Consider the following 72,089-nt stretch of genomic DNA (forward strand, 5'->3'; position numbering starts at 1 on the left):
CTTGTTTTTCCTTAACAGTAAATGTAAACTACTCATATTTTGAAAAATTGAGTTTTTTTTTTTAATGTTTCCAATGTCTTTCGTTACGAATCGCATCTATTGATACACGGATTCAAAACGTCTCATCCTACAATTGCATAGATAATGTACTCGGAAGTAGCTAATAGAATGAGCCATCTACTCCTCTTCTTGAGCCGTCCCAATAGCTTACAACTTCCATCTCTCTTCAACCCATAGGATGCAATATCTTTCTAATTCGGGAAAAATTACCAAAAAAATCATAAATTATTCCAATTGTTCCAATTCAATCCTAATTTTTTTTTTTTGCAAATTCAATCTTAAACCTTTTGTATTTGTTTTAATTCGAATTCGGCTTTTCTAGAATTATTAAATAGATATGATCCATAATTATGTGATATGATATGACATGTTTGTTTATAGGGTAAGTCTAACATAGTAACTTGGAATGATAAAAGGCTTTTGGGCATTATGGATTGACCTTTACTTTTGACTTTTTAAACTATTGCAATTATGCCAATTCAGTGCTATTTTTTTTTTTTTTGTTGTCAATTCATTCTTAAACTTTTTGCATTTATTCCAATTCAACAGAAACGAGGCACAAGTTATGTGATATGATATAGCATGTTTGTTTAGGGTAAGTTTGACAGAGTAACTCCCAATGATAAAAGGTTTTTGGGTGTTATGAGTTGACCTTTACTTCTGACTTTTTAATACATTTAAATCTTGTGCCGCCCCCACTTTAACTTTTGTCAATTCAAAACATTTAAAATTGCGATGACAGATAAATGGTGACACATAAAGTGGAACATGATATTTTCATAATCTATTCAAACTTTGGGTGATGTTTTAAATTTTTAGGGAACACAAAAAATGCATTTTGTGCTTATGTTTAATGCAAAAACAAACAAGCTCTTTGCAATTCTAATCAAGTAAAAACTCTAACATTGCCCTAGGCTTAGTCAATACGCACGTTTATGTATTTTGACCCCCAGGATCTATTAGCAGGTTAACTAGTAAGGGGGAAAAGAGACTCTAGCTCAAAAACAGCCATTTAGAACTGTGGGTATCATAAAATTCATTCATAAACTTTCCAAATTATGTCAATTTAGTTGTAAAATTTTACCTGAAATTCCAATATAGTCCGTCTAATCAAATTTTGCTGAAAATGCTGATGTGGTGCCACATAGGACTGCCATCACTAGATTGCCATGTGAACTATTTCCGGCAAAAATTGACTGGAAGGACTACATAAGGATTTCGTGCATAGGTTTAGTAATAAATTGGAAAAATTGAAAAGTTTCGAACTAAATAGGCGTTCATATAATAGCTTTAGGACTGATTGTCTAATTTTTCCAGTTCACATTATGAAATATGTTGTGACATGCAATTTGTATATAAATTCAAGTAAATCTCTGCGTACTCTTGCCGCTCGGTAATGTAGACGTTGATACAAAGTATCATTTGCTGTCATCTAATTGGTTCGATTAAAGGCAGATCGTCCAAGCCGAGAGGGGAGATTCACAAAGGATTACTTCCTTATTGCGGATACCGAACGTAAGGTCTCACACTTTTTGAGAAGCAAGATCCGATGGTTGAATTACTCACCCAATCCCTTGTGGTCATAGGGGATCATTTCTATTCATAAGGAGTTGGACCAGTAAGTGCAATTCCACTTTCATGCACATGAAGAATGATTTAGTATAGAACAAATATTTTCAAGTAATTTCGGTTTGGGTCGGAACATGATGACTTTTTTTTTATAACGAATATTTATTTTGTTTTGCTTTGATGATATTATCATATTGGATCGAACAAAACTCCGTTGTTGTAAAAGAAGATTGAGCATACTTTGAATAGGAACCGTAGGTAGTACTGCTTGATCATTTCTACTAACTAATATGTTCGGCTATACGGCTATAAAAAAAAAGGGTTTTGTGACATGTTTGGGTTCGGTTCTAGTTATGCCTCAAACTGAACCGAAACATGTTACTTTACCAAAACTCACCTGAAACAACTCGGCGTTGCACCAGGGGCAAAGCCTAAAATAACAATAGCAGAATTCTGGACCATCCAAAGCCGGACAGGCCCGAAACCTCTAAGCTCACCTGACCAAGGTCAGCAATCTCAAGTCCCCATCCAAGGCCTGAACCCCTAATCCCTTGCGATGGAACGATCATCAGTAGTTTGCTTTTTCCATTACAAATGGCGATTTAAATCAACAAAAACGCCAAGTTAGATGTCCAACGTTTCTCACTATCGTCCAAATATATCGTTCCATTTTCAGGAGGCTGCTAAGTTCTCTTAATCTTACTATTGGCATATGTTAAAGCAAATAAAGGAATAAATTTTACAAACAAAAGTGGCGTGCGTGCGTGCGACCTGGGTTTGACATCGAAATCTTCTTGTTGAGAAATTGGACAGAAAAAAAAAAATCAACTTTAAGGAAGTTAAAAAATCAGGTTGGAGCCATTCGACTGTATAATAGTCACAGCCAATTGCATAGTTGAATGTCTCGACCTTTCCATCGTCCATGTTGTAACTCTTCTTCTCGTCGTCCAAATCCATGAAGTAGATTTGGTTTGGCTTGATTCCAGGAAGGCAAAATTCAGCGTCGAATTCCACCGAGAAGGAAGAGGAAGAGTGAGCGTTTAAGAAGAGACGCGTTCCCTAAGCTCTTTACCTCTTGGTGAGTTCTGTTCTCCAAATCCACTTTGGAAACTCGGATGTTCGTAATGGATTCACCATTCCATGTCGTCCAAGCCACCAGCAATGAGCTCGAACATTCCACAAGCTACGGACAATCGCAAAGATCCTTCCCCAGAACTAATCGCAATTGCATGCGACACTTTCTCTCGTTGAGTCATTATTCGGTTACACGCATCTAAGGCCACAAATAGCCCGTTTGATGGACGCGGAACCGAGGCAGATGCTTCGGTCGACTCACTACCGTCCACGCATCTTCTCCAGATTTGTGAAATGCAAACCCTGATGAAAAGCTATGAGACATGACGGTATAGCTCCTGGACAAAGAAGGGCTTGAGGACAACGCGATCTTGTCGATCTTGATTCCAGGGGAGTCCCACTGGAGGCTCTCCAGCCGAGTTCCACACTGAGACCCGACTTGTGGCAACGTTTCTCCAAGGGGGGGAATTTGATGCTGACGCCGGAAAGCGGATTGAAGATACAGTCACGGTCCCCCTTTGACACGAGTTGCCATCTTGACGGAGACATGGTCGCAACTCGAGATGCTAGCAACTGAAAAATTCTTCCACCAGAGGGGCTGAAGAACCCAGCTTTTCGCTCGCGCACGAGTCATGAGCCATGGGGCGTTCAACTTTGCCTTGTACGCCTCTTTGGCGGCGGCAGCGGACCGCCATGAGGTGCACACGCCTCCAAAAACTAAATAGTCTTCTATGGCTAGTCGACGAGTGATGAGCTCCAATTTTCGTAGCTGGCAAGATACAATTTTCTCTTGGTTTGATATTTTAAGATTTTAAATCTTTCTACAGCATACAACAAATCTAAATGAGAATTTCTTTTTTAAGCTTTAACAAATAAAATCCACAAAAACAAATCCATACATAATATGTAATTGAGTGATAACCATACCATAAGAACAATGCTCGAAACTGTAATTTGAAGTTAAATTGACTTTTAACACTCGAATCATAACTTCTTTAGTATTTAACACTTTTTACATTTAAATCTTCATCATGTGTATGATGAGTTTAATCCTTCTGAACTTACAAAAAAGTTCGGGTTTACTTTGTTAAATGGACAAATATTCTAATTTATTTCTTTCCTAACATATTTGTTTTTCCTTTTTTTTTTTCTTACCATGGGCAAAGCGTCTATTTTTCCCCTAGGCAATATTTCAGGACACAAAAGCGACATTTCAAATTAAGTAGATCTTTATCAAAACAAGACGAAAGGTGGAAAAAAAGTTGTGGTGACGAGGAAGTAGTGACAAGCCGTTATTTGACCATAACAATTGTTGCGGTGGGGTGATAAACGTAATCCATTGGTGACATGATCTTTCAAGGGGAAACTTATAGTAAAAGTGCATAACTTTTGTCCCATGTACAATATCATCCTTGAATTTTATGTTGTTGTAAGTAGGTCTCCCGATTTATGTTCCATGTACAATGCAGTCCTAGATTTTTCAACCAATTTGATTAAGATTGCTCAATTACCTCATGAATGGCAGTATAATGTCTGATATTAATTGGAAAAACTTGACAATCTGTCGAATTTCCTAGGAAAGTGCAGTGCATAATGAGGGCTTGTGATATTGATTCACGGAAACAGGAGAAATTATATAGTGTATCTCATGCAACAGACTAAATCGAATCTTGATGATCATTTTAAGCTCAATGAGTGGCCCATAGGGATCTATAATTTTCATTGGTCCAAATTCGACTTCCAAAATTATTGGATAGAAACGACCCAAAAATTATGTGATACGGTAGATCATAAGTGTTGATACCGTAACCGTAACTCTGACATAAGTACATAGATCGACTATTACTTTTGACTTTTAATTCATTTAAATCTTATAGCATCCACACTTTAACTTTGTCAACTCGAAATATTTGAAATTTTGATGACAGATAAATGTTGACACATAAAGTTGCCTATATTTTCAAATTTTACATGATATTTTAAACTTTTCAGGGAACAAAAAAAAATATTTTGTACTTATGTTTAATGCAAAAATAAACGAGCTCTTTGGAATGGTAATTAACTAAAAATTCTAGCCCCTAGTTTACTTGGTAAGGGGGGAAAGAAACTCTAGCTCAAAGACAGCCATTTAAAGACTCCTTAGGAATTTGCACAATGCTTGACGGATGCAATTTATGCTGACGTTGAATCGAGTGAGGAAGGCTCTCTCTCTCTCTCTCTCTCTCTCTCTCTCTCTCTGGGTGCACAATCTGTGTAACTCTTTGTTTACACAAGCCATCTCCATGATTAACTGAGTCACACCTTATTTCGTCGCACATAAGTAGAATGTCAGGAATCAGATTGTTGCTTTATTTGCTTGATAGAGAGGTTAAGTTATCGTATGTGATTGTAAAAGGAGTGGAGGTTTCATGTTTACTTTTGCGATGCTAATCTTCATCTTACTTGGTTCTGTTGAGAGATTCAGCACCCAAAGCCGGCCTCGCGACTTTTATCCTTCAAACATGTGCAAGCCTGCACTTGCCATTGCCGTTTCATTCCTACTCGATGCTTTAACATCAGCCTTCTCTGGTTTCCTGGGCATGAAAATTGCTCTCTATGCCAGTGCATGGACTGGCTTAAAGAATCGAAATGGCTTTTTGCATGCTGCTTTCAGGACTGGTGCAGCAATGGGATTTCTTGTTGCTGCTATCAGTCTTCTCGGGCTCTATATTGCTATCATAGTGTTCAAGTGCTATTATGGCAATGATTGGGAAGGTAAAGATTAATTTGAATTACAACGTAAAGATTAATAAGTTGTAGCTATTTAAAATACAGCTTATCATATTTCTTAACCTTGATATCAAATACAATTAAATCTTTTTCTTGAAACAAGTTATCTATTCATTATAAATTTTCGATTCATCTCAAACTATGGATAAAAAAAGATACTCTTAAGCGTTAAGCCAAGGACAACGTGTGACTTTCTTTATTTTCTTATTTATTTATTTATTTATTGCGACATCATTTGAAATCATGCTCGGGTTTTCACTTGGGCTACATATAAAGGAACAGAGAGAGAAATTCACTCTCTCTCTCTCTCTCTCTCTCTCGACTTCCAACTTTTATTGCTGAAACTTGTTTGACCGATGATTAAGGAATCATTTTTATGGAGAAGGATAGGCCAAATTATTTTGACAACCACGGCTGGCTAACGAGAGAATAAAGAAGTGAAAATTATAGTCAACATGCAACTTTTGATAGTGTCAATGCGCAATTTTTTCCTTTTATTCTATTTATTTACAGTATATTGTTATGATATCCTGGGTTCACTAATAAATGCCCTTGTTAGGGATTTGTGGAGCTTTATTCTGCAAGAGAGTTGTTTTTATGCAGGAATGACTTAGGATGAGTGACTGAACCGGCATGATTAGGATGTCTAAGAAAGTTTTGATTTGGTGATGCTGAAGCATGGCTAGTTAGGAATGGTCCGGCTTATCCTCTAACCCTTTCTAGGAGCTTGGGGTTAAATTGAAAAATATTACTGAAGTTTTAGAAGATCATGAAAAGTTAGCATGTGAATCCACTTTTGTCAACAATTCCATATTCTAAATTTTTCAAGTTAGAAAAAAGTCAGATGCACGTAACGGAAGATTTAGATCGAATTCAAACTAAAAATAAAAATTAATTTAGATGGATTTATGCACTTATGCAATTTTTATCATATCATAGTAGGTTAATAGAATACTTAATTAATCTATTCTTAATTATTGTGACATGGGTGTAATTACCATGCAAGGCAAAGTTTTTTTTTTTTCCCTCAATACCAGGCCAAAGTAAAGAAAAGCTAAAAACAAATGTGGAAAAATGATGACTACATGCAGCATGCACGTGTCTATACCACTAGCGTCTTGGCACAACAGGAGCATAATAAGGGTATCAAATTTCCATTTCTAGGTCGTGTTTAGCAACTTCCAACAATATTAGGGATAACACTCCCTAATTTTGATTGGATTGTTGCGATCCAGATGCAAATTAGACTTGAACCTGTTAATCTATTAGTAGTATCTATTTGACTATCAAGCGAATAAAATCTGTATTTATGATAGTAATTTAATTAAGATCGTAGCATGCCATGAATTACAGTGCAAGATGAGAACACAACCTTTCTTTTAACTGCGACTTGAAAAGTTAAGTAGGTTCTTTTGCTATCAGAGCAGGCAAAAAAAATACCAAATCGATCCATTCTGAATCATTGCGACACTAGTGTAAGTTCCACATGAAGTGAAGTTTTTTTTTTTTTTTTCCCAATGCCTGGTGAAAGTAAAGGAAAAGCTAAGGAAAAGAAACTTTAGTATAATGATGACTGCATGCACGTATCTATTCCACTGGCCACCCTTGTCTTGGCTCAGTAAGTGGCACAAGCTTGATTTAATTTATGCCAACCCAATTGATTCAATTGTTTGGTCTAAATACTCGGAGGATGTTATCAATTTCCAATTCCACATTAGATTTAAACCTTGTAATTTATTCGTGGTTTCAATATATGATGTTAGGTCTTGAACTCCAAGATTAAACAAAGCAAGACTCCAGCTAATTGTGTGCGATATTACTTGGTGAATATCGGGCTCTTAAACAAATAATATTTGCGTTAATGATAAGTCATTTTATTACAATCGTAATGCGTCATGGATAACGGTATGAAACAAGAATGCTTAACAAAAATTGATTCGGTGTTTTCATCACTGTCATTTTGAAACGCGACTAGGTCATTTGGGTAGTTTTCCCTCTGAGTTACAAATGGTGATTTAATTCAACTAGACATCGAGATGGATATCCAAGGTTTCTCACTATCGTTCCATGTAGCCCAATTATCTATGTTCAAAGAATATTTGACATGTTCTTATATTATTGATTATAAAAATTAGATAAAGTTGCTAAGTTATCTTAATCTATGGTCATCTTCACCCATCTTTAGTAAATAATTCTCAGATGATCAAAACATCATTATCTCATCTCGTTATAAATAGGGTACAAAGGATATCAGATATTATGGATAATTTAATTTTAACATCCATTGGCGATTACCCAACAAATGTCTTATTTTAATTTTGATGGGAACATATCCTTTAATTTAAATTCACGTTCAATTCTCCTGCTTAAAATATCAAAATTAAAATCTAAACCGGTAGTTACCAATAAACACGTGTAAACCGATGATGCACATCTTTCCGTATGATTCTTCCTTTAGAAATTCCAAGTCGTTAGAATAATTGCAAGTACAAATTGGCCGCTAAAGACACTTTCTTACTATTGGCATATGCTAAAGCAATTAAAGCAAAGTTTGCCATGAATATATTTCATAGCAACTTTCTATGCCAACCATCTCGAAAATATACATACAATCTATTGAGAAAAATTCATGAGTGATTTTGAAGTTGACAAAACAATCCATGCACTATTGATATGGGGTAATGCGATGAAATACTTGTTTTGCAAATTGTCCAAAGGTGTGGGATGCATGTCGCGACCTAAAAAATAAATTTTAGGCTAAGGGATTATCAGGTTAATTTTAATGACTAGCCTAATACGGACTCTCCCAAGCCCTACCAAATCGCAACTTAGAATGATTTAAAATTTGAAGTCGCCACTAACCATTTCTTGTAGGTTGATTAGAAACTTAAATAAAATAGCGGAAGAACTATTTTATTCCTACGAACTAGAGATTAAGGATACGTATTTCCATCGGATAGCCCCCGAATCACCGTGATGTCGACCCAAGCCCCGACCGTTTGATCAAAAGTAGTCGACTCGGCCTGAGGTGAAATCGAATTTAAACCCCGACCCATAACGCCGCGGACTCGAACTCATGGACCGTAATCGCAAACCTCGATCATCGCCGCCATCGTGCCCGACCCGACATCGAACGCAGGAGTCGTGAGTTAACCCCTAAACTCCGAATAAGGCGTTAACTGCGTTTAAGGATTAGTTTTATTATTATTATTTGTTAATTTTAATATTTAGCTGGGCCGGATAATTTAATTATCTACGATCGAATTATTTATCCGAAATTGAGCTCGTTAAATATTTTGGTAATATTGACTAGAATCTGGATTAATTAATCGAGTCGGATTAATTAAGTATGGCCTGGGTAAATAATTAATTGTTAATTGTTTATTAGATGATTATTATTGTGTAATTACTGCATTATTATTGGATGATTACTTGATGATTGTGGAATGTCATGATTGATGTACATTTGATGATTGATTACCATGTATATAGATGCAAAGTTTGGTGGATAAATTATAACTGTGTGACCATGTGTGGACCAAATTTTAAACATTAAAATGGCATTGAGCCAAGTTGTGAGTACGACTATTTGTGTATGTGCAATGGGTTAAATGCAAAGATATAAATTGGCTATTTGCATGTCGTGCTTGTGTGGTCACATGATGGATACCGTCCTCTCGGGTACGAGGGTTCGAGCCTAGTAAGTTCGTACCGAGAGAACTTAGAACCACACGATTTATCAAATGCCGATCGTAGCTTATGACGGACCGACACCCCTTACAAGAATGCCGGACTATTAATCCATACCGAGAGTACTTGGAACCACATGGCTTGTCGGTCGCCGACGCCAAAGGAATGGGACGAAGCCCGGTTCCGCCGGAAGAGCATAGTTTTGCTAGACCGGGAATGGTCATTAATAACTGGAACACGTGTGGTGCATTGCGTATACGAATTGTGATGAGTGTTCTAGTTATTTGCCTTAGTTGTATGCAATTGATTGCATGTATATATAAATTGTTTATGTATGGGTCAAGGTGGGGGTAAGATTGCATGTGATTGATGGTTCGATGTGATATTATGCTTGATCGTGTGGTAATTATAATGTAATGCAAGTTGCACGCTATTGATCTTCCATCGATGTTGCCTTGCATACATAGGATGCCTTGAGCAAGTCGATGCCATATCCGGACTTAGGCGTTGACTCACGGAGATTTTATATCTCACCCGTTATTGTTAAATATTTTTAGGTCCGTGATGCCTATAGTACATCCGGTGAGGTTCGGAGTCCCCGTAGACCAGTCCTATGATGTTACTCATCTCCCTATTCCCGAATCCGACCATATATGGGAGCACCATACTACGACCATCCGGGTCGAGGAAGGGCTGGGCTTTTTGATACCTCATATTTTCAAAGTCTGGTTCGTCCGAGATGGTGATATCTTATATGGGCCGATATGAGGATTTGATGGACCTCCTTCTGTGGCCTCGAGTCGGACGTGGGACCCCATGGATTTAGACACTCCGGATGGGGAGGTTGAGGATCCGGATAGCAATATGGATTTCGAGGACTCTGGCCCTGGACCCCCGCCCGATTTTCACCCTTGAGATGTGATTTTAGAGACTTTTGGTTGTGACCTTTTTGTTATAACCGGAGAGGGTGAGGATGGCCTCTCTAGTTGACGTAGAAACGAGTTAACCCCGACAACCCCTGTATTTTTTTTTTTTTATGGTCATGTGGAGCAGCCTTAGAGAACGGGGCCCGTAGTTACCTATGTCTCCCGAGGGTTAAGAAGTATCTATAAAATAAACAAAAAGTTAGTTACTAAGTTGTTTGATGTTATTGATATCCTACTTTTCTATTCCTGTTATTTTTATAATTGTTTGGGAGTCGCACGTTCCGCTTGCGTTAATTAAACAAATAATAATAATAAAGAATAATGGGTCAATGACGTGCTTGAGACGTCGTCCTTTTATGACCTGAGGCGATTTGATAGGATTGTTGCGGGCCCGGGGATCGGGGTGTGACAGTATCTACTAGCGGGTTACTTAGTAAGAAGGAAAAGAAACTCTAGCTCAAAAACAGCCATTAAATGTTCTGGGTATCCTTTATAAGCAAAGCAAAGATGAGCTTATTACTTATGAAGGATCATCAGCAGGTATTAGAATTTGATTTGATTCAAAAAAACTAGCCGTACGTATCTATTAGGCGAATCGTTCATTACCTATCATCACAAGCGAATCTATCAATATACTAACCAATCCACAATGCGATGTGTATTTATTGATTGAAGCCAGTTATTTATGTTTACATATCAAAACGGTAATTTTGTCATATTTATGGATATATGTTGTGTAAAAAACATAATAAAATGACATATGTATATATTGGGACTTATTTGAATGTAATCCTCCCCTCAATAAAACAATGTGAAATCATATCTTTTTATACATAAGGTTCATTACATGTGCTTGAAATTACGATTTCTTTTTCCAACATTATAATTCTCAATAAAAATTTTATTTTCTCATGATATTATTGATAAAATTTGCAAGTGTCTATGACACAAAATACTAATTTTATGTAGCTTACCAAATCTATATATCCGATTCAATTCTTGATTCATAAACTCGAGATTTTGACGTATCTAAGTCTAACAACATACGGGAATAATCTAAAACATATTTATGGATATTTTAACCACCTTAGAAAAGTTTTCGTTTCCTTCTTTATTTTGAATTTCAACTTTTATTTAAACCATACATGCTTGGTCAATGCCTTAAGGAAGCATCCTTTTAGACAAGACTAAAAGCCTAACAGGAAAAAATTCCAAATAATGGCCCGACGTATCTTGATTTTCTCAAATAAGGGTTTAAAGTGAACCTTGTTTTAAATAAGAGCCTGAAATGCCCACATTTTCTCAAAAAATAGTTTGAAGTGAACCTTATTTCAAATAAAGGCCTAAAGTGATATTCAAAAAAATGCCTAGTCTAAAGAACATTTTCATCATTTCTCTTTATTTAATTTCTTTCTTTTTTATTTGTCTTCCTTTTTCTATTTTTTCAAAAAAAAAAAAAAACCAGGCAGGCCCTCTCTAGGATCTGGGCGGGGGCCTCGGCTTCTCCTTATCACTGGCTTCATCACCATCGTTAGCCTCATCAACCTTCACAACCTCGACTCCACTGTCATCCGACAAGCCCGGCTCCTCCTTGCCGCTGGACACGTCAGCCATCTCACCGCATCCATCTCCAGGAGAGTCAACGAGCATGTCGGCAAGGAATCCATCACAGAACTCCTGGCTCGATTCGGCCCTAATACCGCCGCCAACTCTGTCCACCTCGTCATCCTTCATTAGAATGTTCTCGATCTTGTCGATCCACGAGAGCCCCGAGTCTGGAGACGATGTATGCGGTTAACAAGCAAGCGCCGAGCACATCGTCGGCCTCCAGGAGGTCGTCGAACAAACAATAAAGATCAATGTGAGACACCACGTGGGAGTCCATATGCACCTCCAGATTCTTCATAAGAAACTTAAAAAAAATTCATCAATGGAACAAAAAATCGGGAAAAAAAGGAAACAGAAGAAGAAAGGGAAAACAAAACAGAAGATGAAGTTGACGATGGAGGTCCACTGGTGCATCTGATTCACATTAGATTTGGGGAATTTAGGGTTTTGGGGAGGGTTGTTTCAGCGACTTTGATTGATCATCGTCGAAGACGATGGAATACTAGAGCAACGATAATGTTACTTTCACCTTGTGCCTGCATTTGAGTTTCCCACCCCAGGTCACATGTGAATGTTGCCATGACATGTTATCTCTGATTCAACTTTGCATGTCGCATCTAAATCGACATTCTTGCATATGCACTTTGCACCCGTGAATCGAGTCGTGTCACTGTGCTTGAAGAACAATTTGGTTGATCAATAACGAAATTGGCTAAGTGTTTTGGCAACATATTTTACAACCAAATATCAAGCATACTTGATGTTTGGATAATTTGGCCTTACCATTGATTTAATGGTCACTTAGCAAACAAATTGGTTCATCATACCACCTGAATACTCCATTTTGAAGAAAATGACACAAAATGGTCTTTGAATTTTTGCTCAATATGTAATGTGGTCCTCTAAATTTAGCTCAATGTAGTCGTTGAATTTTTAATTTATTCAATATAGTCCACGAACTTTTGGTATATATTTAATTTTGTCCTTGATCTATATCAAAAAGTTCAATGTTGTCCCTGATTTTAAATTAATGGAATGACTACATTGAACATTTTCATATTATTTAAGGACCCTATTGATCATGTACGAAAAGTCTAGCGATCAATTTGAAGATTAGGCTAAAGTTTATGGAGCACATTGAATAATTTAAAAGTTCATGAATTACATTGCATATTTGATCAAAGTTTAGGGACATTGATGAACCATTGCCAACCAGTCATTGTTTGGTCTAAGTGCTTGGAGAGTTTATCAATTTTGCTAAAACTTTGACATTTTTTAAAAATGTTTTTCAATATTTCATTTTCAAGGTGGGGCTTGTCCATAGGTGTAAATTCACTTGTAAGGTCACCCACTTGATGCTTTGAACTCCAGCACGTGAGGTTGTCTTCCTCCCGTTTCCTGCACTATCTAGGGTTTGTACAGTTGCTCTTTCTCAAGACAGAACAAAATATGTCATCTCTCCCCCCCGATACGAGCTACTACCGACTTCTACTTTTTTAAATTTGGATTTTTCTGGTCAACCAAATTCATTTTCCTTTAATCAATTTATTTTCTCGCACGATAATGAAGACAATGCTTTCCGACAAATTACTTCTCGCCAATCATATAAAGTCTAACCAAAACCTTAGTACGACTTTTGGTAAATGCGCGCGGAGATCTTCTTATTGAAGTTAGATCTTTTTCTATGTCGTTTTTAGCAACTTCCAACGACATCAGAGATAACACTGTCAAATCCGAATTGTATTTATTGTGATCTAGATGCTAATTAGATTAGTACCCGGTAATCTCCTTGCGGTTTCCACATATGGTGCTCAATTAATGCGTGTGCTTGACACGAGTATCCATCCTGGTGGAGACAAGGTTTGCGCTAGAGATCCTGGCAACTGTACTTGATAAATTCTTCCTCTAGATGGGCTGAAGAACTCAGCTACTGGCTTGTACTTAGAGTTCATGAGCCAAGGGGCTTTTGATTCCATGTTGTACGTCTCTTTGCGAGCAGCGGACCGCCATGAGGTGCACACACCTCTGCAAGATAGAAAGTCTTCTATGGCTAGTCGTCCAGCGACGAGTTCCAAGATCTCTTGTGGGAGTTCTTCACAATACGCCATCGGAGATAATCCAATCGATTTGCCTGGCGTGCAATTTCTTGATGAATTTATTCCTCAAAACATGAGGCCGGTCCTTTCTTACGTGAAAGAGGAAAGAGAATCTTTGCGGATTCAGTTTCCTTCTTCGGTGAGGGATTACCCTAATCTAACTTCCTCTTTCAACAAGTTGTTTCACAAATCTTATCGCTTCTTTTTCTTTGTTTTACTTGAATGAATATTTCTTCATGGTGGCTGGCAAGATATAGTTCCCTCTTGGTTTGACGTTTTAAGATTCTAATCTTTATACAGGATACGGTAAATCAAGAAAAATATTGGTCATAAAAATCTATAAATATGCTCTTTGTTAAAAAGAAATATTCTCTTCAGCAAATTTAAAGATATTGTACAATTGTCTTTTCTGCTCTTTCACTTTCTCTTCGTCAACGATATCTCATATAACTTGGTAAGTTTCTAGTCAATTTGTATGTGCACTCCAGGTCCTATACGTTTTCTTTTCTTTTTCTTTGTTTTTTTCACTCAGCGACATTATGAAACAAAAAAAATTGATGGTTTAGATAGGGAGACAGTGGACAAAGTAGGGGAGTAGTCAAGATAAAGGAGAACGGAGAAAGTGTGAAAATAGAAAGATGACCACCATATCCTTCAACTAAGTCGACTCATTAATAAAGTGAATATTTTAACAAAGGGTGTAGCACGAATTTCATGACCAATATTATAGATAATTGTAAAGATGATTTAATTGATTCACACCCTTCAAATTCTATCTGAAATAAGATAACACTGCGATTTATTCATTCTTATTGACATGATGTTAAACTAAACATTTTAAGTTTTTTTTTTTCAAATCAATGCCATTTTGTTATCATTCTTATCGTCTTTATTCACTGGAAAAATTAAAAAATAATAAAATAAAAATAAAAGAAAGAATCGATAGCTGAAGTTCTACGTTGCATCCCAATGGATGGAACACATCTATTATTTATGAAGGATCATTCCACGGTATTAGAATCGTACTATTTGACTCGATTCAAAAAGCTAGCAGTATGTGTCCATTAAGCGAGTTGCTTTATTACCTATCACAAGCGAATTTATCGATATACTAACCAATATCCTATGTCATATGTCTCTATGGATTGAACCAACTCGGTTTCTTTTATGTTACCTATAAAGAGAAGGTAATTTTCTCATATTTCATGATATATGTTGTGTTTTGATTGTTACATAAATTTAAAAATAGGGCGCTTTATAACGCAATCATAATATAATACAGATTTTGTGATTTACAATTGAACATAATCTTTCTTTCCATACAACATTTTGATATCATATCTTCTTATACATAAGGATCATCACATGCACCTTGCAATTGGGATTTCTCTTTCCAAAATTGTAATTCTCACTTTTTGAAGTTTGATATCTTATAATATTATTGATAGAATTTTTAAGTGTTAATGTCACAACATTCTAATTGTAGGTAGCTTACCAAATCTTATTAGTCGGTTCAATTATCGATTCATAAATCTGAGGTTTTGATGTATCTCCATTTAACAACTTACAGGTTCATATAAAACACATTCAATTCTTGATTCATAAGTCTGAAGCAGAAGCACCGCTGCAAAAAATATACTGGCTTTGCTCACTGTCCTACCTACTTGCTTATTAATACTTCATCAAAGAAAATCTCCTTCACTTACGCGAAAGAAACATCGCTTATGTATGCAGAAGGGCCAATTCGACACCTCAATCTTGCTGTTGGCATAAAGACTCCAATAGCACCATCACAAAATGCTGTGTACACGAGCAGTTTATAGTGTGTATGGATAGCTTGGTGCCGACCATAACGTTAAATCATACAACAATAAGTCTATACAAGTATCTTTGACTGGATTTTTGGGATTTTTGATGGTTTGATGAATTTGAATGGTTACGATTGGTTTGATATTTATAGATTGTTAACGACTGGTAAAAAAGAACTAAGTAATGCTCCTTATCTCGGGGCAGTTATTAGGGACACATACGGAATTCCAACTCAAGAGTTGAGGATCACCTGTTCAAATCTTATCACCCTCATTGTAAGCTGCCCATGGCGAGAGTTGCCTACACAAGTGAAAGGTATAAATTTGATTGGTTCTTTGAGTTTTAGGCTGTTTCATGATATTTCAAATACTTGCGTCGGCATCTTTGAGGGGAAGGCTACACCAAATTATGCTGACGACCACAGCGATAGACAACTAAGAAAAAGTGTAAATTATAGTAGCGTGCAACTTTTAGTACTTTTGTTCGATAATTGGTGTCCCTTTATATAATATTTATTCAAAATGAAAATATCGCATAGTTTATTGAATGTACTAACAACTGCCTTTATCATATATTTACTCAGGTTCATCCTGCACAAAGGTTGATCTATACAGAGCAAAATTGCATAGGATATATATATACAATTTAAATTGAATCAACAGTAAAAAATGAAAAATTACAGGGCAAAATTTCAAAAACCTGGTTGGAACCACACCGCTCTATTAAATTGAATCAACAGTAAAAAATGAAAAATTACAGGGCAAAATTTCAAAAACCTGGTTGGAACCATACGGCTCTATGAAAATAAACGATAGATGCATCGGAGTATGTCTCCACTTTTCCATCTTCCATGCTATAACAGCAGATCTTCTTAACAAAGTAGTCAGGAAAATAGATGCAGTTTGGCTTAATCCCGGGAAGACAAATCTCGGCATTGAACTCCACCGAGAATGAAAAGTTGGTATTCAAGAAGAGAGACGCGTTCCCTAAGCTCTTGACCTCTTTTTGGGTTCCCTCCTCCAAATCCATTTCAAAAACTGTGAATCGGAAATCATTTAGGGTCCTATAGCCTTTCTTGGAAGCCACCCACAATGAGCCGCAACATTCCACGAAATACGGCCAACCTAGAAATATCTGCCCTAGCAAAAGTCGCAATTGCATACGACGCTCTCTTTCGTCGAGAGTCATGATTTGGTTATGCAAATCCAAGGCCACAAATAGGCCATCATAATAAACCAGTTGAAGGACAGTGGAACAAGGCAGATGCTCTGCTTGACTCACTACCGTCCACGCATCCTCTCCTGATCTGTGGAAAGCAAGCCCTGGTGCTCCGTCATAAGAGATCATGACCGTGTAGCTCCTGGACAAAGAAGGGCTCGACGACAAGGCGATCATGCCGATTCCATGGTACGCCCACCGGTACCTCTCTAGCCCGACGAGCTCATCCCCAAGACGTGACTTGTGGCAAAGCTTTTCCAAAACGGGAAGTTCGATGCTGACGCTCGAAAGAGGATTGAAGATACGGTACCTGTGGTCCCGCGTTGACATGTTTATCCATCCTAGTGGAGACAAGGTTTTTGCTACACACGAATCTAGCACCGGCACTCTGTAAGTTCTTCCTCTAGATGGGCTGAAGAACTCAGCTACTTGATCGAGGATAGAAATCAGGAGCCAAGGGGCTTTTGATTTCGTCCTGTATGTCTCTTTGGGAGCAGCGGACCGCCATGAGGTGCACACCCCTCTGAAAGCTACAAAGTCTTCTATTGCTAGTCGTCCAGCGATGAGTTCCAGGATCTCTTGTGGGAGTTCTTCCCAACTCACCATCGGAGATAATAATACAATCAATTTGCCTGTTGTCCAACTTCTTGATGAATTTATATTCCCCAAAACATGAGGCGCGTCCTTTCTTATGTGAAAGAGGAAATACAATCTTTGCAGATTCCAGTAGGATTACTCCCTCTTGGTTTGATGTTTAAAGATCCAAATCTTTCAATAGAATATAGCAAATCTAAAAGATAGCTTCGTTTTCAAGCTTTTTTTTTTAACCAAATAAAATCCTTAAAAGACCATGCGAATTATCTAAGTAATTGATAACTCGGGAGCATGGCCATAAAAAAAAGTCCCGTGTTATGCTCTTTGTTAAAAAATAATATTTACATCAACGAATTGAAAGATGTTGGCCATACAAAGTTCCTTGTTATACTCTTCTTATACTCTTCTTTGTGTATAAATATGTAAATATCATATTTATGTCCAAAAAAAAAAAAAAAGAAATAGGGAGTCAATTTGGAAGAAATTGTAAAAAAATAAATTTACGAGTTATGCTCTTTGTTAAAAAGAAATAGTCACTTTAACGAATTGAAAGATATTGTGCAGCCTCTTTTCTGTTCTTTCACTTTCACTTCATAAAAAATGTCTCACATAATTTGGTAAGCGTGTAATCAATTTGTATGTGCACTCCGACACCTCCCTCTCTCTTTTTTCTCGAGAAAAAGTTTCTACTCTTTTTCATGGCCATATCCTTGTTTCACACGCAAACATCTATCAATTACTGAATCCAAACTCCATTACGAAACAAGAAAATACTTTAATTCAATCATTCTTAAATGTTATATACATTTGATTGTATTTAAGCGATAGAAAAGTAAAAACTTAACCAAGTATGTTTAACCACAATAGCACGAAATTATATGGCCAGAATTATGGATAACTGTAAAGATGGTTTAATTTATTTACTCCATTCAAACTCCAATGCAAAATAAGATAACATTTTATTTTTATCATGATTATCTAAAAGTTGTATATGTTGTTTCATTTGCATTTACCTAATATTAAACTAGAAAATTTAGAGATATTATGCTTTTTTGTCAAAACAACATTTTATTTACTTCTTCAATGAAATACAAAAGAAAAACATCTCAGTTCAAATAGCATAACTTCAAATTAAGACAAATTCTAAACAACTTCAAAACAAAACAAACTCCGAATAAAAAAGAAATCACTAGAATATAGGTCTCACTCTCAAAGAGCATATTTATGACTTCTTCCCACCAAAATCGATAGCTGATCACCGAATCCATCTTTAGTAAAAAGCACACATCGAAAACTCCATCTAATGCTATGGCTTTGTCATTTGGCGGTACGTGCCTATGTTTATCATCTCCAATACCATCACCAAGCAAATTAAAAAAGTTAAAGGAGCATAGATCTAATACCTGTTAGAGTGAAACATTCACCAAGCTCCTTTGATCTCCTTCAAAATTGAATTTGTTCACTAACGCAATCCGATTAAAGCGAAACTCCAAAAACATATACCCAAAAACCCCAAATCTTAGACTAGGTCAGGATAGAAATCTCTCAAAATGGGATAGAAGTTTTCAAATCCATATTAAATTGGAAGATTAAAGCTCCCAAATGGGAGGAAAATAAGAAAAGGAAATAGAGAACCAAACAACCTAAGAAGATTGTGAGGGAATCAAGTAGAGGGTGCGTCGATAGCTGATTAGATAAAGGGAAATTGGAGAAAGTGAAAAAACAGAAACCACAATATCCTTCAATTTAATCAATTATGGAATATGCGGAACTTCATAGCCAAATTTACAAAGTAGAGTAAAGATATTAATTGATTAATTAAAGAAGAGATTAAATTTTATAAAACCTATTGTGTTTTCTAGTACCCTCTCTTTAGTCTGATTATTATATGGATTACAGTTGAGTGAGTTCAATAACTTGATTGAAGTTGCAACAGAATAATCACGCAAGGATTCTATAAGGGAAATGAACTCGTATAAAGTACTTTAATTCTTTCAATATTTGATCAATGCTGACTCCGGAAAGTCTAATGAAACTAAAATTCAATTCTTCTTGACCTTTTGTATTGACTGACATTGTGTTATACATGCTTGCATTTTGTGTTCTGTAGAAGCAACTTTTGTATGTCTGGATTACTTTTTTCTTTCACATAGGAGTTAAAATTTCTGCTTATTGTTACAGGAAAATGCCATTAAAAAATCCCAAATCATGTCTACTATGACATTAATACGCTAAACTTTTTCTTATGGCACAAAAATCCCGGACCTATGCCCATTTTTGCCCATTTCCTCTATACTTTTTCTTGTGACATAAAAGAAACCCAAATTTGTACTATGTGCCAAGGTTCTATCATATTATTTTTTAGCCAAAAATCGTTATGGTTATCTCGCTTAAGCCATTTGGGCACCATGTCAATACTATTTATTTTTTGGCATCTATATAGGTAAATTTTTAATGGTAATCATTGGTGAAACCTTAAAGGAGGGTATATGGGTCATATAGGTAACAATTTGCGATTTTTAGTGTAAAAAAAAATTAGGATATGTATGTCATATGGACATAGTTGGATTTTTAGGTGGCTTTTGCCCTACCGTTAATGCTTTACTTTCTGGTCTCTATAAGCATTGTTTGTTAAAAAGGAATAATAGAAACAGAATGATTGTTGAGGAAATAATGCAGAAACACTAGCGAATCTTGCAAATAAGTAAATACGAAATCACTAGAGGATAAACAAGAAACGATAAGGACACTAGCGATTACGTGATTTAATCCGAATATCGGTACCTACGTTCACGGGAGAGCCAGCAATATAATTTACTATAATCGAAGAATCAATATTACAATTGCTCATACACTCGAGTGTTTCCCACACCTAAATTAAGCCCAAAACAAATCCACAAATATTATCTCGCAATCTCTCAGAAAGAGCACTCTCACTTAGAAAAACTCACATAGAAAATCCAATAATTATCTTATTTGCTCTACGTATGGCTAAATCAAGAACACCACCTTTGTCCTAGAGAGAACTTCATAGTGCACCCTTCAAGTCGCAACTAGAAGATCTCAACAATAAACCATGAAGTCCTTGTTCTTCTTTGTGCGGTTCAAGAACACAGAGAACTCTCTCTTAGAAAAACTCATAGAGAAAATCAGATAATTATCTTATTTGCTTTGCGTACGGCTAAATCAAGAATGTCACCTTTGTCCTAGAGAGAGCTTCCCTGTGCACTCTTCATGTCACGACTAGAAGATCTCAACAATAAACCACGAAGTCACCATTCTTCTTTGTGCGGTTCAAGAACACACGGTCTCCGGCGTCTATTGTTCGTGCGGCGTTCTCCAGAGAGTAACCCAAAGCCTTTCGTATGTGGTGTGCCCTTATAACGGAGTCAACGGAACTATGTTGACCGGGACCCACACAATATTCTTTCTTGCTTTTGGAATTAGATGTCCCCCGTACGTCATTGAAGAAACCACATCTTGATCAACCTTTATTTTTCTTTTTCTCACACAAAACAAAATCCCACATGTGTATATGACTTCGAAAAGAAATTCTAAGTGGGTCCAACTGAATATGTTAGCGGGTTCGGATTTGGGCTCTCTCTTGACGATCTCCCCGAATGAAAGTATTGAACTTCTGCTGTACACTCTCAATAAATGATATCAGAGCCGATGATTAATTTGTGGCCTATTCCTAGTATGTATCGGTGTTTGATGAACATCTCAAGGAAAGAATCTAGTGGCCAACGTGATTTTCGAGCTGGTAAGCATTGTAGTGTAGCAGCGTAGGCCCCATGGAGGTTGATGGAGATCAAGTTGAAATGGATCTCAAGAAAAGAATTTGGTGGCCAATGCGATTTCAAGACTGGTAGGTGTTGTGGTATACCAACGCAAGCCCAATGGGCATTAATGGAGATTCAAATTGAGATAAATTGATGAGAAAGGATATTTAGATTAAGGGAGAGCAAACCAAACACTGAAACTCACACTTGAGAGGGTGATTGTTAGGATACATGTGTGAATTGTGTTAGAGAAGTCCCACATTGGAGAATTAATGTGGTATGGAGCAATTAATATATTCAAGTTGGCCCATAACTCATTAACTTAAGCTTTTGAGTGAAGATGAGTCTAACTAGATATGTTAATGAGCTCAGACTTGGGCTCTCTTTTGGCGATCTCTCCAAAGAAGTATTGGACTTCTGCTGCGTGCTCTCAACAATGATGATCCACAAAGTGAATAACTTAAACTTACATGTAATGATTGTTGAAATACCATGAAAAGCATTAGATTAGCCTCAGTTCATCGTTCAAGTTGATTTCTTTATATATCAATTATAAAATTAACCAAATAAAAAATATTCATACCAATCAATAAGAAGCCTTTTTTTTCCCTTAAGACCATGTATATTACACATCGTCTTTTCAATATATTGCACATCGTATTTTCCCTTAAGAAAATTCGAGTGAGGCCTAGGGTTGTTGTTGCCGAATTCTATGATGGGTCTAGATTTAATTCAAGCTCAATTTAGCCCATTTAAGCACTTATAATTGTAAAAGGCCCTTAGTTAATTACCCATTTTGTTAGCTAAGATCTAAAAAGGTCCGAAATCCCAAAACGAGCTCACGAGACATGAAAAATTCAGCCATTTGTTCCTCCTCATTCATTTGGCTGAAAATTGATAGAGTTCTTGCGATATTGGACTCTTTCGGGATAAGATTTGGTCAAGAGTTTCATTAGTTTAGGGCTCTCATCTTAATGGGCGTCTTAGAAAAGTAAAACTCTAATAATCAGATTTTTTGATAGGACTCAAAGTTTTTTGGCTAAAAATTGTAGAGTTTTAGTAGACTCTTTAGATGACTTTTATTAGTTTAGGGATCCAATGGCTCACATTTTTAGGATCCGTGTAATTAGATAGGACTCTCGATCCGACGATCCTAAACGGGTCCTATTCCTACTAGAACTCTGAGCTCGAGCTCTTTGTGAGCTTTGTTTAAAAAAAAATCAGAGAATTTTCGTGAGATAGAGAGGTGATCATTTGAAGTTCTAATCCCATAGGCAGCTTAGAGTAGTTTCACGCCAATAGACCGTGCGTCGCTGTCCGTGCTCTAATCGACTCATTCCAGATACCACAACATTCATCATTCGACAATCTATCACTAGCCACTAATGGTACATCGCTCCGATATCTAGAGCTTCCCATCTAAGCCTCCGAGGTTGCCCTTTCTGCTGCCCGATTCCAGCCTGCTGCTCCGCCAAATAGAGCTGTTGTTCGGCCACTATTCAGCCCCGATCCAAGGTGCATTAGCCCCTATTTTCTCAATATTTAAAGGTCTAATATTGTAGTTATTTGTGCTAGATCATTCGGGATTGGTTTCGTGCAAATTGGACTTGAAAAGTTCGATTTTGAGCGCAATAACATCAAGTACACACTTGCTGGAAATTCGCTGAAAAAAGGTTTTTTTTTTTTTTTTACTTTTAGTTGCTGAATTGCACTTGTTTGATTGGTAACTCGTGTTGTTCTTAGATCTCGTTGAACAAATTGATTTTTGCAACAAAAGTTGAGAAATTCAGGCTTTTCTCGCTTAATTCATTCTAGAACCAGAAAAAATTGATACTCTTGGCATAAAATTCTGATTATTCACGCATTATTTGGGTTCTATTGTTTGCTCTCGAGAATTAGTGAAATTTAATTGGAACCACACTTTTCTCAAAGTAACCAAGTTGTTCAAGCAATTGCAAAGCCAAATTGAATTAAATCAGAATTTTTATGAGTCGAATTATGAGTTTGGAACACAACTTCATGTTGGCCAAATTTGACCGTATGAATGGATGGCTATCGCTTTAAATCTTATCCATAGTTGGTTTGAATTGCTCTATCTTGTGATTTCTTGATGCTATCTCTAGGTTGGGGAAAAAGTTTAATCAATTGAGCCTTATCTAATTTTTGGAAACACTTGAGTTGGATAACATTGGACCTACTATGGATAATTTTTGCATTGGATGTTTATCTTTAACACGTGTTAGTCGGATTGAAATCCTTATCTCTTATGATTTTATTGAATATGTTTGATTTGAGATAGGATTTGATTTGTGATTGATGCTTATCTAATTTTTTGAGAAATTATCTGAAAATAAAATTCCCCAATCTTAAAGATAATTTTCTCAAATTAAATTAGATAAAATTTTGGACGAGTAAAGGTGAACCCCACTAAGACATTTTTGGCCACCCTCTTGAATTTTCGAATTTCAAATCTCAATTGACTCATTTTTTATTTTTGTCATACTTGCTTGTTTTGATTTTATTATAAAATTTACACAATTTTAAACAAACATGCTCATAATATATGCTCCCTAGTTTGCCTTGTCCGATCGGAAAATTAAATTTCACACTTTAGCCAAGATATCATGGAATGAGATGGCAATTTAGTACAAAACTTCATGTTTTATCCCTTTGGCAAAAGGGATGTTGTTGTTCTATACCTCTATCCATCTTCCGGCTTGAATCTTCGAGAATATAGAGGATAAATATTCTTCTCTAACCCAAATCTTTGGAGATGAGTGAATTTATCAGAAAATTCGGAATATTAAGGTATATTATGGGCATTTTTATTTTTATTTTTGCTCAAATTTTGTATCGCTTTTGCATGTTTTTATTTTTTCCGAAAATACCAAAAAAATCAAATCATCTCCGCATAATATACGGTCTCATGTCACATTTTTCTTAAATCAATCAATTCATGACAAGCAATCGAAAGGGATTTTTCATGAAATTGGTACTAAAAGGGTATTATTTTTTTCAATTAATGTAACCAAGTCTTCGAACTCATTTTTTATGGTTCGTAGAAATAAAATAGTTATCCCGCTATTCTATTTAGGTTTCTAATCAACCTACCAAGAAACGATTAGTGGCGGCTCCAATTAGACAATTTTTCGTAAATTGAATCTAAGTTGCGATTCGGTAGAACTTGAGAGAGTCCGGATTAGGTTAACTCTAAATATGATGTATAGCCATTAATTCAATCTTAAATTTTTTATGAACCAATGTAGTCCAAAAACTTTTTGACGATTTTCCAATATCGTACCTTTGAACACTTTAGTCAAAAATCGATGACTTGACGGTTAGTTAGGATTGACCACGTCTACGTAGGATAGTTGACGACTGACGTGGTCAAAATAATGTCGTTTTGCAATTTTTTTAAAGAATAGTTTTTTAAATTTTTTTCTTTTTGCTTTATTTTCCTATTCTTTCTTTCCATTGTTCATTATTTTCCCTCTCGTCGGTTGTCGGCCATAGCAAGGCCCTGCAAGCCCTCACCCAACATCCTTGAAGTGACAGCCGTCGTCCTTGGAGATGCTCGTGCACGTGCCTCCGACAGCAAGGGTCATGACACCCCACCTCAACGTTGCTGATGTTTAAGTTAATGGTTGAGATGGTAATTGAGCTTTAGTGGTTGTAATTTTTGGGCCCCAACATTTGCTACCTTAATCTTTTGCATTCTTTTGACCCAATCTTTAAACAATTACCCGGCCTCAAATAATTGGTGATGTTGGTGCTCTTTTACAACATCTACGTGTGTCAATCGTGCCAACGTCTTCTGATTCTTGAGGCTTTGAAATTCGACAATCCAATAACTAACGTTAAAACTTTACCAACTTCCTTTCGACCGTGAGGGGGATGCTCATGTCCCCTTTATTTCGCGGGTTCCTTGACCTACTCTTAAGGATTCATTTTGCCTCGGTAATTGTTCTCCCACCATGGAATTCAAGGAGACTGTTTTCGTATCTCTTGTCACTGTTAAAACACCCTAAATTTGGCGGGGTGGCTTGCTAGAGCTCAAATTTGATGATTTCACCAATTGATGCATATCGACACTATCACGTGCTTTGCATGTGTGTTGACCTCTCACGTCTTCCGCACTTATATCGATCTCTCACTCATGCAGCATGTGCCTTGATGGGCGAGTTATTTTGATTGTTAATAGTTATATTGGATTTATCTATTCATTCAGTATGATTTTTGAGTCAAAGTTGCCATCAGTTGTGATTTGATACCACTGTTCCTTTTGGTGGATTAGCTGAACTTATAAACAAGACATGGTCATGGGCCATGAATTGCTTGTCCCGGTTCATGAATTGGCGGTTCCGCTTCATGGCCATGTTTGAACCCGAACCGGCCCTTGAAGGGGAGGTCCCGGTTCCGGGCCAGTTCAAGGGCCGGTGTCGATTTGCCCTATTTTTGGGCCGTTTGGGGGGGGGGGGGGGGGAAAGGAAAGTTTGCGGGGGGGGAAAGTTTTTTTTTTGGTGGTTTGGAATTGCCGGTACTGGCCCGGTTTCGAAATTTTTTCAAACCGTAACCAGCTCGTGAGGGGCCGAGCCGGTTCGGGGCCCAAAGCGGCTCATGGCCATATCTAATATAGACCATGTCCGGTGTGTAACTATGTTATGCTTGAATCTGAAAAAGCCATGTTATATTTGAAGTCATTATCATCATGTTAGATCATTTTTTTGGTCATGCTTTGAATCTGAATCTTTTGTGCCGTGCCACATAGAAGTGATCGATTTTAGCATTAGCCAGTTTCCACCCTAGAACTTAGAATTGGATTGGATAGGGTCAGTTCCAATTTTGTGGAACCGGGAATCGGCACGCTTGATTTTGAAACCGAACCGAACCAGTCAGGACTTGTTCCTAGATGGGTCAAGGGACGGGCTGTGATTTCTTTTTTTCTTCTTTTTCTATTCCCTATAAGTGTATCTCTCTACAAATAAGAATGTTGCTTTTGTTGGTGAACAACATACGTGCCTGTGTGTTCTATTCGTGCTGAACGTGTCATGTATTTGTCTTCTTGTCCCAGGAGTTGCTTCAATGGCGGAGGAGTTTATTGCTTTGGTTTAGCTTGAGAGGCTATCAGGTTAGGTTCTTGTTTTTGCTTGTCAACTTTACTCTTTATTATTTAAGAGAAAAAGGATTATGTAAAAAAAAAACAAAACCATATCGGTCCGGTTTGAATGGTCCGATTGGTTCGGTTCCACACCAAGAATTAGGAACCAAACCGATTATTGCCAATTCCAAATTTGGGAACTGGAGACTGGACTATTGCTCGCCTCTAACGCTGGATGTAATTATTGGCATGCCATGTAATTTTCTTGTCATGTTTTGCATATGAAATTGCTAATTCATATTTCATGTGATTATTATCATGTCATGTCACTTTTACATCGCATTTTACAAACGAATTTGCATTGTCATGTTACATGATATATTGTCATGTTATGTCATTTTCTCGATATGTTTGAAGTCCGTTATCATGTCATTTTCGCATTATGTTTAAGATTTAATATTGTCATGTCAGGTTACGTGTGATTCCTGTCATGTTTGAATCTCGAATTTCAGGCCATGTTGGATGTCAATATTGCCATGCCGTATGTCATTCAAAATTGTCATGTTGTGTTGTATGTGAGCATTGTCAAGCCATTTCATTTTCTCTCTTGTTTTCAATTCGACGCCACCATGCCTGCATCTGTGTTTGCCACGTCATATGGCATGTGAATATTACGTGTCATATTCAATTCAACTTTGCACGTCAGGAATTAACCAAGATAGGGTAGCACTACAGAAAGGGCATCGTGGAATGCTAATCCATTACATGCGTAATAACACCCCCATTCCTTTGCCCATGCACTTGGGTAGTTTCCCTTCCCCTACACTTTTGCAATTTTCGTATATCGTAGTAGGTGAATAAAACGTCGAACAACATTTGTATTTTATTGATGCCAATCCAGTCGGGTCATTGTTCGGTCATTATCCTTGAAGAGTGTATCCAACAATCCAAACCCATATCTAGGTCGTGTTTACCAACTTCCAACAATACTAGGGATAACACTCCCTAATCTAAATTGGTTTGTTGTGATCCAGATGCAAATTAGATTTGAACCGGATAGTCTATCTATGATATTCCTCTAACTATCAAACGCATAATATCTGTATTTTCAATCGTAATTTAATTAAGATCGTAGCGCACCATGAATTACCGTGCTGGACGAGAACGTGGGCGAAAATTAACATGGCCTTATTTTTACTGTGACTAGAAAAGATAATCATATCCTTTTTGTAGTTTTGAAATGATAATCCAAGTCAACCAAGCACCTAATTAGATATCCAAGGTTTTTACCTATCTTTCCATGTAGTCCAATTACCTATGTTCATGGAATATTTTATTTTTTTCTTCTAGAGTTTATTGAAAAAATTAGATAAGCATTGGAATTCATTTGGCGGGTTGTTAAGTTCTCTCAACTTTCAGTTACCAAAGTACCCTTCTATTATCAAACTCTATAAGAGTAAAGAGAATCTTAGATATCAATCAACATTTAAAATTTGATATCTCTAGACAATTACCCAAGTAATTTCTCATTTTAATTTTGTGCATGTATCCTTAACTTTGAGATTTAATCCATAATTTCCCGCTAAAAGCCATCCAAACCAATGTCGGACATGAAATCAGTCAATCAAAACTTAAAATCTAAACTGACACCCATAACTAACATATGACAAGGGTGGAGATGGGCCATACCAGCGGATGGGTTTGACGTCAAAATCTTCACACTGTGGAAGAGGGGAATAACAAAATTCAAACATTAAAAGTCAGGTTGGAACCATCCGGCTGCAGTTACGTCGGCGCGGCTTCCAGCTGCATCAAAGTATGTCTCGATTTTTCCGTCCTTCATGCTGTAAGTCTTCATTATCCTATCTCCGTAATCTGGGAAATAGACATGGTTTGGCTTGACCGCCGGAAGGCAAGACTCCGCATTGAACTCCACTGAGAACGAAGACTTGCCACTCAAGAAGAGAGATGCGTTGCCCTAGCTCTTGACCTCTTCCTTAGTTCCCTTCTCCAAATCAACTTTGAAAACTAGGATCTTTTTCACGGGTCCATAATACCCTTCGTCTATCGTCAGAACCACCAGCAATGAGCCCAAACATTCGACGAGGTACGCATAACCTTCAACATTATCCAACCCCAGAACTAGTCGTGATTCCATGCGACACTTTCTCTCATCAAGAGTCATTATTTGATCCTGCGCATCCAAAGCCACAAATAGTCCGTTGTAATAAATCAGTCCATAGAGCACGCACCTAGGCAGATGCTCCACGGGACTCACTACCATCCACGCATCTTCTCCAGATCTGAGAAAGGCAAAACCTGGTGTTCCATAATGAGAGATCATGACTGTGTAGCTCTTGGACAAAGAAGGACTTGAGGACAACGCCATCATGTCAATCCCACCGAGGCTCTCCAAGGAAGGTAGTTTGATGCTGACGCGCGAGGGCGGATTGAAGATACAATACTCATCACCGCGCCCGTCTGACAAGAGTATCCATCCTAGTGCAGACAAGGTCTGGTCAATAGATGCTGGCACACGTGCCGGGTAAATTCTCCCCGTAGATAGGCTAGAGAACTTAGCTGTATGCTTGTATCAACAAGTCATGAGCCACACGGCTTTTGACTTTGCCTTGTAGCTCTCTTTGGAGACAGCGGACTGCCATGAGGTGCACACCATTCCAAAAGCTAAAAAGTCTTCTATAGCCAGTCGAACTGCGATGAGTTCCAGGATCCCTTGTGGGAGTTCTTTCCAGTTTGCCATTTCTGCTCCGCAAACTGAATGATCAATTTGCCTGGTGTTCAACTTCTTTGATGAATTTTCTGCTTAAAAAAAAATCTCTGATGAATTTATTTCTCAAAATTTTATTCCTCGAATGAATGTTCGTGACTCACAAGATATAGTTCCCTCTTGGCTTGATCTTCTAAGATTTAAATCTTTCTATAGTATACATCAAATCTAAAAGATAGTTCTTTTCAAGCTTTTACAAATAATAACCATAAAAAGAAAACATTATTTAATTGAGTGATAAGCGCATCATAATTCTACTGCAAATAATGCTTTTTAAATTTAAAGTCAGATTCGACCAAAAAAACAAATTAAAGTCAGACCTTCCTCATGTGTTTGATGAGTTAAATCCTTCTATTTTCCTGAATAGACAAAACTTCAAATATGTTTCTTTTCTTACATATCTCTTTTTCTCATTTTTCTTCTCATGTGCAAAACGTCTGTTCTTTTCCTCCCCAGTACAATTTGGTGACATGTGCAAATGTGTACATGTGACTAGAGTCACCAACGGTTTTTCTAGAAAGGTAAACCAGATACTTTTACAAAGCGGTTGGGAGAATCCGTTTGGCTCTACGGCACCAGAAATTTTAGGTTTGGAGACTTGATTATGCCGGTATTTTTACTAACTTCCTTTTGGTATCTAATATCGAATGATTTCCTAACTATGATTTCATGCATGCTCAATTTTCAGGTGGGGTAAGATTGAATTTAGGTTTTCATGCAAGTTGTGGAAAAGACTAGTCCTACCAATCGCAATCAAATAATGAAATGCGCAACCAAGGATCCCAGTACGTAGGGATAAAATGCATCAAATCAAGTCATGACATTCCTAGTATAGCCCTAAGGGCTCTGATAAAGTTTGATTAGATTTTGAAAAAGAGTTTGGAATGATTAGAGACAATTTGCCCAAAAGGGGCAAAATCCTCATTTTTGGAAAAATCTGGGGCCAAAGTCATCAAAAATAGGTTGGGCTAGTTGAATGTGTTCCTTTTTTGTGATAATTTTTTATGATTTCAATTTTATTATTTTATTTTTAATTTAAACCTTTATTCTGAAAAAAAATTGGATTGGGCACGTGAGGCTTGTAGGCATCCAACTGGGCTCTGAAATAAAGGATAATATTTTTTAATGGCATTCCTAGTATAGCCTAAGGGCCCAAATAAAGTTTGATTAGATTTTGAAAAAGAGTTTGGAATGATTAGAGACAATTTGCCCAAAAGGGGCAAAATCCTCATTTTGGAAGAATTTGGCCAAAGATTTAGGTTGGGCCATTGAATTGGTTATTTCCTCTTTTTTTTATTTGTTTATTTTTTTTTTTTTAATTTGGAACTCTTTTCTTTGAAAAAAGAACAAGCCCACCGACCACCTGTATTTTCTTATTATTAAGAAAAGGGGTTTTTTTATCCAATTTCTTATTGTTTTAAAATAAACCTAATTTGAATTTTATTTTTTTTTTCCACTTTGAAGACATTTTTCTATTTTATTTTCATTTTTGTTATTTTTTTGTTAATTTTTTTTTTCATCTTTTTATTTATCCAAGTGGACGACAAGCATTGCCAATTTCCGGCCAAATCGCCGGAATGACCAAAACGTGACTAAACCTTACCATTTCTTCCATCTAACTCAACTTGAACTAAAATCTAACCAAAACAAAACTTTCCGGTGTCCTAAACACCCAGTAACAGTCCAGCCAGATAATCCAGAGTCCGGCGACCGTTTGGCTTACGATTTAAACACGACAGGCATCCAAGAAAGTTCGGGAAACTAACCTGAGTGGTTTCGACCGTGAAACACCGTTCGTCGAAGGCCACCGATTCACAGTTTCTGCGAGATCCAATCAAGCTCAGTCAAGGTTCGACTCAATATGCAAAAAAGAGTACGTTCTAGGTCAATAGATATCCTAGATGCAATCCACAACCAAAGGATGAAGAATCGAAGCAAGTACAGCCGTTCGGTTAAAGTTCGGACTCGGCGCTCACTCGAGAATTTTATCAAGCAGTTGACGCGCAGGATTTAAACGTCAAATTATTGTTCAATACGAGATCGAATCAATCAAAGCGGACGATGTGCTCTAGCCCTACGACCTCAAATCTGTACCATCTATCCTTTAGATTCGATCATTTTGATAGAAATCAAACCGATCCCCAAGTCGACCATGAAACAAAGAATAAAACCAGGCCGGGACTGACCTTTTTCACGGGCGACGGTGGTGACACGTCAGTGGCGCGGTGGTTCGCGATCTCTCGTTATCTCTCTCCCTCTCTAACTCTCTAACACCGGCTGGTGTTGGTGTCTGTGAGAGAGAAACTGTGAAGAAGAAGAAGAAGAACGTGGGAGGTTGTTAGAAAGAGAGAGAGAGAGAGAGAGGAGGAGAAAGCCGTTCCCTTTTCTCTCTTTTTTTTTTTTTCCCGCGCTCGTCCCGTTAGAGAAGGGCAGCATCGTGCTTCCGTAAATTTAGCAAACGTGAGGGGCTTCGTGGGAAAATTCGACGCCTGTGTCCGTAACCGTTTTCTTTGGCCATTTTCATCTTTTGAATTTGACATTAGCAACTATTCATTGTTTTGGAACGTGTTCCTTTTATTTAATGAAATAAATGTACCTCTTCTCTCTGGAATTTCACTTTTTGTTCACAGCAAGAATTTTGTTTTCCTTTTTTGGTTCTGCCAAAGAATTTCATTTGAGTTAAAAGTGAGCTTTTTTTTCTGATTTTTTCAGGGGCTATTTTAATTCGACTCTATAATAGAGAAATAAGAAAGATACGATCGGCAAATCCAATAAAAGTTTGAATTTTTTCGTTCATAATGAAAACCTCCATTTTGACTTTGAAAGATGAAATTTTTTCCTCGTTTTTAGTGCCCTGCTCAATTAATTCTTACTCGATGCCATGATAAAGTGCTACAAAAGAATTTAAACAAGTTCTTATTTTTGGCTACTCTCTTGTGTAATCACTGATTTTTTTCGATCGAGACTACCAAGCTCCAAGTACGGAGAAAAACCCACATTAAAGCTATCGCGCCGTCCTCTTTCACTTTCGTCCCTCAAATTCTGGAAATTTTTTCGTCAAATTGAATGAACTCTCCTCCTCTTGCTCCCGTCAACTTATTTGAGTTTTAAGGTTTTTAGTAACAACCTTTTGGCGCTCTCAGCTTGTTACGCAATCTGGACATGCTAACTGGCTAGTCGGAAGTTGCTTGGAAGTCGCCCTTTAGTGACTAGTTTTGTTGGAGATGGCTCGGGTTCAAGCATCGCAGGTTCTGGAGGTCCTTCCTTGCATGCAAGAACGACTGGGAATGGCTATTGAAGCTTGCTTGGCTCCCTGGTTCGGGTTAGCCCGACCCAGCTGACCCGATTTCATGATTTTAGCCCAATTTAGTATCGGTTTGACAAATTTTCACAGATTAAAACTCATAATTAGACTCTAGAACACGTCTAAAACCTAGGAATGATAGCATTTTGTTCAATCGGTCTAATTACCCACGAAAAATTCCAAGTTTAATATAAAAAAAATGGGTGACAATTGACAATTGAAGCTCTCAATGGCCAAATTGTGCTAATTCAACCTTTCCAATGTGTTTAAAATGGTTGATTACTCTTGGTAAGGGTTCAATTTCAAATGATAATGGCCAATTGACCACAAGTTCAAAATGGGGACTAAATTACAATTTCAAATAGGTTCAATTTTTCGACAAAACAAGGTCCAATTTTCAAATGTGTTCAATTTATGAAGTTGATTCGATTAGAATGCAATTAAAGATATTTGAATCAAATGTCACAACTGAATCGAAGTGAAAAGTAGATTAGAACATACTTATTTTGGAATTATGGTTTGACTAGGGACTAAAATGTAAGAAATTTGAAATCAACGACCCAAATGGAATTTTTAGGATTTAAGGTGACTAAAATACAAGTGGACTAAAATAAGACTAATGGTTATTTTTCCATATTTTTCTGCCCACAAATGCTATTTTTCTCATTTTTAGGGTGTTTTCTTATATAAAGAAATACCAAAAATTCCAAAACGTTCAAAAAAAATATTTTATATTCAAAATTAGTTCCTATGGCTTGGCCTTGATTTTTCAATTTTGTGAACTTTTATTGTATTTTTAGTTATTTTTTCTAAATATAAAGGGGATTGAAAATCATATATCAACACCAAGTCAGAGTAAAAAAAAAAAAGGCTAAAAAAAGGAGATTCAGAAAAATGATGACTACATGCATAAATCTATCCCATCATTATAATTTTATTAAGGCCAAACTAGTCGATTCAATTATATGGTCTACATACTCAAAGAGCGAATCTATTTTCCATTTCTATGTTATTTTTAGCTACTACAAACAATATTAGGGATAAGGCTAGCAAATCTCTATTCGTTTGTCGGGATTCGGATGCAAATTAGATTTGTACCTAACAATCTATTAATGGTATATACTTGACAATTATGCGAATAATATTTGCATTATCGATAGTAATTTCTTTGGATTGCTATGGACTATGTGAGACAAGAATACGAGTAGTGAAAATTAATTCTACCTTTTTGATATCAAACATGAAAAGGTAATTAGGTGCTTTTAGTAGTAATCTTTTTATTACAAATGGTGATCTAAATCAACCAAACACTTAGTTTGCTTTCTTTGTTTTTTTTTTTTTTTTTTGGTCAGACACGAAACACCTAGTTAGATATTCAAGGACTCTAACTATCTTTCCATGTTTCATTACTCGTGCCTATGAATTATATTTTGTATATTTCACTTCAGAGCATTTTCGGTGTCCCCTTGCTTAAGGCCAACCTATGAATCTGTTGATTTGTTACCTCTCAAACCACTGGGGGTAGGTTGGGGTGAGCCGGTCGTTCACTGGCCTCTCGACGACTGGCGGTCGCCTTGCCTCGGAGATGATCACTCAGCCTAGGGAGGTCTTTGGCTTCCCTGTCCACTCCCTCCGACATTCACCGGAAAAAGCTTCTCAACGGCCGGGAGGTGACACTTGTCTGTAGGACGCCCCTGTTAAGAAGCTTTTGCCGGCGAACTCTTTGTGGAACTTAGAAAAACTGTGCGCCGAAAGTTGTCTGGCCAATGACTCAAAGCAAGCATTTTCTTTGGAGAATCCTAGGCCAAATTATTTTGACAAACCACAACAAACAAACGTGACAATAAACCAAAAAGAAAAAAGAAAAGAAAAAGTATAGTCAAAATGCAACTTTTTCAACGTACTAATGTGTAATTTTGTCCTTTAATGATATTTACACAAAATATATCAGATCTCATTATAAAGAAAAATTACAAAAGAAATTGGACATGAGTGTACTTATGTTCACTTGCATGATTTTCGAGTGTTTCAATCGTTTGATGATATATATATCTTCCTATTAAGCGAATAGTAGTACAGATATTGACAATAGCAACTCTGTTAGAGATATTGATAGGATCATAATCTTATTTGATTCATTCAAGAGAACTTAGCTATATGGTTGTACCGACAAGTCATGAGCCAGAAGGCTTTTTGACTTTGCCTTGTATGTGTCTTTGGTGGCAGCGGACTGCCATGAGGTGCCCACCCTTCCAGCTATTGGTTTTTGGTTGTAGCTGCTGTTCTGGATCTCTGGTCCATGTGTTGATGATTTGGTTTGCTGGTCTACTGATGATGTTTTCTGAATATCTCTTCTGAAGTCGTTCCCCCTTCTAAGATTTAAATCTTTCTATAGCATTCGTTCAATCTAAAAGATAGTTTCTTTCTAAAGGATTTTACGAATAAAATCCATGAAAGGACTCAAACATTAATTAATTGAGTGATAACCGCACCATAATTCTAATGTAAGCAATGCTTTTTAAATTTAAATTCAAACCTTCGTCCTGCGTTTGATGATTTAAATCCTTCTAACCTTTTTAAATACTTCAGGTTTATTTTTCTGAATAGACAAAACTTCAAATATATTTCTTTCTTCACATATCGATTTTCTTCTATTTCTTCCCATGTGCAAAGCGTCTGTTCTTTTCTTCCCATGGTCATCTAAACGGAAAGAAAATTTGAAATCCTTTAAAAATTCCTGAATTGGAAAAACTATCCCATTAGGATTTAAAAAAAAAAACCCAAATTGTAAAAATATATCCCATCTTTAAAAGAATCTCTAAAAATTCCATCTCCAGCTAACTGGCTCCGCCATGACCCTCAAACCAGCTCTCCGGGAAGACCACTTCGGGAGCATGGCGACTTTCAACCGACACCAATTGATGACTCTCCACCGAAATGAGTTCACGGAATTCTGGTATGGCCTCATGAACAGCGTAATAGTGCAATTCCTATCAATTATTTAGTAAAAGAAACATTTAGTAGGGAAAATCTTGTGCACGTTTTCTAATTAATATGAAGCATGTGTCACAAGATTTGAAATAAATAAAATGTGAAAAATGATGACTAATTCGTTTGGACTCTAGTCTTATGAACATATCACATTTTTATTGTATCAGCGTAGGCGAACAAAATACCAAATTGACCCATTCTGAATCATTGCGACACTAGTGTAAATTCCACATGAAGTGAAGTGTTTTTTTTTTTTCAGTGCCAGGTGAAAGTAAAGGAAAAGCTAAGGAAAAGAAACTTTATTATAATGATGACTACATGCACGTATCTATTCCATCGGCCACCCTTGTCTTGGCTCAACAAGTGGCACAATCGTAATTTCATTTATGCCAGCCCAATCAGTTCAATTGTGTTTGGTCAATTAAATACCTGGAGGACGTTATCAATTTCTCATTCCACATTAGATTAGAACGTGCTAATCTATTTGTGGTTTTAATATGTGATGCTAAGTCTTGAACTCCAAGATTAAACAAAGCACGACTCCAGCTAATTGTGTGGTATATTCCTTGAACCAAACATCAAGTTAGATATCCAAGGTTTCTCACTAGCATTCTCGGCAGCCCAATTATCACCGGATTTTGTGTTTTTGTAGGTGATTCTCTGATTTCTTGACATGCCAAGAAGCAACTTGTCATGTCTCGCTCCTCTACAAAGTTTGAATATCTGCTATGGCTAACACTACAATTGAGATTACTTGGCTTCGTTGTCTCCTTGCTAATGTGGGTATTGCCTCCTTTGCTCCCATTCTCCTTCATTACAACAACAAGAATTCTATTCACATTGCTACAAATCTAGTCTTTCACGAGCGTAACAAGCACATCGATATCGATTTTCATCATGCCTCATCAACTCCGGGCACCCATTATTTCTCTTCCCTTTTGTGGCCTCTACAACTTAGCTTGCCGACTTCATCATCAAATCACTTCCATCACATCAATTTGCTGTTCTTTTTTTCAAACTTTCCTTGGTTGACCCACCTTGAGTTTGCGGGGGTTTTAGATATATTTTGTGTATTAGGATTAGGGTTTTTCTCTTTATTGTATGTATTTACGCTTATACCCTTCTTTATATGTAAATTTATACTAGCCTTATGCCTAGTGGTAATCAAACATTGCATTATTTATTTCTCTAGATCTAACATTTGATGCCCGTAGGCGATTACCTAACAAATCTTATATGTTGATTTTGATGAGCACATATCCTTAACTATTAAATTCATATTTGTTTCTCCTACTTAAAATATGAAAAATTGAAATCTAATCGGATGGTTTCCACCTAAGGATAATCACTTACACTTAAAATTAAGATCTACTTTTCGAAGATTTGAACCGGAAGTCCAAGATTCGATTGGAGATTGAAAATAGAGAACAAAGATTTATATTTGATACATGGATCCAGGAGATTGAGTAATATGAATTGGAGGGTGGGGAAAGGGGAAGGAAGAGAAGAAATGGAGAGACAGAGGTGAAATGGATTAGAAAATACACACAAGTTTGGGGCTGTGCTTTGTGCAAAAAAGAAGAAGAGGAGGAAAACCTCAAATCTGCTCCAGACCAACCCGGCCCGGGTTTTTCAGTTCAGGTCACGTGAAATTAGGGCCGGGTTCAGGTAAGAAAAAACGCAATTCCCTTATGGTTCAGTCGGGGTAGCATGGATCCGACCCAGCCCATTGACATCCCTAGTAAAGAGGACATTAGACATTATTAGTAATTAAGTTTTGATACCCACAGGTGATTACCTAACAAATCTCATATTTTGATTTTGATGGGTACATATCCTACATTATTCGTTTCTCCTACTTAAAATATAAAAAATTAAAATCTAAACTGGGGGGCTACCACAAATAATTCTTCTTTCGATCCAATAACTGGTGCACCTGAAGCTGCTGAAGCATAGTAGGCATTGGTTTATCTTAGAATTCCAAGTCTTTAGAATGATTGCAAGTACAAAGTGGCCGGCAAAGACCCTTTCTTACTATTGGCATATGATAAAGCAACTAAAGCAAAGTTAGGCATGAATAAATTTTATAGCGGCATTCTCTGCAAACGCTTTCAGACCTAGACTCACTGATATAAGTCTTATGTCCGCGAATTAATGGCCTGTGTGCGACCTGGGTTTGACGATCGAAATCTTCATGTTGAGAAATTGAAAAGAAAAATCAGCATTTAGAAAGTTGAAAAATCAGGTTGGAACCATTTGGCTGCATAATAGTGACATCGAGTTCCATAAACGTATTTCCTGACCTTTCCATCGTCCATGCTGTAACTCTTCTTCTTCTTCTTCTTCTTCTTCTTCTTCTTCTTCTTCTTCTTCTCGTATTCCATGAAATAGATGTGGTTTGGCTTGAATCTAGAAAGGCAAGATCCATTGGTGAATTCCGCCGAGAAGGAAGAGGAAAGGCTATCATTTAAGAAGAGAGACGCGCTCCCCAGGCTCTTAACCTCTTTTCCCAGGCTCTTAACCTCTTTCTGAGTTCCCTTCTCCAAATCCACTTAAAAAAACTTGTAATCTGTACCCTTCGCCCAATATCTTCCGAGCCACCAGCAATGAGCCCGAACACTCTAAGAGATACCAACGACCATGAGAATTCTGCCTTAGAACTAGTCGCAATTCCATGCGACGCTCTCTCTCGTTTAGAGTCATTATTCGGTTATTCACATCCAAGGCCACAAATTGCCCATAATAATATATCAGTTGAAGGACATCGGACCAAGGCAGATGTGCTGATGGACTCACTACTGTCCACGCATCTTCTCCATATCTGTGAAAGGCAAACTGTCTTTGCCCACACGGTCGATGAACATAGATCATGACTGTGTAGCTCCTGGATGAAGAAGGGCTTGAGGACAGCGCGATCCTAGTAATTCCAGGGGGGAAGCACCAGGGCAGCACGTGGAATTTGACATTGGAAAGTGACACCCGGTGAAGCTTCCCCAAGGTGGGGAGTTTGATGGTGACGCCCGGAAGCGGATTGAAGATACGGCTCCTGTGGCCACACTTTGACACGAGTATCCATCCTGGAGTAGACAAGGTCTCAGAGGGGAAAATTATACTAGAAGTACCAAATATTTGCACCATCTTTGACGCTCAAAATAATCTGCCCACCAATACAAGTGCGTGAAGAACAGTGAGAAGTTTGAAACATGCACCACAATATCATTCAATTGAAGGTGAAAAAAAGTAAAGCTAGTAAAGACATTTATCAATGTGATATATTGGAGTGTTTTTCCTTTTATATAGATGGCATAGCACGAGACTTTAAAGCCAAGTTTATGAAAGATAGTAAAGATATATCTCAACGGATTAATTATAGAAGAGAATTGATGGCTAGAACTTATTTGAGTGTATTTTTCAATAATTTGGCTATTTTAGACAAAAAAATTGAAGCAATGAATTACAATTACATTGAGTAAATTTGGGGTGGGAAGAATCAACGTGTACGAATTGCACCTGGGAAATTACATATCGAAGGACTTTTGTCTCACCCCCTTTTTATCAGTGCTGACTCCAAAAATTCTTTATGAAAGCAAATTTTGATTCTTAGAGATTTTGTTTTAACTGACATTGTGTTACCCTCAACTTTTGCTGCAAACTGTACATAGAAAACTTCATTAAGACTATACATAGAGCTATATATATATATATAATCTACTCGTTTTTCCTAAAAACTTGTTAATAAAAAAACTTGTTTTTCCTTAACAATAAATGTAAACTACTCATATTTTAAAAAATTGAGTTTTTTTTAATGTTTCCAATGTCTTTTTTTTACGAATCGCATCTATTGATACACGGATTCAAAACATCTCATCCTACAATTGCATAGATCATGTAATCGGAAGAAGCTAATAGAATGAGCCATCTACACCTTTTCCTGAGCCATCCCAATAGCTTACGACTTCCATCTCTCTTCAACCCATAGGATGCAATATCTTTCCAATTCAGGGAAAATTACCAAAAAAGTCATAAACTATTGCAATTATTCCAATTCAATCATAAATTTTTTTTTTACAAATTCAATCCTAAACCTTTTTTATTTGTTTCAATTCAAATTCGGCTTTTCTAGAATTATTAAACAGATATGACCCACAATTATGTGATATGATATGGCATGTTTGTTTATAGGGTAAGTCTAACATAGTAACTTGGAATGATAAAAGGCTTTTGGGCATTATGGATTGACCTTTACTTTTGACTTTTTAAATTATTGCAATTGTGCCAATTCAATGCTAAATCTTTTTTTTTTTTTTTTGCCAATTCATTTTTAAACTTTTTGCATTTATTCCAATTCAATAGAAACGAGCTACAAGTTATGTGATATGATATAGCATGTTTGTTAAGGGTAAGTTTGACATAGTAACTTCCAATGATAAAAGGCTTTTGGGCATTATGAATTGACCTTTACTTCTTGCTTTTTAATACATTTAAATCTTGTGCCGCCCCCACTTTAACTTTTGTCAACTCAAAACATCTAAAATTGCGATGACGGATAAATGGCGACACATAAAGTGGAACATGATATTTTCATAATCTATTTAAACATTGGGTGATGTTTTAAATTTTTAGGGAACACAAAAAATACATTTTGTGCTTATGTTTAATGCAAAAACAAACGAGCTCTTTGCAATTCTAATAAAGTAAAAACTCTAACATTGCCCTACGATTAGTCAATACGCACGTTTATGTATTTTGACCCCCAGTATCTATTAGCAGGTTAATTAGTAAGGGGAAAAAAAAACTCTAGCTCAAAAACAGCCATTTAGAATTGTGGGCATCATAAAATTCATTCATAAACTTTCCAAATTATGTCAATTTAGTTGTAAAATTTTACCTGAAATTCCAATATAGTCCTTCTATTCAAATTTTGCTGAAAATACTGATGTGGTGCCACATAGGACTGCCATCACTAGATTTTCATGTGAACTATTTTCAGCAAAAATTGACTGGAAGGACTACATAAGGATTTCATGGACATGTTTAGTAACAAATTGGAAAAATTGAAAAGTTTCAAACTAAATGGGCCTTCATACAATAACTTTAGGACTAATTGTCTAATTTTTCCAGTTCACGTTATGTAATGTGTTGTGATATGCAATTTGTATATCAATTTGAGTAAATCTCTGCTACTCTTGCCGCTTGGTAATGTAGATGTTGATACAAAGTATCATTTACTGTCATCTAATTGGTTCGATTAAAGGCAGATCATCCAAGCCGAGAGAGGAGATTCACAAAGGATTACTTCCTTATTGCGGATACCGAACCTAAGGTCTCACACTTTTTGAGAAGCAGGATCCGATGGTTGAATTACTCACCCAATACCTTTTTGGTCATAGGGGATCATTTCTATTCATAAGGAGTTGGACCAGTTTCTTAAGTGAAGTAACAATTAAGTGCAATTCCACTTTCATGCACATGAAGAACGATTTAGTACGGAACAAATATTTTCAAGTAATTTCGGTTTGGGTCGAAATATGATGTAGTTTTTTATAACGAATATTTATTTTGTTTTGCTTTGATGATATTATCATATTGGATCGAAAAAATTCCATCGTTGTAAAAGAAGATTGAGCATACTTTGAATAGGAATCGTGGGTAGTACTCTGCTTGATCATTTCTACTAACTAATATGTTCGGCTATACAGCTATAAAAAAAAGTGTTTTGTGACATGTTTAGGTTCGGTTCGGGTTATGCCTCAAACCGAACCGAATCATGTTACTTTACCAAAACTCACCTGAAACAACTCGGCGTTGCACTAGGGGCAAAGCCTAAAATAACAATAGCAGAATTCTGGACTATCCAAAGCCGGTCAGGCCCGAAACCTCTAAGCTCACCTGACCAAAGTCAGCAATCTCAAGTCCCCATCCAAGGCCTGAACCCCTACCCCCTTGCGATGGAACGATCATCAGTAGTTTGCTTTTTCCATTCCAAATGACGATTTAAATCAAGAAAATCGCCGAGTTAGATATCCAATGTTCCTCACTATCGTCCAAATATATCGTTCCATTTTCAAGAGACTGCTAAGTTCTCTTAATCTATTGTCATCTAAAATTTATATCTACTACATATAACAAATTTTCAGATGACCAAATTATCTTTATCTCATCTCATTATAAAATAGTAAAGATGACATTAGACATTACTAATAATTCAGGCCTCGATACCACAAGCGATTAACGAACAAATCTCATATTTTGATATTGATCAGTACATATCCTACACTATACGCTTCTCCTACTTAAAATATAAAAAAATTAATATCTAAACGGGTGGCTACCATAAACAATTTTTTCTTTGAATCCAATAACTGATGTGCCTGAAGCTGCATATTAGGCTTTGGTGTATCTTAGAGTTCCCAGTCTTTAGAATAATTCCCAAGTACAAAGTGGCTGTAAAGACCCTATCTTACCATTGGCATATGTTAAAGCAAATAAAGGCATAAATTTTACAAACAAAAGTGGCGTGCGTGCGTGCGACTTGGGTTTGACATCGAAATCTTCTTGTCGAGAAATTGGACAGAAAAAAACGAAAAATAAATCAACTTTAAGAAAGTTCAAAAATCAGGTTGGAGCCATCCGACTGCATAATTGTCACGGCTAATTGCATAGTTGAATGTCTCGACCTTTCCATCGTCCATGTTGTAACTCTTCTTCTCGTCGTCCAAATCCATGAAGTAGATGTGGTTTGGCTTGATTCCAGGAAGGCAAGATTCAGCGTCGAATTCCACCGAGAAGGAAGAGGAAGAGTGAGCGTTTAAGAAGAGAGACGCGTTCCCCAAGCTCTTTACCTCTTGGTGAGTTCTGTTCTCCAAATCCACTTTGGAAACTCGGATGTTTGTAATGGATTCACCATTCCATGTCGTCCAAGCCACCAGCAATGAGCTCGAACATTCCACGAGATACGGACAACCGCAAAGATCCTCTCGTAGAACTAATCGCAATTGCATGCGACACTTTCTCTCGTTGAGAGTCATTATTCGGTTACACGCATCTAAGGCCACAAATAGCCCGTTGTAATAAATCAGTTGATGGACGTGGAACCGAGGCAGATGCGTCGGTCGGCTCACTACCGTCCACGCATCTTCTCCTGATTTGTGAAATGCAAACCCTGATGAAAAGCTATAAGACATGACTGTATAGCTCCTGGACAAAGAAGGGCTTGAGGACAGCGCGATCTTGTTGATCTTGATTCCAGGGGAGTCCCACTGGAGCCTCTCCAGCCCTAGTTCCGCAGTGAGACCTGATTTGTGGCGACGTTTCTCCAAGGTCGGCAGCTCGATGCGGATGCCCGAAAGTGGATTGAAGAGACTGTCCCGGTCCCCATTTGACACGAGTAGCCATCCTGAGGGAGACATGGTCTGAACTCGAGATGCTAGCAACTGAAAAATTCTGCCACCAGAGGGGCTGAAGAACTCAGCTTTTCGCTCGCCCACATGAGTCATGAGCCACGGGGCTTTCGACTTCGCCTTGTATGCCTCTTTGGCGGCAGCGGCAGCGGACCGCCATGAGGTGCACACCCTTCCAAAAGATAAATAGTCTTCTATGGCTAGGCGACGAGCGATGAGTTCCAAGACGTCCTGTGGGAGTCCTGCCCAATTCGCCATCACTTCTTCGTAGATTGTATGATCAATTTGAGAATTTACTCCCCGAAACACCATGCGTGTCCTTTCTTATGTGTCGCAGGACAATTTTTGGGGATTCACCTTCCTTTTCCGTATAGGATTACCCCGATCTAACTACGTCTGTCAATATTCTATTTCACAAATCTCATTGCTTTTTTTCTAATATATTGAATGAATATTCCTTTTTCGTAGCCTGGCAAGATACAATTTTCTCTTGGTTTGATATTTTAAGATTTTAAATCTTTCTACAGCACACAACAAATCTAAAATGAAAGTTTCTTTTTCAATCTTTAACAAATAAAATCCATAAAAAAAAAAACCGATACAGACTATTTAATTGAGTGACAACCGTACCATAAGAACAAATGCTCGAGACTGTAATTTGAAGTTAAATTGACTTTTAACAAGCGAATCATAACTTCTTTCGTGTTTAACACTTTTTACATTTAAATTCAGTTCTTCATCATGTGTTTGATGAGTTTAATCCTTCTGAACTTACAAAAGAGTTCGGGTTTACTTTCTTAAATAGGCAAAATATTCTAATTTATTTCTTTCCTGACATATTTGTTTTTCCTTTTTCTTTATTTTCCGTGGGAAACAACGTCTATTTTTTTCCCTAGGCAATATTTCAGTACACAAAAGCGACATTTCAAATTAACTAGATCTTCTCTCCAAAAAATGAAAAAATAAAATTAAGTAGATCTTTATCGAAACACTAGATGCGGTTGAGTGACAAATGTAATCCAATAGTGACATGACCTTTCAAGGGGAAACTTGTAGTGGAAATGCATAACTTTTGTCTCATGTAAGATAATCGTCCTTGAATTTTATGTTGGTGTTGTGACGTTGTGAAATTTCGAGATCTATAAAAAAAATATATTTGATGGATTTCAATCTAGAATTTGGATCATGTGAATAAGATGCGATTTTAGAGGATTTAAGAGACGGTATTTTGGGTATCCTAGCGACATCGGTCGGGATAGATCAAGTTCTAAACATTTACATCATCGATACAGTAGCATTGAGACCTCTCACATCCAAGATTATCTCTTTGACTCGTGCCTTCGTTGTGAAAATACTAGGATTCCCTTAGTTCTGTTAATTTAATTTGGTCCTAATTAGCCAAATTACCAAATTGCCCTCGGATATTTTCACTACAAGATAAAATTTAAAAATTGTGACTTTACCTCACGTGGGGTCCACCCCCTTTTTCCTATCACCTAGTCAAAGGGACCCACCCACCACTATCACCTTAATCTCTCTCTCTCTCGCTCTCTCTCTCTAAACCATTCCATAAACTCTCGAGTGATATTGACACCCCCTTTCTCAATCCTTCCCTTTAATGATTCTTAAGTGGCGAAAGCAAATTACTCAAAATCTAAGTAACTCCTCCATCGCCCAACCACGTGGCGCCGTCTCCACCTCCACCTTCTTTAGGGCTAAATTCTTTAGGCCAAGACTTCCCCGAAACTTCGATGTTAATGGCCAAAACGACCACAATCACGAGAGCCCCAAGCTTCGATCGATTCTCTACCTCCTGTATGGCTCATTTACATAAGCTACCTCCACGAGCTCTGCGTCGGGTAGGTACTTTGTGAGCGAGCCCTTACACTATCGGAAGGTTCTAAGAGCTAACACCTACCTGGGATATTGAGGTTTCAATTGTTGAACACCATAACGAGTCAATTAAAACAATTTTCATTCATGTGGAGAATTGTTAGAAATATGGGATAAATTGAAGGGTGAATGAATGAGAAATTGATGCTTAAAGAACACCCTTGAGTTGGAAGTGGGAAAGTGGAAGGCACTAATCCCATATTGAAAAGAAAGAAGGCCTTAGAATACTTTATAGATAGTTACCCTCATTTGGAGTGGTAACTATCACAACACAAGCATTATGTCCCATGCACAAGCGGAAGGGGGGGGTGCAAATCCTAAGCCCCGACGGAGGCCCTACGAGTTGAAACTTGGGTGCGAGCGCACGACTTGCGTACACGAATGCAAGACTAATAGGTGGGCCTTGCGAAAAGCCCAATTTTGCTTTTCGGTTTATTTTTCCAAATCAAAAGTTTTTTTTTGTAACAATTGTCGAAATCAATATTATAATAGCAGATTAATGGCATTATTGTTACGAAATCAAGATTATAACAGCAGATTAATAGTGTTGTTGTTACGAAATCAATACTATAACGGCAGATTAATGGCATTGCCATTACGAAATCAATATTATAACGGCAGATTTAATCAACCGTTATTATTCTTTTCCTAAACACCCCCCACTTACCCTAGAAGTAGATGGCTTCCCATTCTAATTTGGACGGACCATAAAATATTCTCCCTCTTTTTCGATTCTTAGCATTTGCATTGTTTTCTCGATAGTGTTCGGTTCCAATTTGTTCAAGTTCCTCGAAGGCTTTGAAGTGTTATGCTTGCTTCTTCGCTACCAATCGTTGTATCTTGAGAGACAGACGTTCACAAAACCTTCAGCACATACTAGAGGGGACGAATTTGTTTTAAGGAAACCGTATCAAACACAGGCCTTGGTATTATTTGTATCGATTCCATTTCTTTTCGGTATTGTTATTGCAATTTTATTTCCATTCAATTATGTTATTGTATTGTCATTGTATTGTATTGTTATAATTTCAAGTTTATTGTGATTATCGGTTTGTATATTGTTCATAACGATTATACTAGAGCCATATTGAATTTTGCTACAATCTTAAAATAGATTCGTTACTTAAAATTCAAATGGCTCTTGGAAATGAATTTGTTGATGTGCCTGTTGACAATATCAACCAAGGCCCTATCTCCGCCTTAGTTGTCCAACCGCCTGGATCATCCTCCGCCCTTGCTGTGGTTTTTGTCCACCATGGTGAGAAACTTGAAAAGTTCAACGAATCGAACTTTAAAAGGTGGCAGCAAAAGATGCTATTTTACTTAACAACCTTGAATCTTGCAAGATTCTTGACTAAGGAAACTCCTTAGCTATCTGAGGGACAAACGGATAAGCAAGCCTTTAACATTGTTGAGGGCTGGAAGCACTCTGACTTCCTATGTAGGAACTATGTCATCAATGGTATACATGACTCATTGTACAATGTCTATTGTGCAATAAAAACAGCAAAGGAGTTATGGTAATCCTTAGACAGGAAATATAAAACAGAGGATGCCGGAGCAAAAAAAATTGTTGTCGGTCGATTCCTTGATTATAAGATGGTGGATTCTAAGGCGTGATCGAGTCAAGTGCAAGAAATTCAAGTGATCTTACATGAGATTCAGGTAGAAGGAATGATCTTGAGTTAAACCTTCCAAGTAGCTTCTATTATTGAGAAGCTACCTCACGGATGGAATGGTTTCAAGAACTACCTCAAGCACAAGCGAAAGAAAATGAACCTAGAGGAGCTGATTGTTAGACTTTGAATCCAAGCGGACAATAGAGGTTTTGAATGCAAAGGGTTCAATCCTACTATAGCTAAGGCAAATGTTGTGGAACATAGGCAAGGCCACAAGAACAAGAAGATTGCCAAGCCAAAGTTGGGACCAAAAGGAGGAGTTTCCAAGAACAAGTTTCAAGGAAAATGCTTCAACCGTGGCAAGATGGGTCATAGATCGCGTGGATTCTGATTTCCAAAGAAGAAGAATTATGAGACAATATGGTGAATGATATCGTTCAAGACGTGTCGGACATAAACCTATCTCGCAATCGTTTTGAAGTGAACTTCGTTGGGTCTAATCCGAAGGAATGGTGGATTGACACAAGCGCCACTTGGCACATATGCTCTAATAAGGACACGTTCACAACTCTCGAACCAATTAATGGGGAGAAAGTTTTCATGGAAAACGCTACCTCTTTTGCTGTTGAAGGCCAAGGGAAGGTGCTACTGAAGATGACATCTGGAAAAGAGGCGACTACGAACAATGTCCTATATGTGCCAGAAATCTGAAAGAACTTGGTCTTCGGGTCTTTGTTGAACGAGCATGGATTTCGTATGGTGCTCAAGTCGGACAAAGTTATTTTGTCTAAATCTGGAATGTATGTAGGGAAGTGATATGTATCTGATGGGCTTTTTAAGCTCAATGTAATGACAATTATCAATAAAGATAATAAGTTTTCTATTTATTTGCTTGAGTCCTCTAATTTATGGCATGGTAGTCTAGAACACGTTAAATATGATACATTGCGTAGATTAATTAACTTGGAACATATATCCTCATTCCAAATTGATTCAAAACATAAATGTGAAATTTGTGTTGAGGCAAAATTAATGAGATCATCATTTCAAACAATTGAAAGAAACACCGAACCCCTTGAATTAATTCATAGCGATGTTTGCGATTTGAAATTCGTACAAACAAGAGGTGGTAATAAATATTTTATTACTTTTATCGATGATAGTACTAAATACTGCTATGTGTATTTGCTTAAAAGCAAATATGAAACCTTAGAGAAATTTGTTCTCTACAAGAATGAAGTTGAAAATCAACTTAATAAGAAAATTAAAAGGCTGAGAAGTGATAGAGGTGGTGAATACGAAGTACCAAATGGTGAATTCTGTGCACAACACGGAATTATACATGAAGTAACTGCGCTTTACTCACCTCAATCAAATGGTGTTGCTGAACGTAAAAATCGCACATTAAAAGAAATGTTGAACGCGATGTTACTAAGTTCGAGTTTACCTGAAAATATGTGGGGTGAAGCTATTTTGTCAAGCAATTACCTTTTAAATAAGGTACCTCGAAAGAAAGAAGATAAAACCCCTTATGAGTTATGGAAAGGTAGGAGACCATCCTATAAATACTTATGAGTGTGGGGGTGTCTTGCAAAACTGGCTATTCCAACACCAAAGAAAATAAAGATAGGTCCTAAAACGGTGAACAGTATCTTTATAGGCTATGCACATAACGATAATGCATATCGATTTCTTGTGCATGAATAAAAAATTCCAAACATACACAAGAATATGATCATTGAATCTAGGAATGCATCATTCTTTGAAGATTTATTTCCTTGCAAATCCAATGATGGATCAAGTTTGTCTAAACGAATGAATGAAACTATGAATGGAAAAAGTCATGATTTGAATCATGAAATTCATGATTCGGATCATGAACTAGAACCCAGACGTAGCAAAAGAGCAAGAGTGGAAAAAGCATTTGGAAATGATTTTCTAACTTATTTGTTAGAAAAGGAACCATTAAATTATGCTGAAGCTGTGAATTCTTCCGAGGGACCTCTATAGAAAGAAGCAATAAAAAGTGAAGTTGATTCTATTTTGTAGAATCATACTTGGGAGCTAGTAGATCTTCCTCTTGGTTGTAAACCTTTAGGGTCCAAATAGATCTTTAAAAGAAAAATGAAAGCAGATAGCTTCATTAATAAATATAAAGCCGGACTTGTACTCAAAGGATACAGACAATGAAAAGGCTTAGATTACGATTACTTTGATATTTAGTCTCCTATGACGAGGATAAACTTAATTAGGATGATACTTTCAATTGCAGCATTGCGAAATCTAGAAGTACATCAAATGGATGTAAAAACAGTTTTCCTAAATGGTGATTTGGAAGAAGAAATCTACATGGAACAACATGAGGATTTTATAGTTCCAGGACAATAAAGGAAAGTCTGTAAATTGGTGAAATCATTGTATGGCCTAAAACAAACCTCAAAGCAATGGCACAAAAATTTTGATTATGCAATGATTACCAATGGTTTTAAGATCAATGAATGTGATAAATGTGTCTACGTTAAAGAGACAGAAAATGGCTATGTCATTTTGTGTCTTTACGTAGATGACATACTCATTGTTGGTAGTAATAACAAAATGATCAAATCTACCAAGAATATGTTGAATTCAAGATTTGACATGAAAGATATGGGATTTGCTGATGTCATTTTAGGAATTAAAATCGCAAGAACATCAGAAGGTCTTATTTTAAACCGGTCACGCTATGTGGACAAGATTCTTGAAAAATTCAACATCAATGGCTCTAGTATTGCTAGAACACTATTAGACAATAGTCTTCATTTGTCCAAGAATAGAAGAGAGAGTATTTCTCAAGTGGAGTACTCTAGAGTTATTGAAAGTCTAATGTACTTAATGAGTTGTACTAGACCATATATTGCCTATACGGTTAGTAGATTGAGTAGATATACAAGCAATCCAGTGCTTGACCATTGAAAAGCAACGGTGAGAGTACTTAGGTACTTATGGTAAACTCAGAATTATGGCACGCATTATACTAGATACCCTCTTGTTCTAGAAGGATATAGTGATGTGAATTGGATATCTGATATAAAAGACTCAAAATCTACTAGTGGATATGTATTCACACAAGCAGTGCAATTTGTATCTTAGAAATCCTGTAAACAAACGTTATAGTTAGATCCACAATGGAATTTGAATTTATAGCTTTGGATAAATATGGTGAAGAGGCTAAATGGCTATGCCATTTCTTAGAGGATAGTCTAAAATAGTAAAAACTTGTGCCACCAATCTGTATACATTGTGATAGTCAATTTGCGATTGGAAGAGTACAGAGTAACATGTATAATGGTAAGTCTAGACATATACGTCATAGATACAATCTTGTTGACACACGATTTTTAATCGACCTGTTTCCAATTTATTTTTGAAAATTCATAAAAAAAAATTCACAAAAAATTGGAAAATTGCAAAATCAACTTTGGAGGCCTTGGCCAAGCTCAAGGAACCATTTTTGATCAAAAAATAATTTTTCATATTTTTCACATTTTTTTGATATTTTCAGAAAATAGGAAAATTCCCAAAAAAAAATCAAGAAAAATACCAATCGAGGTCACAAAAATACAGAAAAATAGTCAGTATTTTTATTTTCTTTTCACTTTGACCTCTTAAAATTTGAAGATTTCAATTCGGATTTGTGTGTTCCTTCACAAATGCACCCCGCAAATTAGATATAAAAATACCATTTGGGGTCATTTCATTTTCTTTCTTCACTATTGAGGGCTGTGACATGATTCTCTAATATTCCATTGCACATTTTGATCCAATTGCACGTCAATTTGTTCAATTTCGACACTAGGGACTTAATTGCACAGAAAATTCTTTCATTTTAGTCCCTAGAAGGCCAAATTCGAAATTAAATTTTCTTAAGAGACACCCAAGGAACCCCTAGACCCCTATCCTGTAGTTTTTGACCTTTTAAATCTAATGATAGGCTCAATTGATGATAATTTCTTCATTAAGGACTCCAATTTTGTAAAAATCATTTTCGGATCCAACTCAATATTTGGGGTTTTCACTCAATTCCTAGGGTATTTTTCACGAAAATCACATTTTCAGAGGTAATCCATGTTGGGAAAGTGATTTTTGGCATTAATTTTGTGAAAAAATGCTAATTACTACCTCAATTTGGCCCTTCTTTGCACGAACCGGGTTTACCGGGTCGGGCGGATCCGATCCGGCACTATTCATCATCTTCTCCAAAGTGTCACGGGCGCAAGATAGAGGGAGAGAGTCCGTTATTCCACGAAGAAGCTTCGAGAAGCTTCTGGAGGGGCCAACGGTTAGAGGGAAGTTAACAAAAAAAGAAAAGTGCTCACAAAGGGGGAAGAACGAAAGAAAAAGGGAGGAGAGAAGGGAGGCACTCGGGAAAAAAGCGAAGTTCGCCATTGAAGGGGCAAGGAACCGAGCGATACGAGCTTGATTTTCCGGCGACTCGGACACCATCAATCACTTTCGTTACTCCGACTAGTTCTAACGGAGTCAATCGAAGCAGGCTGATCAACTCGATCTTCTTGAGATCGGCGAGAGAGGTATGTACAGATCCGGTTTCCCTCAAGCTTAGTTGCCTATATTATGATGCATCGATCGATTTTTCTTGACGATTTTAAGTCTAGATCCCTCCGAGTGCATCACTGAATATTTCTTTCTGCCTTGTTGTGGTTGTTTTTGCATAAACCCTCCTATCGTCAACTCCCTTGAGTCCCGGACACTCGGCCAACGTATGAGCTCACCGAGTAAGGCTAAAACTCTTTAGGCCATTGGTAAGTTTGCTCAACTTTTATGGATGCTACTAGTGTAAATCGGAGTATTGATTTGTACCGACTACGGGCATTCGTGATGGTCGCCGGGAAATGCATCTGTTTGACTTCGTTTAGATTGATTTCAGGTAATTTTCGGTCTCAAATCTGGCGTATATTGATGTAGATTAGTCGGGGAGTAGATTCGTATAAAAATCGTTGAGTTTTGGAGGTGTTTTGGTGTCATTTCTCGGGCTCGGCGGAATCTGTACATTTGGCCGGAATATAATGGTTGAGGACGTTCTGTGAACTGGATTTTAGGGGACAAAATTGAGATATATTAGCTTAGATTGTGTAGAAGATCGAATGGTTTAGGTTTTGCGAAGTTTCGGGTTGATTTTGACGCCGGAATGTGATTTCCGACGAGGCGTCGGTGAGGTTCACGGGCGCCGATCATCTTCTCGGGCGAGCATTTTGACCGGTCAATGTCCATGTGTCGCCGACGTGGTAGCCACGTCGGCAATTTTGTTACTGCAGAAAAGTTCGATCCGACGGCTCAAAGGGACGCCACGTGTCGAGATCTCGTTTTTTTGGAAAATAAAATGATTTTTTCAAATTTATTCATTTTTCAGAAAAATAAAAATCTGATTTTCGTGATCGCGCGGCCCGGGTTTGGCCGCGTATCACCATTCCGATCGTTGGATCGAATTTTCGAAAATTCAAATAATACATAAAAATCATTTTCAGAAAATAAAAAATAGTTAGATTGAACGGTTGAGATTTAATCACGTCATTCGATTTGAACCGTTGATCTCAGTATTTAGAACGTACGGTGGAGATTAAGTCTCCCTTTAATCTTGACTGTCGATTCAGGTCAAGGAATCAAACCGTCAGAATTGCGCCACGTGGCGATATCCTGAGCGTCGATAGACTTTAGGCGGGAATTTTCAAAATTCGAACACAAATACTCGGGGACGACGCCGTTTTTGGAGGGGTCCCGGTCTAGGCGTGTGTTCGGACCGGGTTGACCCGGTCCGATAAATAATAAAAAATAAAAAATATAAAATATAAAAAATATAAAAATCATAAAAAAATCGAAAAAAATTAGGAAAAATTGTAGAAAATTCCCAAAAATTCCAAAAATTCTCAAAAATTAAGGAATGGTCACAATTAATTGGCTAATCCTATTTTTGAGATTTCATTCCCTGATCTTTCCAAAATTGATAATTTTACCCTTTAGGGGTAATTTGTCTCCAAAAAATTCTTGTGAATCTTTAAAAAATGTCGAAAATTAGGAAATGGGTCTGTTTAAATGGCCAATCCTATTTTTGACATTTCTCACTCCAGATTTTTTCTAAAATGACGATTTCTCTTTTTGGCAAATCATCCCCAAAATTTCTCAAAATTACGATTTTGCCCCTCATGGGCAAATCACTTCCAAATCACTCATGATCTTCTCCTATACTTTGAATACCCTTTCTCTAAGCTAATAGGACTATATTAGGAATTCCATGCCGATTTACTATGATTTATCTGCATGTTATGATTTTTTTGATTTGCGCATTTACCCTAATTGATTGTGATTGTTAGAATAGTCACTCCCATCCGCATGAACTCCTAGATTAGGATATGTACTCCACTCGTCCGCATGAAATCCGAGGTTAGAAAATTCAATCAACTTAGGTACCGAAAGGGCGTCAACTCGGATAGTTGGCGTAACTAAGTCCCATATCCCATTTCTCTCGTTTTCGCAGAATCAAGTAGAAGCTCCCGACTATTCGATAGGGTTTCCAATCGTACCTTCCACGAAGCGATTGGTGGCGAATTCCGAGGTATGCACACGTAGCACATGCGACTAGACCGCACCGAAGGTCGACTACGTTATTCTATGTTGCGATTTGGGTAATGGGCCTTGGGAGAGGCCCGCGTCCGAAGGTCCACATGCAACCGGGCCGGAAGGGCGACCCATTAGCCCACGATCTCCCGCCGACGAGATCGGGGTCGCGACAAATACCATTAAACAACTACTCTCAACTGGAATTATCTCTATTGACTACGTAAATTCAACGGATAATATTGCGGATCCACAAACCAAAGGGTTAAACAGAGAGTTAGTTCAAAAAATGACAAGAGGAATGGGACCGAAGCCCATGAAAGCATAAGTTGATATAAAGGAAACCCAACCTAGTTAATTGGAGATTCTAAGATCTAGGTTCAAAGGGACAACCTAATTATATAAACTTAATGATGTTCTTGTGGGGGTTTATTCCTAAACCATTCCTATAAAATATCACTGATATTGTAAGGAAAAAGTATAGCAATTTTACTTTAATGATTCTTAAGTGGAGAAAGCAAACTACTCAAAATTAAGTAATCACCTATGTGAGAGAGAAGTGGAGCCGTTTCAAAGGAGAATTATTTAGGGCTAAATTTTTTAGAAACTCCTGTAGAACCAGGTTGATGTTCATGGCCAAAACAAACATAATCATGAGAACCGAACAAGCGTTTAGATGATTCCTGTGTGAAGTGTATGGTTCATTTACATAAGAAAGCAAGACAGTTCAAGGACATCATGTCTCTTGGACAACTAGTAAAGTAAATATACTTTCACAAGGGAAGGTTCAAAGGGTAACACCTAACTATCCTATGCGGTTTCAATTGTTGAACACTATCACAGAGTCAAAACTAAAACAATTTTCATTCATGTGGGGAATTGTTGGAAATATGGGATAAATTGAAGAGTGAATGAATGAGAAATTGATGCTCAAAGAACACCCTTTAGTTGGAAGTGGAAAAGTGGAAGACACTAATCCCACATTGAAAAGAAAGAAGGCTTTAGAGTGCTTTGTAGATGGTTACCCTCCTTTGGAGTGGTAACTATTACAACACAAGCATTATGCTTTGCGCGCAGGTGTGAGAGGGGGTGCAAATCCTAAGCCCCGACGGAGTCCCGACGAGTTGAAACTTGGGCGCGAGCACACGACCTGCGTACACGAATGCGGGATCGAGAGGTGGGCCTCGTGAAAAGCCCAATTTTGCCTTCTGGTTTATTTTTCCAAATCAAAAGTTCTTTTTTTTTTTTTTTGTAACGGTTGCTGAAATCAATATTATAATGGCAGATTAATGGCATTGCTGTTACGAAATCAAGATTATAACGGCAGATTAATAGTGTTGCTGTTACGAAATCATTACTATAACGGCTGATTAATGGCATTGCCGTTACGAAATCAATATTATAACGGCAGATTTAATAAGCTGTTATTATTCTTTTCCGAAATGCCTCCCACTTATCCTAGAAGTAGATGGCTTCCCATTCTAATTTGGACGGACTAGAAAATCTTCTTCCTCTTTTTTTATTCTCAGCATTAGCATTGTTTTCTCAATAGTGTTCGGTTCCAATTTGTTCAAGCTCACCGAAGGCTTTGAAGTGCTATGCTTGCTTCTTCGCTACCAACCGTTGTATCTTGGGAGATAGACATTCACGAAACCTCCAGCACATACTAGAGGGGACAAATCTGTTTTAAGGAAAGCGTGTCAAACATTGGCCTCGGTATTATTTGTATCGATTCCATTTCTTTTACGTACTATTATTGCAATTCCATTTCCGTTCAATTATGTTATTGTATTATCATTGTATTGTCTTGTTATAATTTCAAGTTTATTGTGATTATCGGTTTGTATATTGTTCATAATGATTATACTAGAGCTATATTGAATTTTGCTACACTTAGCCCCGTGGCCACCCGACTCCTACTCCTTACCCTCTCGGCTAGCCATCAACCCCGACGCCCCGACCACCTCCGGCCGCCCACCACCCCTCGTCAACACCGAGGCCGAGCCGTCATGAGCCGTACCCTCACCAACCAAACTCAACCCTTCCATCGTCATTTCGCAGCCCCTGCACCACCAGCCACTACCAGCTCGACCCGTGCCTGTCATCGCCACTTCGAGCCGGTCCCCGGCCCTCCGAACTAAGAACCCGTAGCCTCCAAGCCCCAAGTCCTCGGCGGAGACCACTCGGAAACCCCGGCCCTTGAACCATCGTCCCGACTCAACCCGATGCCGAGCTCATGAGATCTGAAACTGCGTCGTTTCGTAGCCTCCTCTGCCTTCGTGGCCTATGAACTCGAGAGTGCCGCCATGTACCACCCGCGAATCGCGGCCTTGCCGTCATTGCCAAGCCGCTCACGTTCGTCGTCGCCGTGAGCCTTGTCCGTGGTCCCATAACCCCATCGACCGTCAAAAGCCCTTGGACCCAAGCTCAACCCAAGATCCGACCTGAAGCCATTGTGACGTAAACCCATAATTTGAACTCGTGCCATTGACGTGTATTTTTGTGGTCGTCACCGACGCCCCTGAACCGTCACCGAATGTCTTTAAGTAGTGAGTTAGCCCCTAGCTCTCGGCTAGGATGCTAATTTCATTCAGAAATAGTTAATTAGTATAAATAGTATTATAGGGTGTTTGAATAGATTAATTGTGGTTGGTTTAGTTAGAAACTCGATTTAGGTTAAATGGCCACAATTAAATAAGCCAGATTGGGTAGTTATGTGGACCGTGGTTAGTTCGTGATTATACTAAATTGCTCGATTGATTGCGGTTGTTTAATCGCGAGTGAACGATAGGGCAGAGCTGAGTAGACAATTGATTGTCCATTGGATCGAATTTATATTGGCTCGATTTTATGAAATTTGATTTAATAATTACAATCGGATTAATTGAATGGGTTTAATTAATTGCTATGATCGATTGCTTAATTTGATGCATTGGTTGGCTGTTGAGTATTCTCGGGTGAATTTGTGCTTGTAAGTCGCCTTGTATGAGATGCAAAGTCTTGTGGATAAACTGTGCATTCATATGACCATGTGTGGAATCAAACCGCATGTTTTAGCATGAAACCGGCCTTAGGCCGAGTCTTTGAGCATGATTGTATGAGCATTCGACTAATTACAAAGATAAGAATTGACTGATTGTTGGATGTGCTCATGTGATCATATGATGAGGTTAAATCATGCTAGTTGTACAGGATCCCGACAAGTTCGTACCATGCCGGTCGTGTGGAACCACACGACTTGTCAGATGCACGTCAATCCATGACCGTGCTAGTCATGCAAATCACACGGATTATCGGATGCCGGCCACAGCTTGTAATGGAGTGACGCTCCTTCTAGGAATGCCTGTCCGCCATGCCATGTCGGTCATACCGGATATATGATTTTCATTTACCGTCATCGGAAGTAAAGGACATTGCCTGGTCCTACCAGTAGATACCGGTCGTAGTATTGGAGCCACACCGGTTGTATGCGTCGACCACGCCATTCGTGTGAGTCATCTGTTAATAAAATGGATTTTGTGTGGTATCCTATGCATGCAAGTTGATATGATGATGTGCCAGTTGATTGTACGATGTGATCGTTGGGTCAGGTCGAACATTACATTATGTATGGCTGAAAGGTCGAACATTACATTATGTATGGCTGAAGGCGGGTAAGCTTGCATGTGATTGACGTATATACTATGATTTTGTGATTGGTTGGTAGAATGCTCTGAAGGAATCAACGCCCTAGCCGGGGTTAGGCGTTGACTCATGGCGATTTATATCTCACCTCGTTATTGCTAACCATTTTCGGGCCCTTAACCATGGAGAGCTGGAAATGGATGTGGACCTTATTGGAGTAGTTTGGGAGTCATGTTAATTTTGACCTGTCATCTTTGAGGGTTGTAGAATGTGGCCCGAAGAATGGGCTTGTAGATATTTTACTTCCTTGGGTTAACATAGATAATTAAATAAAATGTGATATTTGCTGAGTTGTCGAGAATTGTTCGATGAGATCGTGTGTTTAACTATCCCTGTTTTGATGTGTTGTCTAGGAATAAATCGTTTCCGCATTTGCTCAATAAGAAGATAAAAATATATGGGTTGATAACGTGCCTAGGATGTTATCTCTTATGACCTGAGGCGTGTAGGTAGGTATATTGCGTACTGAGGATCGGGTGTGACGATTGTAATTAGGTCTCCCGTTTTATGTTCCATGTACAATGCCGTCCAGGATTTTTCAACCAATTTGATTAAGACCACTCAATTAACTCAAGAATGGCAGTATAATGTCTGATATTAATTGGAAAAACTTAACAATCTATCCAATTTCCTAGGAAAGTGTAGTGACTATTGGGGGCTTGTGCTATTGGTTCACTGAAATAGGAGAAATTATGTAGTATATCTGATGCAATGGACTCAATCGAATCTTGACGGGTCATATTAAACTCAATGAGTGGCCCACAATCATTTTCATTGGTCCAAATTCAACTTCCAGAATTATTAGATAGAAACGACCCAAAAATTATGTAATACGGTATATCATGATTGTTGATACTGTAATCGTATATCCGACATACTTACATAGATCGACTTTTATTTCGACTTTTAGTTCATTTAAATCTTGTAGCATCCACATTTTAACTTTTGTCAACTCCAAACATTTGAAATTTCGATGGCAGATAAATGTTGACACATAAAATCCCATATGATGTTGTCATTATTACTTTTTCAAAAATTGGGTGATATTTCAAATTTTTTATGGAACAGAAAAAAAATCATTTGTACTTATGATTACTGCAAAAACAAACGAGCTCTTTGGAATGGTAATTAACTAACAACTGTAACCCCTAGGTTACATGGTAAGGGGGAAAAGAAACTCTAGCTCAAAGGGCGGTTTCTACTTAAGAATTCGGTGCAATGATCTTTAGGAATGTGTACAATGCTTGACGGATGCAATTTCGTGTAACTCTAGCTCGAAGGCTCTCTCTCTTTCCTTTTTTTTTTTTTTTGGGACAATCCGTGTAACTCTTTGTCTACACAAGCCATCTCCATCATTACGGTGAAGGATCATCCGCTGGTATTAAAGTCGTACTAATTGATTTGATTCATATCGCTAGTGATACGTATCTATTAGGTGAATCGCTTATTACCTACCTAGAGCAAATCCATCAATATAGTAACCAATCTATAATTCGATATGTGTTTATTGATTGAAGCGATTCAGTTATCTTTATATTTACCTATCAAAAAAGGTAACTCCGTCATATTTACGGATATATGTTGAGTTTTGATTTTTACAGAATTTTAGAAATAAAGTTTGCACTTTATAATGCAATGAGATGACCTATATAGATTTTGCAATTTATAATTGAATATAATCTTTCTTTCAATGAAACAATGTGAAATAATATCTTCTTATACATAAGAATCATCACGTGCACCTGAAATTAATATTTCTTTTTACCAAGATTATATTTCTTAATGATAAGAAATTTTAGTGTCTATGACACAAAATACTAATTTTAGATATTTTTCAAATCTTGCCATTCGATTCCCAATTCTCAGTTTACATTCATACATTTGAGATTTTAATTTGCGATACATATCTCGATTTAACAATTGAGAGATCATCTGAAATCATGTTGAACTGATCACCTTAGGAAAGTTCTTGTTCCCTTTTCTATTTTGACTTTTAACTTTCATTAGCAACCTCTACATGCTTGGTCAATGCCTTAAGGAAGCATCCTTTCAGAGAAGACAAAACGCCAAATAATTTTGAGAAACGTAATAAGCAAGAGAACAGAAAGGGGAAATTATTTTTTAGTAGAATTGTTTGCAAAGAAGATGTGGTAAGGTCATACAGTGCGTTCCAACAAACTAACTGCTATGTCCACATTATTTGATGTCCTGTAACATCTATTTCGTAAATGATAACTTTGTCGACCTATCGGTAATGTAGACGTCAGTGCAAAGTGTCTTTTACTTGGGATCATTCCTTTTTGTCAAAGCGATCAGGTGATATCTCAAATTATTTTCATCACATGGTCTATGTATGATCTTTGATTCTTCTTGGCATTATATTCAAAGAAACCCCTCCGGAACATGAACATCCGATAATTAGTACGGCATCTGATAATTAGTCTATCAAACACATATGTCCGTTTACAGAGCATGATCTATCTCCAAATAAGTAACCTCTTTAACAACCTTTTTTTTCAACCAGACAACCAATGAAATTCGTCCTTACGAGTGATTTAATGGTGATTTAGCAGACACATCAGTTCCTGGGTACTCCTTTTGAAATCTCCATCTAGTGAACGTGAATTGGCCCAGACCTTTATAAGGTTGTATTGAGAGCTTCACACCGACCATAATGATAAATCGTACAATAACAAGTCTTCTCTCCCATTCTTGAGAAAACCAAAGTAGAGAAAGAACAAAAGAGAAGCAATATGAATACTTCATCACATAATTGAATGAGCTTAACAATGTCACAACTGTTTGACCAGATGAATATTGTATTGACCCTTGAATAATTCTCGAGTATTTATGATTGGTAAGTGATCACGGAGTGAACCAACTCCATAATTCGGCATAGTTGGTTGGGACACATACGAAATTTCAAATCAGGAGTAGAAAATCTAACTGTTCGAATCCTATTAATTGCGTGTAAACTGATCATGGTGAGAGTTTCCTATATAAATCAAAGATATAACTTAAAAGCTTGGTTGGTTCTTAGAGTTTGTAGGCCATTTTACGATATTTCAGATAATTAATTCTCTATACTCATGTCACTTTCAGCACCGTTTCGGAGAAGGCTACGCCAAATTATTCTAACAACCACGGCAAGCTAGAGAACCAAGAAAAAGTGAAAAGCATAGTAACATGCAACTTTTAATTGTTTTGACGGCTTGTGCCCTTTATAGTATTTATTAAATAAAAATAGGAAGTTGCTAGTCTGATGGTCGACAAGTATTGTCGGTTATTTCCGACCATACGATATCCAAATCAATGAGTGAATTATGCAAAACACATATTTGATGATGGGTGGATCTATGGTTGAGATTGTTTTATCTTCGAAAGTACTGTCAGGCCCATAAAAATATCGTATCTTATTATAATCTATTGGATTAAATAATAAATTCTCTTGTCTGATATTTGCTCAGGTTCACCTCGTACGAGGGTTTTTCTATACAGAGCACAATTGGATATGAATCGACATATGTCAACTTGCATGTACTTCGAGTGTTTCAAGTTCAAATACACATATATCAAATGTGCGTGTTGTAAACTTTAGATTAAATCAACAGTAAAAGATGAAAAATTAATATAGATAGGCCCTAAGTTTATGCTCTTATGCAGTTTTATCGTACCAGAGCAGGTAAGAAAAATACTGAATCAATCCATTCTCGATTATTTAGTGATGTTGGCCTAACTATCATACAAAGAGAACTTTCTTTTCTCCAATGCCAGGCCAAAGTAAATGAAACCTTGAAAAAAGAAGAAGAAGAAGAAGAAGAAGAAGAAGAGGAGTAGGAGGAGGAGGAGGAGGAGGAGGAGGAGGAGGAGGAGGAAGAGGAGGAACTCCAGAAAAATGATGAGCACATGAACTTTTCGACATTTCGTACACTGTTTTTCATGGTTCCATTTTTCAGAAAAATCATTTTTTGGTGTAAACTGACTCCTCCTGAGATTGCCCACGTGCTGATTTGAGCTCCAGCATGTGAGGTTGTCTTCGTCCCACACAGACACATATTTAGTCCCAAACCTCGGAGAATGTATCAATTTCCCGTGAACTGTACTATCTAGGGCTTGTACCATTGCTCTTTCTCAAGACAGAACAAAATATGTCTGTCCTTCTCTACCGACTTCTACTTTCAAAATCTAGATTTTATGTACAGCCAAATTCATTTTTCTTTGACCTGATTATTTTTCAACGCAAAAAATGAAAACAATGTTTCCGATATATTGTCTCCGCCCAAACAAACAGAGTTTACGTATGCGATAAATATGCACAGAGATCTACTGATCAAAGTCATACATTTTTCTACGTCGTTTTTAGAACCTTCACACAAACATCAGGATAACACTACCAAATCTCAATTGGATTGTTGTGATGCAGATGCTAATTAGATTTGAACCCGGTAATCTGGTTTCAATATATGAGGTTCAATCTTGAACTCCAACCTTAAACAAAACACAGAGCTCATCTAATTGTATGGGCCATTATTGGGAATCTATGTCTCTTAAGCAAGTTACATTTACATTAACGACAGTAATTCAATTAAGATCGTAACATGCCGTGGATTATGCTGTGAGATGAGAATGCAGATAAAAATTGATTCGGCCTTTTTATCACTGCGATTTGGTCATCTGAACTACAAATGGTGATTCAAATCAACCAAACCCTGATTTAGATATCCAGGGTTTCTAATTCTCACTATCTTTCCGTGCAATCCAATTATCTATCTTCAAAGAACGTTTAACATTTTCTTCTAGAATTAGTCCGAAAAACTAGATAATGTTGCTAAGTTCTCTTAATCTATGGTTATCTACATCAACCTCTACTAAATATAACAAAATTCCAGATGACCAAAATATCCTTATTTCACCTTACTATAAAAAGGTAAAGACAGCATCAGATATAATCAATAAATAAATTTGAATACCCCTAAACAATTAGATAACAAATCTCCCATTTTAATTTTGAAGAGCATGATGATTGATTTAGAGACTCCTACTCGTTTCTCCTGCTTAAAACATCAAAACTAAAAATCTAAAAAAGTGGTGGTTACCACAAAACACGGATAAACCAATGATGCGCATCTTTCCACATGATTCTAAGCTTTTGCTGTATCTTGGAATTCCCCTCTTACGATTCATATGTTAAAGCAATTAAAAGCAAAGTTAAGCCATGAACAATACTTTAAAGTGACCTTCGCCGGTCGATCAGGGTTTGACATCAAAATCTTCTTATCGAGGAAGAGAACAAAACTATTCGACATTGAAGAAAGTTCAAAAACCGGGTTGGAACGATTGGCCTGGAAAATAGGGACAGCCAGTAGGATAGGAGTACGTCTCGGCTTTTCCATCTTCCATGCTATAACAGCGTGTCTTCTTCATAAAGTAGTCAGGAAAATAGATGCAGTTTGGCTTAATCCCGGGAAGACAAGTCTCGTTGAACTCCACCGAGAACGAAAAGTTGTTATTCAAGAAGAGAGACGCTTTCCCTAAGCTCTTGACCTCTTCCTGAGTTCCCTTCTCCAAATCCACTTCAAAAACTGCGAATTGAAAATTATTTACGGTCCTATACCCTTGGCCCCATATGTTCCAAGCCACCAACAATGAGCCGCGACATTCCACGAGATACGGCCAGTCTTGAAATCTCTGCCTTAGAACAAGTCGCAATTGCATGCGACGCTCTCTCTGGTCGAGAGTTGTGATTTGGTAATGCTCATCTAAGGCCACAAATAGCCCATCATAATAAATCAGTTGAAGGACACTCGACCAAGGCAGATGCCCTGCTGGACTCACTACCGTCCACGCATCTTCTCCCGATCTGTGGAAGGCAAGCCCTGGTGATCCGGAATAAGAGATCATGACCGTGTAGCTCCTGGACAAAGAGGGGCTCGAGGACAACGCGATCATGTTGATTCCAGGGGACTCACACAGGTACCTCTCTTGCTCATCGAGTTCCACACCGAGACATGACTTGTGGCGAAGCTTCTCCAAGGTGGGGAGTTCGATGCTGACGCTTGAAAGAGGATTGAAGATACGGCACTTCTTATGGTACGTATGGTCCAAGGTTGACACGAATATCCATCCTGGTGGAGACAAGGCCTGGCCTCCCCACAAATGTAGCAACGGCACTTTGTAAGTTTTTCCTCTAGATGGGCTGAAGAACTCTGCTACTTGCTCAAGGATAGAAATCATGAGCCAAGGGGCTTTCGATTTCGCGCTGTACGTCTCTTTGGGAGCAGCGGACCGCCATGTGGTGCACACCCCTCTGAAAGCTAGAAAGTCTTCTATCGCTAGTCGTCGAGCGATGAGTCCCAGGATATCTCGTGGGAGTTCTTCCCAATTCGCCATCGGAGATAATACAATCAATTTGCCTGGTGTCCAACTTCTTGATGAATTTATTCCTCAAAACATGAGGTCCGTCCTTTCTTATGTGAAAGAGGAAAATCTTTGCAGATTCCAATTTCCTTTTCGGCATAGGGTTACCCCCAATTTAATTGCCTTTTTCAACAGATTGTTTCTCAAATCTTATCGCTTATTTTTCTTTATTTACTTGAATCAATATTCCTTTATCATTGTTGGCAATATATAAGTTTCCTCTTGATTTGATGTTTTAAGATTCAATTCTTTCTATAGAATATAGCAAATCTATAAGATAGTTTAGTTTTCAAGATTCTTTTACCAAATAAAATCCGTAAAAGCCCATGCGAATTATCTAAGTGAATGATAACTCTATAGCATGGCCATAAAAAAGTCCCGTTGTTATGCTGTTTGTTAAAAAATAAATATGTACATTAACGAATTGAAAGATATTGGCCATAAAAAGTTCCGTGTTATGCTCTTCTTTGAGTATAAATATGTAGATATCATATTTATGACAAAAAGAAAAAGAAAAGAAAAAGAAAAGAAAAAGAAATGGGAGTCAATTTGGAAGATACTGTACAAAATAAAGTTAAGTGTTATGCTCTTTGTTAAAAAGAAATATTCACTTTAACGAATTGAAAATATTGTACCTCCTCTTTTCTGTTCTTTCACTTTCTCTTCATAAATATATATATATCACATCCTGCTTTCACATGCAAACATTTCTCTAATACTCAATCCGAAGTCCATTACAAAATAAGAAAATACTTTAATTCGATCATTTGATTGTATTTAAGCGATATAAAAGTGAAAACTTAAGAAAGTATGTTTAACCACAATGGCACGGAATTTTATGGCCGAAATTATGAATAATCGTAAAGATGGTTTAATTGATTTATTCCATTCAAACCCCATTGCAAAATAAGATAATACTTTAATTTGATCATGCTTATTTGAAAGTTGTATATGTTTTTTTATTTGCATTCACATAATATTAAACTAAAAATTTAGAGATAGTATGCTTTTTTTTTTTATCAAAATAACATTTCATTCACTTCTTCAATGAAATATGTGACATCCTCAAACTCGACCTTATTCGGGATGTAATGAAATGATGTTTTTAATTGATGCACTATTAGTAATTCTCGCTTTGAATTGATCATTCATGAGAGGCTAACCAAAAGGGAATAGCTATTAAGGATTTAAATACGCACGACACGAGAACTCAACCATAGACCGATAATTCGACCATAAGGATTGACGAGGGACAATTTTGAGCCATTAAGGACCGATCAAGGAATGGCTTCAACAATAGTATACACTCGGATCGCGGGTAATTCCACTCGACCATTGTATGGATTGCGAATGACCCTGAACCAATTCCTAATGATTGTGTATATTGGAAATAGTGATTGATCTCTTGCAGTTACATAACAATTGAGGTTATCCATGGCTCGAGAAAGTTTAAACGTGGATTGATGTCAACTCAACCACAGGTCAAATACATGTAACTCCTAGAAGCCACCCATTAACTTGAGATGTACTATAGTTGCAATTGATTCATTTTGAACATGGATTAGAATCCGAATATGGGTATTGAATCTTTGAGTTTCATGACTAAACTATTGGATATCACTTCATTGAGCTACCTATTTATCGATTTTCTCGGGATTTTCGAATTAAGGATTAACCGGCCAAAATTTGAAGCCTACAAAGAAGAGGGTCAAAAGAAGTCACCTTGGGCCTCAAGCCTAAGTGTTCAAACATTTGGTCCCAAGACCAACCCAAGTGGGCCTAGTTAAGCCAACTTAACCAATTGAGCCCAATGAGCTTTTCTAAAGCCCAAACCTTATCTTTTGAGCCTGATTTCAATTTGTACGAATCCGTATAAAATACTAGCTCATATACGCGTACAATACTTTATACTATACTTTGTGAAATTACCAAAATACTCTTACCTTGCGAAATGACCAAAGTACCCTTCTTGCATTATTTGCATAAGACAAAAGGCCATCATTAGAGGAGACTTTATGGCCAAGCTTTGCAAGAAGATCTCACTTGGATCTTGACTTAGTGAGGAAGTCTTGAAGAGATAAGACTTGATTTTTTGTCTCACTCTCTCCATTCGGCCAACCCCTCTCCTCTTCTCATTCCTCTCGGATTAGTTGATACTAAGTTCTTTGAAAAGGCCGGATTACACATTCGCACATTACTTTCAAACTCTCACCTCCATTATTACTCTTTGCAATTTATGAACTCCCTACTATCTTGAATTAACTGCTTATTTCTACTCAAATTTCTGCATGCCCGATAGAGATAACATTTTGTTCTCTTTTTTTGGGCAAGATAACACTAAGATTCTCAACTCCGAGCAGTATGTCTTTACCTCTATCCCAATCTCCGATAAAAATGTCAACTCTCTATCAATCAAATAGTCTCCAAATCAAATGATTCTCACGTTGATGCAGATCATTTTCCCTTGATATGCATTGTTCTCCATAAGATAGTCATAAACTGCCTTAGGCCCAAAAGCTTTTCCAAGAAAGTGACAAGATATGAAGCCAAGGTCATCTCGATAATCTTGAATAGGAAGCCATTCTCCTTTCCTCACATTGTTTTCCTACATATGCTAAGGTCAGTAAGGGAGGACAAAGGAAAACTTTCCCATGGTCCTTTGATTACTAAGGTCCTTCAGCATCTGAAGGTTGATATACCTCTTAAACTGAGCTCTCTGCAAGTTCCAAAGGGCAGCACATGTAAATCAATGTGGACTGACATGGGCTACAGATTCATAAGAGGACAATGGAGAGATAGAAAGAAGAATATGGTAGTAGTTGAACCGACTACATCAGCAACATATGCCGATTAGTCTAAATGTTTACATACAAATCCATCACCCTACTGAACCCTCTTTAGGACAATCATTTGAAGTTAGTCGAAATAGAAGATTAGAAGTGCTGAGTGATAGGTCCACTTAACCTGTAGAAAAGAAAAGAAAAAATGACTATTGGAAACTGGATGACTCGGAACCAAGTACATTAAATTTAAAAAATAGGTCAAATCTGGGTCTAAGCTTATGAAGCCTATTCAAACCCAACCCAAACCCGATCCGATTTACTCATTTGACACTTTTAAGCGTCGCACACAAATATTGACACTTGATGTGTCTTTATACCTAATGTAATTTATTTGTTAGGATCATTTAATAATACCAGGCCCACATAAATTGCATTTTAATCAGTCTAGTTATAAAGTGCTGAATGGGCACTAGCGAATGGCGATAGTTGAAGGCGGCAGTTGGTGGTGGTTGGCAGAGGCATGTGCCGTGGGTGGTGGTGACCGATGATTGCCCGGCCGCAATGTAGAATCAGAAACAACTGTAATAACTTACAAATGGGCCGCTTTCAAGGGAAAAAGAAGAAGATATAGGCTCAAGAGACTCAAGCGCACGTCTCGGTTAAGTCCATGAAGCTAATAGCTCAGCTCATCTTTATTCCTTCTGCATGCATTGTCATTTATCTCTTTATTCATTTCATTATTAATAGGATAGAATCTTCACGCATATGATATTATCAAACTGCTCCTGCATCTATCTAACTTAAGTTACAACGCGACAAACAATTGAGTTTTGCAAATCAAATATTCAACCCCATCTCCGGGTTGTATTGTTAATCTCAACAAGTGAGAGAGGCTGCGCTAGGAAGCGGAGACGCCGACAATAATTGAAGTTGGCTAGCTGACGGCGGCTGGCTGAAGCAGCGGGGCCCTAATCTTAGTTATTTTTTCAGGATTGAGCCCACGTAAGCATAAAATTCGACCAAGCCCATTGAAAATCTATAGTGGCCGAAAATTCAATGTGCATAGCACAATGGGGTGTTCTAAACTACGAAAGACTGCTTTCTTTGAAGCGATAAGGCCGGTGTCCCTGAAAATTTTGGCCATATGGAGAAATTTGGGGTGTTCATAACATCTTTTACATTCTCGAATTACATCATCACGAAAAATACATCTGACATTTGGTCAATCATTTCATCATATGTCGAGAGCTAATTATATTTGATCAACCAAACCTTAGTTCTTGAGGAATTCCATCACGCAAGTCTTTAAGGCGATGCACACGACTCGGAAGCGCTTGAACCCCGCAGCCTTGGCCAACGCCTCGAACTCCTTCTCCGTCCGCTCTTTTCCGCCTGGGTTGTAAGCCATCATGATCAGGTCAGCATTAGTGACTAACTTGGTCGTGAAGCTCGTGTCTGGGACTTCAGGAAGGATGAACTCGGCCACTATGACCTTCCCATTTTCCGGGAGCACATTGCAGCAATTCTTCAAGAACTTCAAGCAATGCTCATCGCTCCAGTCGTGACATATCCACTGCACGTCACGACCGCATCAATTGACACGAAGAATTAGAAGAAAAAGGCAATTATCGTTTACATTCGAAAGAAATTGGCAAATGAGAGTGAGGTAACATAAGTTGAACAAACCTTCATGAAAATCGCATCTCCTGTAGGAACACTAACGAACATATCTCCTCCGACATGCTCGACGCCTAACTCGAAGATTGCAATCATTAGTTCGATGAAATCAATATTGAACAACACAGAAAATGAGCTTTTGCAATCATATATTATCATGCACGCATCAAGGATAATCTGTTGTCTCGAAGGCAATTCTAGTTCTAATCACGCATGCGATACAAATAACATGAAGTGATATAGAGAGATTGGAGGATAGCATATACGTACCGGGATAGGAAGGAGCATTGGCGATGACGTGAGGCAAATCAAAGTTGATGCCCTTAATGGAGGGGTACTTGGAGATGATCATGTTGAGGACAGCGCCAGTTCCGCCGCCGACGTCGACTACCGACTCGAGGTCCTCGAAGCCTTTGTATGTCTCGAGGACCTTCTTCATCATCATTGTTGAAACATCGGACATCCCTTTGTTGAATAGTTGGTTGAATCTTGGATCGGTACGGGGGTATTCAAATGCCGTCATTCCATAGGCCTTGTTGAAGGGGACTCCTCCTTCAAGAACAGCATCTTTCAAGTGGTACCTGCATTATATAGGTCAAATGCTCAGTCGATTCGGCTTTTTGTTTCTCCTAATTATGGGTAATGTCAGCGACTAGTCCCATTAATTGATGAACAATTGTCCGAGGTTTGTCAGTTCCGTTTGTTGTCAACCCCAATCTAACAAAACAACTAGCAAAAGAAAACATCGTCATAGGAGGGTATGTTATACCGTCTCTAGCCAGTGCTTGCAGAGACTGCAAACTGGATCGGAGAAGATCTGTCTTCTATATAGATTATCTCTTGGACCAAGAGCGTTTTGGCAGCACTCCACAGAAAAAACTTAATTTTAGGAGTTGTATTGAACTGCCATATCTTCGTCCATAGGGATCTAGGAGCTTGATAAGAGGATGAAGCTTGTGTTGGGTTCCGTGTCTCTATTTCCTGTCCGGTCGTAGTAAGCACTCTTTACGGAAAAATAAACCCGACTTGGTTTTTGTCCATGTTTACATAAAGTAAAATTATTTATTGGATTTAAGCACGTTAGTTATTGTTTTGGATTATTATTGGTGGTCTTCGAAGAAAGCCTTAATTCATGATAGGTGTCGAGAGAAGAATGAAGATAGAAGTTTACAAGCATTTAATGATGAGTGACTAATGAACTATTGAAGCATGAAGATTTCTCCATGAAGGCTACGAATGATTCAAGTGCATTTATTGTGTCTCTATATTGAACTTTATTTGGGCCAAAGTAGTTACTTGTGTTGTTCATGTACGAAACAGGTGTCCAACAATGAGTGTTTTTGGAAGATCAACTATAGAATAGGCTTGGAGCGGCAACAAGCCGGATGATTCGTTTCTACTGTAATTGGGTGCGTGGCATATTCCCATATATAGGATGAATGGAAGAAGAAGTTGAATGACAAAAACAAGAAGTGCATCTTCATTGGCTACAGTGACACAACTAAAGATTTTAAGTTATATAACCCAGTTATTGAAAAGGTAATTATCAATAGGGATGTCTAATTTTTTGAATATGAAGCCTAGGATTGGAACCAAAAGGGTGACTAGAAAAAGCATCACCATCAAAGATGAACCATTTGAGGGAGAGGCACAAAAACCCCCATCATCTTCGGCTGGTGGTACATCTTCACCAACAGCACCTTGAGAACCACCACTATGTCTATCATAGCGATTGAGGGAGACGCCAGCAGAATTCATGGATTATATGATCACAAGAGACAATGACAATGATAGTGATGGAATCACCGATGAAAATATGATAAATTTTTGTTTATTTGCTTAATGTGACCTTGTATCCTATGACAAAGCAGTGTAGATGAGAAGTGGATCCAAGCAATGGATGAAGAAGTCCACTCCATTGAGAAGAATGACACATGGGTTCTGACTTCTTTACCATATGGTAAGAAACCCATTAGTGTCAAGTGGGTGTACTTGATGAAGTACAAACTCGATGGTCGGGTGGACCGTTACAAAGCCAGACTGGTTGTAAAGGGCCATAAGCAAAAGTCAGGTATTGATTATTTTAAAGTATTTGCACCAGTGGCCTTAATAAATATCATTTAGATGATCTTAGCACTTGCATCTCAAAACCGTTGGAGGATCCATCAAATGGATATGAAATCAGCATTTCTTAATGATGTCCTTGAAGAGGAAGTTTACATAGAGCAACCACAGAGCATGAAAATCAAGTTTACAAGCTAAAAAAGGCATTGTATGGGCTAAAATAGGCACCTAGTGCTTCGTACATATGGATCAACATGTACCCATTAGAGCATGAAAGTGTCGTACGAGCATACAATGTATATCAAGTCAATTACTAACCGTGACATAATAATTGTGTGACTTTATGTTAATGACTTAATATTTACAGGAAATTGCGAAAATATGTTTGCAGAATTTAGGGAGGCTATGACTAGCCAATTCGAGATGATAGATTTAGGATTGATGTCCTATTTTCTTGACCTTGAAGTGAAGTAGACATATGATAGCATATTTATTTCATAGCAAAAATATGCTAATAACATTTTGAAGCGATTGAAAATGGAATCACTCAAATCATTTCGGACTCTCGTAATAAAACGGTTGGAGTTGAAGAAAGAAGGAATATATGAACTAGTAATCCCACTTATTTCAAAAGCATTGTTGGCGGTTTGAGATATTTGGCTTCTACTAGGCCGGATATCATATATGAAGTGGGAATTATTAGCGGGTTCTTGGAAAAACCGTATCAATCACATTTGCGGGGTGTAAAAAGAATTTTACAACATGTCGGTGGAACTCGTGACCATAGAATTCTATATTCTTATATCAACAATTCCAGTCTAGTGGGGTATACAAACAGTGATTGAGCAAGTAACAACGGGAATCGCAAAAGTACTTTCGGGGATCAAGAGTAATTTCTTGGTCCCAAAAAAAAAAAAGTTTGTTGTACTCTCAACAGCTGAAGTAGAATATATAGCGTTAGCTTCGATGGCTTGTCAAGCAGTATGGCTTTGTAGGATGTTGCATGAATCGATGCATGAACAAATAGGTCCTACTAAAATGATGTATGACAATAAGTTGGCTATTGCATTAGCCAACAATTCAGTTTTTCGTGGCAGAAGCAAACATATCAACATCAAGTATTACTATGTCTATGACCAAGTCAAAGATAGTGAGATTGAACTTAATTTTTGCAGATCAGAAAATTAGATTGCTAATATTTCGAAAAAACCATTGAAGAAGAATTTGGTCAAAAAATTAGAGATGATGCTTGGCGTTGTTGAAACCCAAAGTCAATTTTAAAGAAGGTTGTTTGACTACTGTAGAATTAATTATTTGATTTGAAAAAGTTAATTGCTGTTATGGATTATTGTTGGTGGTTCTCGAAAAAAGCCTAAATTCATGATAGGCACCGGGAGAAGAATGAAGACAAAAATTCACAAGCATTTAATGATGAGTAACTATGGAACTGTTGAAGCATGGAGATTTTTCCATGAATGCTACGAATGATTCAAGTGTATTTATTGTGTCTTTATGGGACTTTATTTGTGGACTTTTGTTGCTTTATATTTGTCAGAAGATGTGTGCGATGGCTCTTCTTATGTGGACAGCTAGAAAATTTTCTTCTTCTCCCTGAAATTTTACGTTTGTCTAGGAGAAAACAGTGTGAATAGTTTCTTGAATGGTACAACTTCAACAATAACTAGAACACTTCTGAAGCGTTGACACAGAAGCAAAGTGAGCTTCGAGTTGTAGCACGAGCATTTGTATTCCAATAAAAGTTCTCCCTCCGATGTTTATTCGTGCACTCGTTCCAAATTTCCAAGATTAGTATTGCTGTTTTTGGTTCCAACAGTCCATACCAGTTTCGTGAGTGCAAGTGGTGATTAGTACTGCCAAAACAGGGACGAATGTAATGCAGGTAGTTATCTATGTACATTCCAGAATTTGATGAGATGGTGGAAAGGTTAAAATCACTAACCAGCTTTCCATGAGGACTTTATCGTGGTTCATGAGGCACAAAGGGGCCATCGAAACACCATCCTCGTTCTTGGTGAAGAACTTGCAAACCGGGGCAAGCCCGTAGAGCCTCTCGGCCCGCCCATCAGGGAGTTCGTGCGCGGCGCAAGTGACGATGGAGTAGCATGCGAGGAAGCGCAAGATCCGATCGAGCATCGCGGGCGCGTCTGGGTTCTCGGTCGGGAGCTGAGATGCAATCTCGGGGGCAGAGAGGCATGCGCCGGGTCCGGCCTTGGCCATGATCTCGAGGAGGTCGAGCTCGAGAGCCGTCTTGAGGACCATGGGCAGCCCGGCAGCGCTGGTGAGTTGTATCGCGAAGGAAACAATTTCATCATCGTCGTCATTGGGGACTTGGGCGGGGGCCATCGGGGTCTCGCTCAACATCGTACCCGTCTCGATCTCTCACCTTTTTCTTTTCCTCTCTTGAGCAGATCTCTTGATGGAATGGAGGTGTTTCGGAAATCCGCAGAGGGTCTAAGAAGGGTATACAGAGATGGAGGAAGGAGGAGAGTCTAAGCTTTTGTTGAATGTGGTGGACTGAGGGGATTTGATTATGCACGAGGCTCTGA

General features: G+C 37.7%; 3 protein-coding genes and 1 pseudogene across 3 annotated transcripts in view; all 4 read right to left on the minus strand.

Moving 5' to 3' along the window:
* Positions 1-27,844: 27,844 nt before the first annotated feature.
* LOC115732345 lies at positions 27,845-29,096 on the minus strand (annotated as a pseudogene).
* Positions 29,097-41,984: 12,888 nt separating this feature from the next.
* Positions 41,985-43,038, minus strand: LOC115727587 (F-box protein At2g16300). Its single transcript, XM_030657828.2, has one exon. The coding sequence runs from the start codon at positions 43,032-43,034 to the stop codon at positions 41,985-41,987; it is 1,050 nt and encodes a 349-aa protein (XP_030513688.2). The 5' UTR covers positions 43,035-43,038.
* Positions 43,039-61,897: 18,859 nt separating this feature from the next.
* LOC115727586 (F-box/kelch-repeat protein At1g57790-like) lies at positions 61,898-62,971 on the minus strand. Its single transcript, XM_030657826.1, has one exon. It carries the CDS (start codon positions 62,969-62,971, stop codon positions 61,898-61,900), a length of 1,074 nt encoding a protein of 357 aa, XP_030513686.1.
* Positions 62,972-67,054: 4,083 nt separating this feature from the next.
* Positions 67,055-72,089, minus strand: part of LOC115727591 (caffeic acid 3-O-methyltransferase 1-like) — a 5,090-nt gene continuing 55 nt past the window's right edge. Inside the window, exons 2-5 of the mRNA XM_030657831.2 lie at positions 71,483-71,919; positions 67,729-68,039; positions 67,468-67,532; positions 67,055-67,354 (exon numbers count right to left, since the gene is read on the minus strand). Of these exons, the coding sequence (XP_030513691.2) occupies positions 67,055-67,354; positions 67,468-67,532; positions 67,729-68,039; positions 71,483-71,919 (1,113 nt within the window). The remainder of the gene's footprint in view (positions 67,355-67,467; positions 67,533-67,728; positions 68,040-71,482; positions 71,920-72,089) is intronic.

The sequence above is a fragment of the Rhodamnia argentea genome, chromosome 3, assembly GCF_020921035.1.
Source record: "Rhodamnia argentea isolate NSW1041297 chromosome 3, ASM2092103v1, whole genome shotgun sequence".
In the NCBI taxonomy this organism is placed as follows: domain Eukaryota; kingdom Viridiplantae; phylum Streptophyta; class Magnoliopsida; order Myrtales; family Myrtaceae; genus Rhodamnia; species Rhodamnia argentea.

Coding starts and splice junctions, on each gene's coding strand:
- LOC115727587 (XM_030657828.2), bottom strand. CDS start 43,034: ATGGCGAATTGGGCAGGACTCCCACAGGACGTCTTGGAACTCATCGCT.
- LOC115727586 (XM_030657826.1), bottom strand. CDS start 62,971: ATGGCGAATTGGGAAGAACTCCCACGAGATATCCTGGGACTCATCGCT.